General features: G+C 40.1%; 1 protein-coding gene across 1 annotated transcript; it reads left to right on the top strand.

The window, feature by feature from the left end:
- The first annotated feature begins 24,315 nt into the window (after positions 1-24,315).
- ADAMTS5 (ADAM metallopeptidase with thrombospondin type 1 motif 5) lies at positions 24,316-71,850 on the top strand. The gene is made up of 8 exons (XM_055313438.1): positions 24,316-26,235; positions 36,955-37,087; positions 48,173-48,340; positions 56,463-56,746; positions 58,180-58,363; positions 58,707-58,882; positions 60,934-61,109; positions 65,099-71,850. The coding sequence occupies exons 1-8, from the start codon at positions 25,126-25,128 to the stop codon at positions 65,664-65,666; spliced, it is 2,799 nt and encodes a 932-aa protein (XP_055169413.1). The 5' UTR covers positions 24,316-25,125; the 3' UTR covers positions 65,667-71,850.
- The last annotated feature ends 239 nt before the right edge of the window (positions 71,851-72,089 follow it).

Genomic DNA, 72,089 nt, shown 5'->3' with positions numbered 1-72,089 from the left:
CTTGGATTTGCAGCCTGCCTTCCTAAAAGCTCGCTTTAGGGATTTTTGGAGTGACATAGCCAACCCCTACAATTGCATTAGCTGGTTCCCTGGCAAAAAACATCTTAATATATATGTCCTATTCATTATGTTTTTCTGGTGGAAGCTTAACTGATACAGATTTTAGTTCCAGAAAGTAAGATGCTGCTGTAACAAGTAAATCCATTTAAGTGGCTTTGAAATTAGATAATCGAATAGAAGGTGGAAGAATTTTGAGACACATAATAGAAAAAACCTAGACTGCCTTAACCAAACTGCTGGTAGAAACATAAATCTTTAAGCACTTCTGGTAAAATTCAGAAGGAAATAGCGAGCACGTTATTGGAAACTAGAGGAAATGTGATTCTTGTTATGTAATGTCAGTAAATTTAGCTAAACTGTGCCCTACAGTTGTGTGGAAAGCAGAACTTATAAGTGATGAACTTGGATATTTACCTGAGGAGATTTCAAGCAAAGTGTTGAAGATGCAACCTGGTTTCTTCTTTCTACTTCTAGTAAAATATGAGTGAAAAGAGGTAAATTGAGGAAAGAACCATTAAACAAAAGGAAGCCAGTACTTGATAACTGGGGATATTCTCAGCCTATCCAGATTGCAAAAGATGCTAAAAGTAGCAGGTTCATTGGTAGGAAAGTATGCTCTGAAGAGAAGGCACAAGTGTGGCCAGACAACTTTCTGCTCATGCAAAAAGATGAGGCATATGACTCATGGGTCTCCTTAGCCTTCTCAGGAGAACATAGGGAAAAGATGGGATTGCCAGGTAAGATCTTTGGAGGGCACTTTTGTCTAAAGGAGTGAATCCCCATGACATATACCAGAGAGTCACAACATTTTTTAAGAATGTGATATCAGCAAAAAAACCTGTCAGCACAAAATGAAAGAGGGTTGACAGACTTCAAAAATTCTAAAAGCAGGAAATAGGCTGGTAACATGACTCAGTTGCAGACATGTGTTACCATTCAAGAAAAATAAACTATAACTCCAAAAGCAGATCTGTCTCAGAGGCTGTAGCCATGGTTGTAAAGCCTGGAACAGTAGGCACAGATGCTAGAACCGTAGGCCCAGAGTAGAGCCATAGACATGGAGGCCAGAGACTCCAAATCCACAGGAGGTTATTCCCAGGCCTTGAAGCCCAAGGGAATATGTCCTCCTTCAAAATTGCATGAGACCAGTGACCCTTGTCTTCCTTTCATTTTATCTATTTAGGGATGAGAATTTTTATATCTGTTAGACTATGTCTGGCCCACCATTATATTTTGGGAAGAGATCACTTCTTTTCTGCCTTCACAGGTTAGCAGGTAGAGAGGGATTTTGCCTCAGGGTGGATCATATCCAGGGTTTCATCTATTCCTGATTTAGATGATTGAGGTGATGACATTTGGGACTTCTAATCTGATGGTATTTAAATGAGATTTTGGACTTGAGTTGATGCTATAATGAGTTGAGACTTTTGGAAATGAGGGGATAATGTGACTGTATTTTGTGTTGAGATGGATATGACACTGGGGGACCAGAGCAGAATAGTGAATTGAATAGTGGTCCCTTAATTCTTAGAACCCCTGTTACCTTATTTAAAAAAAAAAAAAAAAGATACTTGCAGATGTGACCACATTAAGAATCTTGAGGTGAGGAGATTATCCTGGTTTATCCGAACGGGTCCCTAAATCCCATCATACATATCCTTATAAGAGGGAGTCAAAAAGATTTGACACAAACAAGAGAAGGAAAAGTGCCCAAAAAGGCAAGAGATTGGTGTGGTGAAGTCACAAGGCAAAAAAAGCTGAAAACCAGAATCAGAGACATGAAAGAGTTTCTCCCCTAATGCCCCCAGAGAAAGCACATTCCTACCGACACTTTGATTTTGGTCTTGTGATACTGATTTTGGACTTCTGGCCTTCAGAACTGTGAGAAAACAAACTTCTGTTGCCTTAAGACAACTGGTGACCATTTGTTGAAGAAGCCACAGGAAATGACTACAGGTACCAACAAAAGTAGAGGATTCCTTCACAGAGATTATCACAGTCTCAGGGAGGCCAGACACACATGTTGACCCCTTGCAAGAAGAGCAGGTGTACAAAAGTGTACATCCCATCAGGGATGTAAAGATGGCTTTCTCCTTGAGTCAAGGAGCATATCACAGCAATGTTTTTAGCTGTAATTCCAGGTTAAATGCATCCTCTCCAACTAAATAAGAGAAAGGAGATCATTAACCTAGCAGGGACGAGAAGGAAAAGGGTGTGGGGGCAATGAAAGAGTAAGAGATGTGTGAAAAGTGGAAAAGAATCCTTTTCAACTAAAATATGGACTGGATGAAAGGAATTTTAGCAATGAAGTATAAGAGGCAGTCTGGGTCCTTATTGTTGATGGTCTTTGATTTGGTACTGAAGATTTTAGACTTATTCATGTAAGAAATTCTGATGCAGTCAATAGGAGTTTATGAAATATATATATGTGTGTGTATATATATATATATATATATATATATATATATATATATATATTTTAAATGTGTTTGCCCTAGAAGCTAGGCAGAGAAGATACTAGAGTGAAGGCTGAGAGAACTGATGAGTTAAAAAACAATTGCAATACCCCAGCTGAGATAATATGACAAAAGTGACAGAGAGGAAGAGATGAATTTCATTATTTTTTGAGGTCAGATTGCCTGGACTTGCTAAGCAAATTAAATGTCAGGAATGAGGAGGAATCCAAGGTTTTGCTTTGTTTTGTTTTGTTTTCTGCCACAGATTGAATGGATGCCAATGTTATGAACTGAAAAAGGAACGATGGGGGAGCTTGCGGGCTGTTTACTCAATTCATTCATTCATTTAATAAATATTTACTGTCCACCTACTTTGTCCAGGCTCTGGGCTGCTGATGTTCAACTTGGGGTGATTCCAGGACCTTAATAAGGTCAAACAGTACAAAAAGGGTGAGGAGGGAAACAAGTCACTCAGGCAGTGTTTATTTTTTTGTGTTTGTTTTATTTCATTTTGGTTTTTGAGTGGGTGGGCAGTGTGGAAAGTAGTAGATAGTAAGTAAAGAGGTTATAGATGGGAAGGTGGTGAATGTGCCAGTAAGGATGTGAAAGAGGTGAATTAGCTGTCAATAAGAATGTTCTATCTCCTTGAGCACAAATGCAACTTGGTAACTTTTTAATGACTGATTGACTTTGAAATGTTTTGGCTAAAGCCAAATATAAATGACATCCCAGGGGATCCGTTGGTGGCTCGGCGGTTCAGCGCCTGCCTTTGGCCTGGGGTGTGATCCTGGAGTCCTGGGATCAAGTCCCGCATTGGGTTCCCTGCATGGAACCTGCTTATCCCTCTGCCTGTGTCTCTGCCTCTCTGTGTCTCTCATGAATAAATAAATAAAATCTTTAAAATAAATAAATAAATGACATCCCAAATAAATCTCCTCCTCCTCTTATATGAATTTTTTAGACTGTATCACTAATAAAAATATGTAATTATCTATGGATATGAACATTCTAGTATGTTTACAGCAGCTAGATAATGAGGCACTCTCAGTGTTGCACTTCATTAAAATTCTAGGAGCAAAGATAAAGAAGTTCAAATGAAACTGCATTTGTAATTTAGTAATCCTTACACAGTAAAACGCTCTATATAAAATGATATGCATTTATATACAGTGAGATACTTATTACTTTTATATACTGTCCAAACACATTTAAAAAAATAGCAGTCTAGGAAATAAACCAGAATATTCTACTTTTGATGCCCACTCATGATGATGCAACTGTATAGGATTATAAAGGCAGTATCAGTATGCAATAAACAATGATTATTTTCTTTTTTTGCTTGAAAGCCAGGACCATTCTTAGTCTATGGGCATGGTGATTCTTTTATATTGATAATGAATGAGTATCTAATGCTCCACAGGCCAATGACCACATACAAATGTCTCACAAGTTTGATGTCTTGGTTCAAAAGAAGATAAACCGAAATAATAGAGAAATTGTCCATAGCAATAATTATGTACATGGTACTTGGCATCCTTTTTGCTTTGTAAATGGCTCACTTTCAGGGATGTAAAAAGGGCCATCCATTTCCTGAGTGGAGTTTAAACTTCATCATATCCTCTTGGGAGGTACTCCATAGCATTGCTATTCTGTAATTCTGCAGCCGAGAAATAAAATTTCTTTAATTTTTTTTCTTTCTTTTTCTTTTCTTTCTCCTTTTCTTTATTTTATTTTATTTTTTCAGAGGGAGAGAGAGTACACAAGCTGGGAGGGGGCAGAAAGAGGGAAAGGGAGAGAATCGCAAGCAGCCTCCATGTCCAGCACCAGCCTAACATGGGACATGATCCCAGGACCCTGAAATCATGACCTGAGCTGAAATCAGGAGTCTGACAATTAACCAACTGAGCCACCCAGGTGCCTGGAGTAATTTCTAATTATTAAAGGCCTCCAAAGTACCTGACACTCTATAAAAGTAACTTCTATTCCACCCAATAACATTGCTAAAGAGAAATGTTATTGTAATAGATAAGGAAACTGGTAATTTTCTCATTTTAATGGATGAAAAAAATATTATTTGGACATTTTAATAGATGAGGAAATTTACCTAGCAGAATGGAGATTCAAACAAACACATGATTTGTCAACCCCACACCAAGTTATTCCTAGCACAGCAAGCTACTTCATAGACACACCATTTAAAATAGCCAAATAATTAAAATACATATATTTGGTGTGCCTGACTCAGATTTAGTCCTTTGAGAAAAAAAATATAATTTTTCTATTACAAACTTCAACATATTTATGGATGTTGCCTTTAGTTGGTTTAAAGGACATAAATAGAGTACACTCAATTCAACTATAGGTGTCATATCTTTGGACTTCAAAATGTATTGATTTATTCTTAACCAAAAGTATAAAAATTACCATAATATTTCACCTAAATAAAAACTTAGACAATTCTTTTCATTTAAAAATTATTTTTGTTGTTCTTTAACCATGCAGGACTGACCACATGTATTTATAGCCTCTCTCTTACTTTCTCAAGAACACACTGAAATGAAAAGATTAACCAATTTATTGTCCTACCTTCCTAGACCATCCTGCCTCCTATATTTCTCTCTCCTCAAACCTCTGACACCTCCTCCCCTTTCTTCACTCAGCTAAAAACCTTGCTTCCTACAAATTAAGAAAATAGGACTTTGACAAGCTAGTGATTGCATCCAAACTTTTATTAACTCTTGGGTATGAGTAGGAAGGCTATTTAAGAGATCAATCTTTAGCTACTGTAAGAAGTCCTTGTGTGATTATCAAAATTGGTAAATCATTATTAGCATACCACAAATCAATATGGAAGTCAATATCAAAATAAATAGCTAAACTTTTTAAATAGTTCCTTCTGAAAAGCAGACCTAGGGAATGCTGAAGGTCAGGGAATACTGTTTTTGACTCTAAGCCCTTTAGTATTTACTTAAAAATCTATATGATAAAAAAATAAAGTTGATAAAATTACAAAATTAAAGGCTGGAATAAGATACACAAGAATTGTAATTGCCTTACTATTAAGATGTTAGTCTGGGTGATAATTTTACCATGTTTCTCTCAACATTTTTAACTGTTATATAATTCATATAAGTTGCCTACAAATCCATATACAGAACCAATTCTTTTGTATTTTATTCTACTTTAGAAAACATTTTGAGGGTTTGCAAAAGAACTAACTCAGTAGTGGAAGGGGAGACAATACATAAATTTCTGTTTGTATATATTAAATCGTACTCCTGTAGCCAGGACAAGAGCTTATCCTCTGTTGGGCCCACTACTGGACAGGACACATGATGAGAGGGGATAGAAACACTTTCCAGGATTAATGGAGCTGCTGGCTTTATCAGTAAATGCAATATGCCAAAGAAATTACATATCAAGTAGGGTTTTCAGCACTGCAAAGTGAGTGCACTAGGAGAACGAAAGGCCCAGTTTCTTACCTGCAAAGCTAATGATCTAAACCTGGACCAGAAAAAAAATAAAAATAAAAAATAAACTTATACCAGGAAAATTCTCCAAGGTGGTAAGGATCTCCCAAGTTTTCTTGGTAGACAGTAAGCTGATTTCAGAAGACTGTCATTCACACTTCGCAATGACAGATAAGCCATCAGAATCATCGAGAATTGTCCTTGACAAGGAGAACCTCAAGGCACAAGGAATTGGCTAGATTTCTGAATCTCTGATTTTAGGTCAATATCACATTATCTATAGCCAAGAATAAAAAATGAAGATTTTTTTTTAAAAAATGAAGATGAAATTTGTCTTTCAGGGACTTTGCCTTCTACTCTTTTTTTTTTTCCTAGACCACTATAAGACAGTCCTTAAATGTACAGCTAATCACCTGGGCCATAAATGAAATGATCCCAGTTGACTGTGGTTTTCCCATGGATGCAACGCTGTAATAAGGGAATATTTCTTAATCAACATCCTGGCGCTCAATTTCTTTTTTCATAAAATGATAACAGATTCTCTCTTAAAACTGTTTCACATTAAATTATAAATTTTTGTACTGCACAGTGTAAAAGTTGAACAGTATAGAGAAGTTGATATATTTGAATAATGCATTAACTAGACACACAAGACTACTTAGTTTACTGAAGATATAACTGATAGAAATACTTTGTGGATAAAAATAAGCAAGTAAGGACCTCCTGAGGAAGAACAATATTGTATATTAAGGAACAAGATTTGGAGTCAGGAAACGGATTAGTCTCTGCTCTGCCGCATACCACTCTTTGGCTTTTTCCAAGTAACACATGATTTTCACGTTTTAACATACCTGTAAGCAAAATAAAATTTATAATGTCCTTGTCATAAGGACATACCCAAAATGACTGCTGTAGTGACTGTCACAAGTAAATGTGACAGTACATATTTGGATGTTGGGACTACTTGGTAAAAATGAAAGTATATGTGCACAAAAGTAAGTAGCAAATCTTTACATCATGTATCCTACATGATTATTATTGATTATTGGTAAGGAATATTTGATACCAGGAGTCAAAGAACCCAGCAGAGGGAGTTGTATAGGCTCTCAGGAGGCCATCTGAAGTCTTAAGTATTGGTTCATGTCAGAAAACAGACATCAATGACGTAACTGTGAGTGGCCTCCTGCCAGAGTTCCCAGTAGTTGGCAGAACACGGAGCATGTGACTTATCATAAGTCAAATCAACATAAGAGAGGAACCACCTGTTGTTTAAAACAAGTGCCTCATTGAACTTGTTAAAGCGTGAGAAAACTCAGGAAAAAAGTGATATCTCTAATGCAAAATGCATAATCCTCTCTCTACTTTCTAAGAATTCCCTTTGCTACTCCTTTATCTGTTCAAAGTATCTCTTCTCAGCTTCCTCTTTAGAGAAGACCAGGAGCTGGGAGCTGGGACTTCCTATGGCAACACTTTACCTAGGCTCTGCCTTTACAGCTTTGTGGATATCAAAATAAAATGGGGAGGTATTTCTCTTTAGCTTGGTATATAAACTATACTAGAAGCCCAATCCTACCTACTTAGCCTGAGTGCTGTCCCACGTAGAGCCATTCGAACTTTAATTCAGTTTCCTAAACCAAACACCGTCACCATTCACAAAACCTTTTATATTCTCTTTCCCTTCAGCTTAGCTAAGGTGAAATTCTCTCTCTCTCTCTCTCTCTCTCTCTCTCTCTCTCTCTCAAATTTATACTTACATTTCTGTTTCACTAAAAAACCTTCTGGACTTCCTACGAACTCCCCTTTCCTTCAGTGACTAGGGTGAAGGACTCTTAGACCATGCAAACACCCTGATCTTAGACATCCAGTTTGTTGTTTACAAGACATCTGGTCTGTAATATTTTTGTCATAGCAGTCCAAATGGACTCAGACAGAGAGGCACATTGGATGAATTAAATCTTCGGTACCTTCTTCCAAGTCACTATCTGCAGCTGTATGCAGAGTGTATGATGTATTGTATATAGTTTAATTTTCTGTATATTGTGAGCTCTGGAATATTGAAGAAGAAGAAGAAGAAGAAGAAGAAGAAGAAGAAGAAGAAGAAGAAGAAGAAGAAGAAGAAGAAGAAGAAGAAAAGAAGAAGAAGAAGAAGAGGAAGAGGAGGAGGAGGAAGAAGAAGAAGAAGAGAAGGAGGAGGAGGAAGAAGAAGAAAGAAGGAGAAGAAGAAGAAGAAAAGATAAAGATGATAAAGATAAAGATAAGATAAAGATAAAGATAGATAAAGATAAAGCCTTCTGACTATGGAGGCACTGCCCATCCGAGGACCAGCCTTTGATATGCACGCTAACTAATCCAGAGCCATACCTCCTCTATCTAGCTCCTGGTCTACAGGAAACAGTATTCCTCTGCCTTAATCCCCCCATGGCCATATGTCAGGCAACCAGGGACCTCAACTATGGCCCAAAGCCTGATGAAATACAAATTAGATAATCTTACACTCTTTATCCTGCCCTGCCTTGCCTTCCTGTGGAAACACCAATAAAGGCCTCAGTGCTTGCCATCTCCTGCTTCTGCATCCTAACAAACACCTGCTATTCCCTCTGCCACCCCTGTGAGGCAAGCTGTGCCTGTCATTTCTGGGGGAACTCTATCATTAAACTGTTTTTTAATAACGCAGACCCCTCAGTATCCTCAGTCAGAATCAGACACAGAATATGAGCTTTATATTTTAACAAAGTATTTTTTTATTTTCAACATTTCTAAACTGTTCCTTTTTACACTCACCTCCTCTTTTTTTTTAAATTGTACCTTAATGCTGTCTCATAATATCCTGTTCTTTCAAGTAGAAATTATTCATTTATCTCTCCACATATCCTCAGAAACTCTAAAGTTTTAATCAACTGGTTCCGTGAAATGCATTTCACCTCTGAAATTATATTCCTATTTTGACTGTTGATTGTGTTGCCGGTACATTTTAACATTTGATTTTTTAAAAAGATTTTATTTATTTATTCATGAAATACACATAGAGAGAGAGGCAGAGATATAGGCAGAGAGAGAAGCAGGCTCCCCATGGGGAGCCCCATGGGGGACTTGATCCCAGGACCCCAGGATCACAATCTGAGCCACCCAAGTGCCCAACATTTGATTTTTGTGTCTGTGTCTCCCACGTATTTAGATAAAGAGGTGTTGTTTGTTTGCTCTTCGCTTTACTTCTTCTGTGCTTATGCATCCCTGTTCATGATCATTAGTTGTGACGCCCTGATATTGCAGATTTCAGCGTTCTTGCTAGTGGAGGCACTGGGGGCATTACAAATATATTCACTAGGTTCTATTTCTGATGTCTTAGCTTAGATCTATAACTAACCTTACAATACAGCTTACTACAAACCATTACTGCAAATAGCAGGTACTTGCCATTTTCTTAAACCCAATGTAATGATCTAGGCATGCTAGAAAGAGGATTTAAGTTGAGGCTACAAATAGAGAGGCTGACTCCAGACTTTCTTGCATTGTAGACACTTTGGTTTTGCCCCTATTACCCTGCAGAAGCCAATGCCCTAGATGCTACTGCCCACCTGTCCCAGAGTCCAGAAAGCCTATGGCTTTATGACTCTGAAATTATTTCTGATCCAAGGAGACATTCTTTACAAAATACCTATTTCTCTTTTCCTATTTTACCTTATCCATTTTTGTTACATTTTTTAGCAGGATATAAACATCTATAAGTATAAACCTAGTATAAGTTTATGTACTCATACCAGTAACTCACATAAGCTTTGTGTGCTTTCTTGATCATAAGTCGGAATGCCTTGTTAAAGGTAACACTCTCTAAATCAATAAGAATACAGCTTATTTTTTCAAAGAAAAAGCATAATTCGGTAAATATTAAGTTCTGGACTATCACTTCATCTCCAATAGCAGCAGTGTAAATACTGGACACACATACTGGACTAAGCTTTGTACAGAAGACTCAGCATCTGCTGGGTTTAGAGACATGAGAAGGTTATGAATTATCGCAACCATCTCTTTCTGAGCAAGCTGAGAAATAGGCCATAGAGCCTGTCAAGGATTAAAATATAATTGGCACACGGGGCCCTTGGGTGGCTCAGTTGGTTAAGCATCCGACTCTTGGCTTTGGCTCAGGTTGTGATCTCAATGTCATGAGATCAAGTCCTGCATTGGGCTTCACGCTCAGCATGAGATGTGCTTTCGATTCTCTCTCCCTCTACCCCTCCTGCTCATGCTCTTTCATTCTCTCTCTCTCTCTCTCTCTCTCTCTCAAATCAATCAATCAATCATATAATTGGCACAGCATAATTGGAACATGGCTTGAACTAGATTCTCCTTCCTTCTGACTTCCTTGTTTAGTCTTTTGGACCTATTTTAGGAAAAATTATAAACAAGATATTTACCAATCTTACTCTACTCAACTTTGAGCACAGAGAACTCTGCCCCTCAAAAAATAAAAATTAAAAAAAATTAAAAAGTTCATCTGTGTTTAATGGTTTTCACCATGTTAATTATTCCCAACTGGGAAATCTGACCAATCCAGATTGGTCAAACCAGTTTACTTTTTCATTTACCTATTAGCTGATTCTCTCTTTTTCTCTGGGGAGAAGTTAGCAAGAGATGTACATGAAACAACAGTGTCCTTCCATTTATATCTTAAAGCAGCACATTTCTTAATTTAATGAATGGGTGACATATGTGTAGAGCTTCTGAAAATGCAGATCCAATGGGTCTGAGGCAAGGCCTGAGCTTCTGCATTTCTAAAAGCTCTCAAGTCAGGAAGACCCTGGTTTCAAGTATCAAGTGCCTAGAGCAGTCTTTTTCAAGCCCTTTTGGAAGATCTCCAAGATGAAAATTATCTTTATAATAACATGAAGAAATTACACTGGAGTTATCCCGAAGGTACATAACACGTGATGCTACAGTGATTGAATATAGAAGCAGATATGAGAATCCAAATATCTTCTACAGAGAGATTTGCAAAAACACAAAACAATACCACTCACACTCACTTTACTAAACATTTTTCATTTTGGAGAATACAGTTATTTTTCAAAAACAATATATTACCTAAACTAGCACTGAACAGGCTTGCTGCTGTTATAAGTAAGTGAATCAACAGATATTTATTTTTAAGGTCTCATTTCTATCATCATAACTATTAGCAGATATAACCAAATATTGAGGACTGCTCATAAACCAAATTTTTGGAGGTTCTCAGCAATTTTTAAAGGGATAGCAGGCTTGAAAATATCTGAGATTCACTGCTATATAGAGGGTGGAAGATTATTTTCCCTGTTTCAGCAGAAAAATCAAGAAAGAGAAAGCATCCTACTCTATCCTATCAAAAAGACATTGAGAACCCACACATTTTAAAATACTACCTTAGCACAAAGTCCTGTGGACATTTTTGAAGGAAAAAAAATAAAAGAATTTGGCCATGCCTTACACTCTTTTTAATGGAATGTCAATAAACATTCAAAGAGTTCTTATTCAAGTCCCTTAAGGTTGGGAAATGACAGAACAGGAAAACAAGTGAGTCTTAATCCCAAAATACGCTACATTGCCACAAAAGTAGATGAGTCAGTTTATCCTTGGCCTCTTTAAATTCCTATGTTTTCTTACCCATCTCGTGGATGAGTATTTGGGAAGGTATTTTCCTTATTGAACATATTATTTCTTCTTACAAGCTTCTCTTCAAAACATTTGTGGGGCAATGAGTCAAATAATGCATTGGTTGACTTCACATATGGCAAAAAAATACAAGGATTTTGGAAACTTCAAACCAACACATTTACTCCAGGCATGCTTAATCTAATTGCCTGTGTCTTGCCTTCCCCACACCTGTAGCTTTGTAGAAAAGTTTGCACTCTCTCCTTTCCCTTCAACATCACTTTATCGGCGATTCACTGTGCTGTACTTTTTGTGCGTAACAACACACTTCACCGTCTTGCGACTTTTTTCAAATATCTTTGTCGTTGGTGAGTAAACTCTGCATTGCGCTAACCACCTGGAGGTTCTGTTCCATCTGCCTCCTTTTCTTATACCTCCAGGCAGCATAAGTGGAACTGTTCACATGGTAGATCTGAGCCACCACTGGGTTCTCCTTTCAAGGGTTTCCATTTTCTTCTGTCTGAAAGCACATGCTTATTTATGTCCTTGTCACTCCTACCACCACCAATAACAGCCTCCTTTGAACAAAACCTTGTAGGTTTGTTTGGTTGGTTTTCATTTAAAGCAACAGAAACTTATTTTCTCACACCCTGGAAGCTAAGTCCAAAAGTGTCAGCAAGGCCACACTCTCTCTGGAGGCACTAGAGGAGAATCCTTCCTTGCCTCTTTCTGGCTTCTAGGGGTTGCCAGCAATCATTGGCCTTCCTTGGCTTGAAGCTGCTGTGTCCCTCTAGCCTCTGTATCATGTCCATATGGCCATCTTCCCTGTGTGTGTGTGTGTGTGTATGTCTGTCTGTCTGTCTGTCCATCTGTATCTGAGTTTTTAGGACACCAATCATTGGATTGAAGGCCTCGCCTAACTCCAGTATGACCACATCTTAATTAATTATATCTGCAACAACCCTATTTCCAGATAAGGTCACTTTGTGAGGTTTTGGATGGTTTCTTTGGAAGAAACAAAGAGTTGTGGTTTTAGTTTTTGCTCAATCTCTTTACGTTAGCTGCTTGTTACTCATACATGAGAATGAGTATTCAACACAAAATAAACAAAACCCAGAACCAGAAATGCCAGACAACTGCATAGGCTGACCACATTTCAAATTATGAATTGCTGTGTACCATATACATCAATTTTTCAGAGAGCCACCCAGTGATTGGAAGTGTGAATACCATATCCACTAATACTAAGGATCTGATAAGTTACATTATGTGGTGGGAAAGACAAGCGTCAATGAGTCTTCCCTCAAGTCCCGCCATATTGTTCCTACCTGAATTCTCTTCTGGATATAGGGATCTAGAATGCAGAGGTTTTTATTAAATTGAGTTAGAGTCATGCTTATTTTCATAAACTATAATTCTTTTTCTTTTCCTTCAACTGGGGCCAAGATCCAATATATATATTGGATCCAATATATATATATATTATCCCACAGGATTTACATGAGGAGAGACAAAGCAAAAAAAAAAAAAAAAAAATATATATATATATATATATATATATATTTTTTTTTTTTTTTTTGCTTTGTCTCTCCTCATGTAAATCCTGTGGGATTGATTTAGTTGAAATTAGTTAAGCACAGGGATCCCTGGGTGGCGCAGCGGTTTGGCGCCTGCCTTTGGCCCAGGGCGCGATCCTGGAGACCCGAGATCGAATCCCACATCGGGCTCCTGGTGCATGAAGCCTGCTTCTCCCTCTGCCTGTGTCTCTGCTTCTCTCTCTCTCTCTTACTGTGTGCCTATCATAAATAAAAATTTTAAAAAAATTAGTTAAGCACAGATCTGATGTTGCTGAGGTGTTGGAGGCACATATGGATAAGGGTACCTGTCCTTATACCCTGTGATGGCAGTATGGCATGTGTCAGGAGGGATAAAAAGACAATCACATAAACAACTTTAATGTTGTAAGGAGTATAAACACGAAAGGACATGAATAAGAAAGATGCATTGGTTGTTTTAGATTCCTCTTTACCGTTCACACAAACAGGGGAGTTAATAAGCATGAGAAGATGCATCTCTCTAAACCCTTTTGGAGTTTCCACTTTTCTGCATCAGGCTTTTCTTCAAATTTGGCATCTGGAATGTCTTAAATATCTTTATTCCTTATGGCTTTCATGATTCTCTTCCAAAACCTCCCATCAGGGCAAAATCAGAGATACACTCTTTGAGCCAAAATTTAAATGGATACAAAAGAGTTAAAACCCACAACTACCAATAGTAACAATACTAATTGTAATAATATTGTTTATTTGCTATGCACCAGGCACTTCACACCTATTTAAACTCTCACTCTTCGTAAAAACTTGTTGAGGTATGTGTTACAATAGTCATATTTTTGCAATGAGGAAATAGGTGTACAGAAGTCTAAATAACTTCCCCAGGATCACAGAACAGTGCCTAGGCTGGGATATGAGAGTGGGCATTTGGCTTGTTGCCGTGTTTCTTTTCTTTTCTTATCTTATTTTGGGAAGTGTACAGAAAGTTAGCAAAAGTAAATTTTCCTCACCTTTTGACAGAAGAACTTTGTCATAATGTAGAGAGCTGGTGGTTTGCTCTGACTTCTAAGAGACACAATTAGCGTCTATCTACACTGCAGGGTCAGGCATGGAGAAAAGGCAGGTGAGCCAAACATCTCTTCAGAGCACACATTCAGAGAGGTGTTAGGTTAACATTATGCTGCAAGATTTTACAAACATTTGCGGTAATGAACGGGATTAAAGAGACCTAAAATAACAGAAACATAATTAAAGTCTGCATTTTAATCATAGATGTGAAAATTCTGTGTTAGTGTATCCACGAGAGAAAAGGTGTTGGCAATTTTGATGCAGACCAGCATGAGACACGAAAGGACATGAATAAGAAAGATGCATTGGTTGTTTTAGATTCCTCTTTACCGTTCACACAAACAGGGGAGTTAATAAGCATGAGAAGATGCATCTCTCTAAACCCTTTTGGAGTTTCCACTTTTGTCCTCTTCTATCCAGTCACTAACTCGATGCTTTGTATACAGTACACAGTCTAAATACTTTTGCATTGAAAATGATAAGAATGTATAAAGTAGCTTACACAAAAACAAAGATTTTAATGACATTGCTGGATTCAAGGCCTCTAATGGTATTATCTTCTCTCTCTTTTCTCTCTCTTTTCCCTCTTTCCACTGCTTGGCTTCCTTCTTAGTCTTTTCCCATGTGGTGGCATCTCTGCCTAGATGGGTTTTCCTCCTTTCTTCTTCTTGGGGTCATGCCTGTTTCCATTTCCCAGCTCCAACCATCACCTGACATCTGGGTTGGATTATATGGCTAGTTCTGCCAATGGACTGTAAGCAGAATTGAAGTATCAACTTATAGGCAGAAGCAGATAAAAGGGGCTGCCTTCTTACTCTCTCTTCCTTCCATTTCTAAGTCGGCTTCAGAGGCAATGGGTGGAGGCCTGGATAGGGTCTTAGGATGAGAGAAGCTTGAATTCCTGAATGATTGCATGGAGCAGCACTCCATCAACCCACAATGAAATATAATGATTAAAAATTAAAATTCAATTGGGTAAAACCACTGAGGACTTGAGAGTGTTTATTGCAGCAATTAGAATAAACTGAATAAACTTCAATTGTGTGAAACCATTGAGAATTTATGGGTGTTTATTATACCAATTAGATTTGTCTTTTTAATACAGGGCCCCTATATCTTCTAATCATGGAGAAAAAGTACATTTGGTTAATCACTAGGGCAGATGTCACCAGTGGAACTCCAAAGGGCAGAGTTCTTTCTGGAACCAACCATGATGGCCATGTGTGTGAGGTACTCTGAATTGCCAGGTTTGTTATCAAGTGCCCAGAGCTGTGGGAAGGGGACAAGAAGATCATCATGTGTTCAAACATGTGGATTGGGCTTCTCTGAAAAGGTGTGCCTTTATTATCACAGGAAGGATGATTAAGAAGGGTGGCAGACAAATTTCAATAAACACATGCACACATACTTCAAAAATAATTAACATACATGTTTTGTATAGTTAACACGTATCTATTCAAGCCTCCAACTGCCAGTTACTGAGCTAGAGACTGGAGTTATAACAGTGATAGAGACAAGCAAGGTTCCCGTGTTCATGGAGCATGCATTCCAGTGGAGAAGACAGACACAAAGAAATAGACGGAGGGGGGCACCTGGGTGGTTCAGCTGGTTAAGCACTGGATTCTTGGTTTCAGCTCAGGTCATGATCTTAGGGTCATGGGATTATACCCCACATTGGGCTTCTGGCTCAGCACAGAGACTGCTTGAGATTCTCTCCCCCCCTCTGCCCTTCCCTCCCTCAATACCCACTACACACACACTGTCTCTCTCATAAATAAATAAATAAATAAATAAATAAATAAATAAATAAATAAACTGAAGAAGAAGAAGAAGAAGAAGAAGAAGAAGAAGAAGAAGAAGAAGAAAAGGAGAAGGAGAAGAAGAACAAGAACAAGAACAAAAACAAGAATTATTAGAGGAAGAAGAAGAATCAGAAGAAGAGAGGAAGGGTGAGGGAAAGGGAAAGAGTATGGAAAGAAGGAAGGGGGGGATCCCTGGGTGGCTCAGCAGTTTGGCACCTGCCTTTGGCCCAGGGCGTGATCCTGGAGTCCCCGGATCGAGTCCCGCATCAGGCTTCCTGCATGGAGCTTGCTTCTCTCTCTGCCTGTGTCTCTACCTTTCTCTCTCTCTCTCTGTGTCTCTCATAAATAAATAAATATATAAATAAATAAATTAAATTAATTAATTAATTAATAATCTTTAAAAAAAAAAGAAGGAAGGAAGGGAGGAAGCCAAGAATAATTCTGAGATACTGAGCTACCTTCAGCATGCCAAAAGTTTACTTGTGCAGGAGGGACCCAACCATGAGACTTGTCAGTGGTCAAAGGCAAAACAAACTTTACAATTGAATGGGGAGAGGGAAAGACAGAACCAAAAACCCCCTGTAGTCTCAAGACATTGTTGTGCATTTCTTGGAGGGTAAACTGGCTAGAAGCTAACAGAGCGGCTAGAGAGATCCTCTGCTATTTAATCCGCTAGCAATTTTTTTAAGTTATTTGTAAATTTTCTGAAAGTTCTATAGGATTTACCTGTGGAATATATGTGAGAGGCTTCCTCTGTGCCATATCTGACAGTTTCCTTCTGTGAATACCTCCGCCTTATTTAGTTTTAATCTGCACTATTTTCCTCCTTCAACTTTTCTCAAAGAAAGCCACTTTACCTGCTAAAATGAAATAATGACAATATGATTAATACTTTGGCAGAAATAAGTGACAATCTAAAATGCAGAAAACCATGCTAGAAATTATTTAATTACTTGTAAATATGTGTTTAGTGCTCCACATCCAACTACTGGTAATTAATTCTAAAGTTGTGAGGCAAAAGAACGCTTTCAGGTATCCTTCAACAGAGTCACCTAAAACACCTGGCCTTAACTGTCATGGGCCATGGAAGAGCTGATAACTTTTGTGGGCAAATCTGTTGAATGATGTGGGAAACAAAGGAGAAAGAAAAATTAAATTTCCTTACCATTCACAGCCCATTGACAAATCCTTGAAACAGGCAGAGTGACCTTCCTCTAGGGACTCAACTGCCTCCACGTTAATACTTTGCTAAGGGCAAAAGACAATCTTAGCCCAACCCCTAGGATTCTGTAAGTCTATTTTAATATATAAAAATTCCTTTGGAAACCTCCTTTATCTTTATCCACCCCGAGATATATGTTGGCAATCATCCCCCAAGCATATGACCCACCAATATACATCTGGAGGGCTTCATAACTAAGGTTTTATTAGACAGTAATAATGACCATTCCCCCAACAATAGCTAGCCCCCTTCAAGTCCTAGAAACATTGCTTCCAAAATTTCTCAGAGACTTACCCTATCCTTAACCCCCTCTCAACTTGAGAGTATATAATGGGCCATGAGCCCAGTGAAACTCTTGCTGCCCACGGGTCCTGTCCCCGTGCTTTAATAAAACCACCTTTTGGCACCAAAAACATCTCAAGAATTCTTTCTTGGCTGTCGGCTTTGAACCCAAGTTTCTTTCCTACATCAGTGATGACTTCTTCTATGGGATGACTTTGAACACAGATAGAAGTCTTTTTTTTAAAAAAAAGATTTTATTATGAGAGAGAGAGAGAGAGGGAGAGAGGCAGAGACACAGGCAGAGAGAGAAGCAGGCTTCATACAGGGAGCCCAATGCGGAACCTGATCCCAGGTCTCCAGGATCAGGCTCCGGACCAAAGACGGCGCTAAACCACTGAGCCACCTGGGCTGCCCATAGATATGAGTCTTATGAGTGACAACTTTATCCTTTCCTACCCAGATCTGTTCTCCAAAAATTTGATGTCCCACTTGCCTGAAGGAAAAGGGGAATCTTGGTTTTACCATATACCTGGACTGGAAAGGGTGTTGATGGATCGAGAGAGGATCCTGAAATGAAAAAAAAAAAAAAAAAAAAGAAGCAAAAGCAAGAGTCTGGCTTTTGGGAAGAATGCAGGAAAATGTGGTCAAAGATTAGTTCCCTGAACTATAAATCAATCAAACTCTACTTCTCTGTCTCTTCCTGCTGGCTTCCTGATTCTTTCAAAGATCAGATGTAACAATCATGTTGGGACTCTGGGGTGTTCCAGCTACTAGTAAAAGGAAGTTTCCCACAGTTTCAAGTCTGGCTGGCTGCAAAGAGAAAAGGAGGAGGATTTTTTTTTTTTTTTTTTTTTTTTTTTTGAAAAGGAGGAGGATTGATGGTGATGGACATGGAAGAAGAGTCCTCCCTGGAACTTAGGATCGCATCTCCATTCAGGCAGTAAGTAATGGTGGCACTCTTGCTTAGTGCATCCAAAATAATTCTGGGGACAAGAAGAGGGGTATAGGAGGAGAAGCACCTCCAAAGTAAAAGAAGGTAAGTAAAAACTTCAATGCCTTTATCTGAACCCCTATTTTCATAGAGGATCATCTGCTCTTCCATCTGTTAGTGCCTTACTAGGAAAGGTATGTGTTAGAGATATAAATATTAGTCCAGAGACAGTCATTACAAAATGATACTGGGTATCTTTCTTAAACCACCAAGGCAACTTGCAGTGACCCCAGCATCATGGGTGGGAGATGAGCTTATGATTACTCAGTTCCTGTTTCTATTTCCTGCCTGCCCCAAGGAAGGGGGTGGGGGAAGTTAGGCAGTAACCAGTTGGTATTTATTTATCAACTTTGTTTAGCCTAAGGTCAGTGTCTTACTTTACTGACCAGAATAAGGCAGATGCATTTAACATGGAGAGACTGAATAGTGTCCAGGAAGACTGATATTCCAGAGCTTGAGGAAGGTGTTGTTACCATGAAACCTTAACTTAAAAAAGCAAACAATTAACTGTTGCTATGAAACAACAGGTCCTACCTACTGCAATTACTACTCATTAAGGAATTTGAAATCTTTGCTTAACTTTGCCATCATGAAGAAAAAATAAAAAACCTCAAGTGTTTCAAATTACTTTAGGCTGGAAATTCCTGATTTTCCATGTGTTTCCAGTAAGGTTTGATTTTGAGATGATTTCCGGAAAATAAAGAGCAAAAAAAAAAAAAAAAAAAAAAAAAGAACTTGGGTAACTCATAAAAGCCAAGTAATATGCGCATAATTGTGTGAGAAAAGCTAAAACAACATTTCACAGCTGGTCAGCATAAAAACTGACTTGTCGGTTTTACTTTACAGATAGCACCTGTATGTCTTAAATAATACACATATACATTATTCATTTGAAGACTTTTATACAGTATAAAATGTCTGTGTATAAGAAAAATAAAAATCTATCTTTCCAAAAATTTCTTTTTCATAAAACTGCCTCTGCAGTGTATGCTATCCAACACAAGAGAGAGTGTTCTACAATACAATATCCTTGGCAGATAGCAGACACAATAGTTTTATCAGGAATTGCAGTAAATTTCGCAAAAGAAACAGAAAACAAAACAAAACAAAAAACTCTATTATGCCTGTCTCCAGAAAGTTTTCTCTGCAAAGGGCAAAGAGAAGTTGGTATAATCTCCTCTCTTATTCCTGCTCTGCTCAGGACTCCCTATGCACTGGTTAGTGCAGCCTAGAGGGGAAACTGAGTTAGGGGTGAGTGGGCGTGCAAGCACACACATGCTGATGTGTGTTGTATGACCAATGTGTGTGAGATTGCACATGTGTATTAGCGTGTCCAGATGCCTGATAAGACACTGTGGGATAGAAGGGGATTTGGAGAAGGAAGTAAAGGGCTGGAAAAGGAGAGGAGGTCTAATCAGGTAGTTTCTCCTCTAAAAAATTGAGGATTCATATCAAAGCTAGCATAGTAAATACACTCCTTTCCATATTCCCAAAGCGCACTCTTTGGTTTTGTTTTGTGGTAAGAACATTTAACATGGAGTGTACCCTCAATACATTTTTAAGTGTACAATCGAGTATTGTTAACTGCATATAGAAGCTCTCTAGAACTTATTTGTCTGGGAGAACTAAAACTCTGTACTCTTTAAATAGCAACTCCCCATTTCCCCCTCTCCCCGGGCCCTGGCAACCATCACTCTACTCTCCGCTTCTAGGAGTTTGACTATTTTATAGATGACAACATGGATGAACCTGGAGAACATTCGACTAGGAGAAATAAACCCATCTCAAAGGACAAGAGCTGCGTAATTGTACTGTATGAGGTGACTAAAATAACCTCTAGTTGTTTGAGATTTTATTTCTTTATTGGAGAGAGGGCTCTAGTGAGTACAGGTGGGGAAAGGTAAAAGGTAGAGCGAGGGGAAGAAGTAGACCCCCTACTGATCAGGGAGTTCCAGAGAGGGGCTCAATCCCAGGACCCTGGGGTCATGACCCGAGCCAAAGGCAGACACTTAACCGCCTAACGACCCAGGTGCCCCTATCCTCATTTTAAAGCAAATCTTCTGAGAACTAGAACTTGCAAAGCTGAGTGGCACCTGAGGAAAGGGCTGGCCCAGAGTCTTTAAGGCATTCAGAAAGGGCCTTATGCAGCCTGGGGGGCGGGGGGGGGGGGGAGGGAGGAGGTTTCTGCTCCCCGCATCTGCCATCAGGCCACAGGGGAAATGATACTAAGGAAGCTCAAAATTCAGCAATGCCAGGGGTAGGGATCTTGATGCAGGAAAGGAAAATTAGTGCACAGAGTTGAGAGGCTGTGATTCCCCTCCATGGGAGGTAAGGAGCAGGTGTTTGGCTAGAGGGGAATATTTTATTATCAGTTATTTCCTCACCCTTACCAGTAAAATCATGGATGGGGGAGGGGGAGGAAATGACACTTTAGCGAATGGAAATTTGAGAAAATACTACTTAAGGGGATACACAAATCCTATAGAGTGAAGCCGTCCTGGAAATACATAGCTCAGAGCACCTGCAGGAGTTCCTCTCTTGCTTTTTTCTCCTTCCTATTTGAATTTTCCAGCTTGGACTCCAAGTATCTTCTAGTATGATTGATTCCATCTCTGAACTGTGAGCTTCTCTGAACATTAATCATGAGCTATCCAGATTTATACACCTCCAGAGAACTTCACGCAGCACTTGGCAGCCAGCCCTCAAAGGATATTTGTTAAACTGGATAGATTTTAAGAGATATTATAGATTGAACACCAATCATTGAGGGAGTAAAGTCTTTAGGACTTAGGAGAGCTGGCCACTAGTGGACTTTTTATCCACGGGTAATCACTTTGGTCTCTATTCCCATCTTCTCATTAGTAGATGGAGGAAGTTGCCTTACATGATCTCCAAGGTAACTTCCCACTGTAACGGTCTGGCATAGGAAGTCTGGCTTCCTTTTATTATATTATTATATATCAGGTGTGATCACATCCTCCATAAATGCAGTAAAAAGTTCTCATGAAAAATGCACAAATAAAGCTGATTTTTTTTTAAGAATAATGAAAGGCTGAAGTAGCAATGAGTCCACCTAACAGGATTGCTAATATATTTTAGCTTTCTACTGTAAAAAGAAAATAAAACCTTGGACTACTCTCATCCAGTGCAAATTACTTCCTTGGACTGACAAGACATTCATTGTTCTGGAACATAGCACTTCATCTTAATCCACTAGGGTAATATTTGAAAAGTATTACCAAATGAACTTCCTAAAGTAGCCAAGTTACTTTCACAGAAAAACAAGAATTATACCCAAGAAGAAATTTTCTCAATATGTAAGAATTTACTCATTATATTTATATGCTGTATTAGCACTTTTCTTTGTGAATATGCGTTCTAATAAATATTTAGTACTTGATACTCATGTTTGGAGCTTTATCTGCTTCTGTCCTGGTCTCCAACATATTTCTAAACCTTTGAATAATCTGAGTACAAATGTCACTATGTAATTACATTTAAAGGCATAAAACTCAGGGGTGTGATTTACTGAGAAATACAGTTTTTTTGAAAGAGAAAAACTTTCACAAAGAAGAAAATTCAGCTGGAAATTCCCATAAATGCTAAATAAGACCGCTCCTGTCTGTGAATGCAAGTAAGGATAGTTAATGAGTGTAAGCGACTGTCATCCAAAATGCTTATCTCTCAAAATGATCCATTGAGATTAACGATGATGACATGGTTAAAATTAGTAAATCAAAGTTGTTTTAGAGATGATGTTTAGTGCCAAAAATTGGACTACTTTTCAGTGAAGTTGGTGTGAAGAAGAAGAAGAAGAAGAGGAAGAAGAAGAAGTTGTTTGCTCTCCATAGACATCAGGACCTCGAGGCTTGAAGGCTGTTGGAGGGACAGAGAAGACTGCTGGAATCTGGGTTCCCCTTTACATCCTGATCCTGAATATCTCTGGTTCCTCACAGCATCCAGCTGGTAAGATTGGCTTTGGGCAATTGACCACAGAGAGACTGAAGGGTTGTGGGGGAAAAAAGCAGGGGGAGGGGATGATGGCCTTAAGCAATAGCAATTTCCTACCAAGTCTGGAGGTAGGTCGGAATCCACTAGGGGCTGTTGGTTGGCCAGCGGTCCCCAACAATCATTTCATTTATTCCCCCCCCGGGGGGGGGGACGGGGGAACTAATCCTCAGGATATGCTTCACTCTGCCTCCCAGATGCCTGACTCCAGAGGGTGCTCTAGGCACTGGCCAAGGCGCATCACTGCGGCAGGTCTGAGATTCCCACCTGCCCTTCACCACCACACCCACCCCCAGAACCTCCAGTCACCCCAGGACCCTCTGGTCTTCTCCCTGAAAAAGTGATCAGATCTGGGGGAACCATCTGCAGCCTGGGTTCCACAGAAGCACCCCTGCTCTCCTCCTCATCTGTAAATTAAAGGTAAGAAAGACAAGACTGTGCTAATCACACTGAATATTCGCTAATTAGCCGGAAGAATGAAGGAGGGTGGCAGGTGCTGCTGCTCTTCAGTAGTAGACCTTCTAACCATTACCAGATCGCCGGCTAGGACGTCCTGGGATTTTCCTTCCTTCCTTTCTGTTAGAGTTGATAATTAGAGGAAACAAAGAAGGAAAAATCTAGTCTCAGTGACAATGCCACTCACCTACTAATAAGCACCGACCTGCACCCCGCTCTGCCCCAGTCTTTTCTTTTTTTCTCCTAATAAGGATTTCTGAGAATATTGATGGTAGGTCAGGGCCTGGAGCGATGAGCGGTTTTAGGACAGATCAATACACATCTGGGTCTCTAATTCTCATTTAAGCAGGAGGAAGAAGAGAAAGTGTGGGCACATTTTTTTTTTAATTTTATGACAAAAAAAAAAAAAAAAGCTCAATTTTCTGCCACAGTCATTAACTCTTTCTCGCCCTGCCTTCTTAAAGCAAAGCGGAGGAAGTTCCAATGACCCGGGAGGAAAGGGCGCCTCGCGGGCACCGGTGAACGGCGCGCGGGGCAGGGGGGGCCGGGGGCTCGCGCACAAAGGCGCGGAGGGCCCGGGGCGGGGGCGGCCCTGCGCGGGGCACCGCGAGCTCTCCCCGCCCGGCCCGGCCCCCCCGCTGGTGGCTGGGGGAAGTCAGTCCCGGAGCCCGAACCCAAAGAGCGTCCCGACGCGAAGGCCAGGGCGTGAGCACCGCCGACACCCGGCACCCCGGCACCCCGGCACCCCGGCGGCGGGAGGAGGCGGGAGGAGGCGAGAAGAGCGCGGGGCGAGGGGGGCGCACGGGAAGCCCGAAGCCCTGGGCCGGTGCGCAGAGTCGCAAGGTCCGCGCGCCCCGGGAGCGCACGGGCGCGCCGGGACGGGAGAACTTGGGGCAGGAACTTCCTACCGAGGGAAAGGAAAGCGGGAGAGAAGGAGGCAAGGAGAGGCTAGAAATGTCTCAGCAACTTTAAAAAAAAAACAAAACAAAACACCAAAACACCCCCTTTCGGGAGATGAGGTAAGCCGGGGTTAGCCAACCCCGATTGGTTGTGAAATAATCAGACAACCCCGGAGCCACTGTGGCTTTAAATGAGGCCAAGGAAATCTGTTTTTCTTACCCCAATACTCCCCCCCCGCCCCGCAGTCGCCCTTGCTCCCTCCCCTCGTCCCTCCTTCCACCTCGCCGGGTCCTTCCCGGTCTCCCTTTCCTCGATCACCCCCCTCGCCCGCCCTCCCCCGTCTGATTAGGCGCGGACCGGGAAGGGTGGGAGGGGTGGGGGAAGCTCTCCCTTTAAGAGGCAGCTTGCAGTGACGAATTGTTGAAATTGCCATTGCAGGATGGCATGCCGCTATAAATTCATTGTTCCACCTCCTCGCATCTTCACAGCGCTCGCGCTGCTCCCGGCGCTCGCAGCGGCCGACTGGGGATGACGGCGGGCAGGAAGACGCTGCCTCCGAAGGGACCCGGACGCGCCGCTCCACTGGCTCCCCGCAGGCCGCCTCTTGCATTTTTCCCTTTAATTTTTATGGCTTTCCCCCCTCTCTTTCCTCTCCTCCTCCTGGTGCTCGCAGAGTCAAGGAACCCCACAAAATAAGAGAGGGAGCGGGCTCCGGAGCTTGGACCCCCGCTGCCGGCGGGTGCAGAGCAGCAGGGGGGCGGGGGGCAGCGCGCACCAGTTGCCCGCCGGGTGCGCCGCACCGGCCTTACTTTTTTCTTCGTGCGGCGCTAGTGGCTGCGTTTGGGGTTGGATTGGTTGTTGTTCTTGTCCCCCACCCCCTGACCCCCCCCCCCACCACCACCTTCCTCATACTTGCGGAACCCCCAGAGCCCGGCTTTTCTTGTCCTAATTTTTCCCCCCTTTTCTCGGAGCACCAATCCCAACATTTTGCAAAGCAACAAAGAAAAGTTCGCACGCTGGCACTGAGGCCCGGGACAGGCTGGCGCTGCCGCCGGGTCCCCGTCCTTCCGACACTTGACCTTGCAAGCCAGTGTGTGTGTGTGTGTGTGTGTGTGTGTGTGTGCGTGTGTGCGTGTGTGTGCGCGCCCCCACCTCCCGCCCCGGTGACTTCCACAGCGAGTAACAGATACCCACCAAGTCCCCGTGGCGCGGCCCCTCCCCGCGGGCAGCGCACTATGCTGCTCGGGTGGGCGTCCCTGCTGCTGGGCGCGCTCCGCCTGCCCCCGGTCGCGGCCGGCCCCGCCGCGGCACCTGCCCAGGATAAAGCCGGGCAGCCTTGGGCTGCAGCAGCGGCCGCCCAGCCCCGCCGGCGGCAGGGGGAGGAGGCGCAGGAGCCGGCCGAGCCTCCGGGCCACCCGCACCCCCTGGCGCCGCAGCGCAGGAGCAGCGGGCTGGTGCAGAACGTCGACCAGATCTACGCGGGCGGCGGCAAGGTGGGCTACCTCGTCTACGCGGGCGGCCGGAGGTTCCTCCTGGACCTGGAGCGAGATGGCTCGGTGGGCGCCGCTGGCTTTGCGCCTGCAGGACGCGGCCCGGGTGTGCCCCGGCGCCACCGGGGCCACTGCTTCTACCGCGGGACGGTGGACGGCAGCCCCCGCTCCCTGGCCGTCTTCGACCTCTGCGGTGGGCTCGACGGCTTCTTCGCCGTGAGGCACGCGCGCTACACCCTAAAGCCGCTGCTGCGCGGGCCGTGGGCCGAGGCCGAGGCCGAGGCCGAGCGAGTGTACGGGGACGGGTCCCCGCGCATCCTGCACGTCTACACCCGCGAGGGCTTCAGCTTCGAGGCCCTGCCGCCGCGCACCAGCTGCGAGACTCCCGCGTCCCCGCCGGGGCCTCGCGAGCGCCCCCCCGCGCACAGCGGCCCAGACCCGCGCTGGTCGCTGGCCCCGCGGTTCCCGGACCCGCCGGCCGCCTCCCCGGATGGGGACCGGGGACCCCAGACGTGGTGGCGGCGGCGGCGCCGCTCCATCTCCCGGGCCCGCCAGGTGGAGCTTCTCCTGGTGGCAGACGCGTCCATGGCGCGGATGTATGGCCGGGGCCTGCAGCATTACCTGCTGACCCTGGCCTCCATCGCCAACAGGCTGTACAGCCACGCCAGCATCGAGAACCACATCCGCCTGGCCGTGGTGAAGGTGGTGGTGCTGGGTGACAAGGACAAGAGCCTGGAGGTGAGCAAGAACGCGGCCACCACTCTCAAGAACTTTTGCAAGTGGCAGCATCAGCACAACCAGCTGGGGGATGACCATGAGGAGCACTACGACGCGGCCATCCTGTTTACCCGAGAGGTAGGTGCAGCCTGCGGGGTGGCCCGAGCGAGCGCTGGTGGAAGGAGGCAGGCAGGTCGAGGTTCGGGCCCCCTGAAGGCCTTGCTGCTCCCACACACCTGCTGTCACCAGGGATTTAACTGCTCCTTGCGGGGGAACCCAGCCAGCCCTCAGCGCAGCTCCTGTAGTCAGTCCCGGGCCCCCAAATGACTAGACCTTCCTTGAGCTTCTATCCATCAGGCAGGATGCCTCTAATCTGAGACCTGGTGTCCTGGATGCATAAATAGGATAAGAAGGGGGCTAGAATGCTTGGGGGAAATGTGCATAGCTAAGTGGGAAGAGGGGGAAAGCAAGTGTGTCTTGGGAATGGGGAATCTTTCTTCTTGACATTTGAGACGAATGTCACTTTTTATCCACGCCCTTCCTTTGTAAAGGATCCATACCTTCTTACTTGAGCCAATTCTGTGACAGGAGTTGAGGAAGGACTTTCCAAGGGAAAAAAAATCCAAAGATTTTTCCCATCTGGCTCCTTAATGGAGTTCTTACATGTTCACCTCGTGGAATCAATCTCGGGTTTTCCAGAGACGGCCGGAGTTCAGGAGGGCAGGGAGGATACAGAAACCTAACCTTGTCAGGTGCCTTAGCAACTCCTTTGCCTAGTCTTCCAGTCACCCAAGCAGCGCCTGTCCCTCCGGAACTGCCAGCGAAGGGTCACAACCAGATTGCCTGTTTGGGTTTCAGAGGAATAGGTTTCTGAAGCCCCAGTGTGGAAAGATCTGGGCAAAGAGTCAAGACATGAGGAAGGAATGTTTGCCCAGGATTTTCCTCTTTTAAGAAAGGTGGTTACAGGAAGGGAAAGAAACTGATCTTCACAGGCCCAGAGGTTCTGTTATCTGTCTGCCCAGTCATTCCCTCACCACGCTGAGCGTACATTCAGACCCAGAGTCTGGGCTGGTTTGTTAGTCTGGCTTGTTCAGAGCTCTGAAACCCACCTCGTGACTCGCCTCTGATTGGCAGCTTTAAGTCATGCCTCTCAGATGCCTGGTAAGAACTCCCTTCTGAACCTCATTCTTTAAATGTTTGGGACCCATCCAGGGTAGCTGAAGGATTTGAAATTTTGAAATATCATGCAAAAGCATGGTACGAATCGGAGCAACCAGAGCTAGGATAGCAAATGCACTGATGGCTTGCAGAAAGCTTCAGAATCCTGCAGCTCTACTACCTAATTCCCTGTTTTCACTAAGGCACCCCTGGTGTAAAGGAAGAGTGTTGATAAATTTGGAATGGAGAAACACTTGTGGTCCGTGGGGTAGACATAAATGAAAACCACATGTAAACAAAGGTGCCAGAGGGCAACCGTTTAGGAAGAACCTGGCAGCACATGATGCTATGCACAATGGAAAATCTTTCTTCTCATTAAGTGATCTAAAAACCATCCTTTAATTTCTCCGCGCTACATTAATCTTTGCTACATTAATCTTTAATCTTTGAAACGGAAGGACATTCATTTTGTAGCCTTCCATATGAAGTGAAGTTCTCCTGTAAAACTAGCCCTGTCTTATTTGGTTTCCAAGTCTTTTTTTTTTTTTTTTTTTTTTTGGTAAGCAGTTTTCCACGTCTGGATTTCTTGCTTTGCTGCACCTTAAGAAGCTGCCAAGAAGAAGGCTTCAGAGAGTTTGTGGAAGGAAGTTCTCTAAAGACACAGGAAAAAAATACTTTTGTAGGCACACTACTCCAAAGAGTAGGTCATTTTAATAGTTCACTTTCATTTTTGAATGCAAATGCACATTTTTGAATACAAATGCACATTCCATGACTTTTAAGACCAATAAAAATTAATAGAAGACCCCATTCCTCCCTACCTCCTGCCCCATCATTTTCCTAACTGCTTCCCAGAAAAAAAAGGAAAAGCTAGTCAGTGGTTCTGAATGATCTACTGCTTTTTCTGCGTTTTTGTTTTATCTGGGTAGCTAACAATTCCTATTTTTCCAAGCTCTGAAACGTATGAGTACATTTTAAGTAGATAAAAGCAAGGAAGAAAGAAATTAATGGTCTATCTTAATGTTAATAAGTATTATAATAACATACATTTTCCAAACTAGTCTGCACATGGAAAATATTTTACACGGGCCCTCCCTGGCCTCCCTGCCAAGCAGAAGCATACTTTTGGTAAAGCAAATCTCATTTAGCTTGCAGTTGGTCCTCTGGTATATACATCTAACTTGAGGGGAACCAAATATTTGAAAAAGCATGTGTATTGTGAATATATATACTCAATGTAAAAGAATGTTGTTGATTAGGGGGCTGAGAAAAATATTACAAAACCCTTAGTGGCATCCATTAAGAGTACTTCAAAATGTCAAGTTAAGCTCCATCTAATACTTCAGAATGTGGAAAATAAGAGGACTAGAGCAGAAATCATCTGAGCTCTTCTACCATAGAGATCAGATATCTTAAGACCTAAGAAAAACGTTCATGGCTTTTTTTTTTTTTTTTTCAATGAGAAATACCCTGAGTTGGCACCAGGGTCCTACTTTTACAACTCTGTTTTGAATGTAAGAAGTAACGTTGCTTAGCAGCCAGACGCCAAGCCATCAAATCCATGTTTTGATGGGCTCTGAGCACTGTTCAAATTTTGTGTCCAGATGTCTTCTCTTAAATTGCTTGTTTTTCGGGCATGAAGCAAATGTGTGAGGATATGTTTTCCACCCCTGTTTACTAGCCTAGGCCACCTTGAACGTTGCGTCTGGGAGTGCTAGTAGTTCTTTTATCAAACTGACACGCTTTACAGTACCCCGGGTACTCTAATTAGAGAAACTTAGCACCAGTCAATTTTCTGGCCTAGGAGCCGTTTTCATTCTGGAATAGCACTCATGCTGGAATTCACACCACTTCTGCCATCAAACAGTAGAAATCTGATCTCCCCAGGATTTAATTTCGCTTTCCAGAATCCTTTCCTTGTCCCTGGCTTCCTCTTTTATTTTAAAATAGGTTCTTTAAAGACAAACTCTTAAACCCACTTTGGAGACCACGGAGCCTTTTTTTTAGAAACCATATCCTTAACCTGCCGGATGACAAAATGGGAGGTTGTTTAACCTCCCCTCATCCCAAACTTCACATGGATCAGAAGTACTGGATTAAAAATGAACCAGCTACAGACTCTGTAACATACAAGGCCCATTCACCTACATTAACTATGATTGTGCCAGTTAATTGGCAATCGTCTCTCAGCTAACACCTCTCTTTTATGTTTTGCCTTGCAGTGCTGGGGAAGGACCCACAGAGAGCATTCCTCCTCTACCAGCCAGTCCCTTGTTAGGTTGTGACAATAGGGAGTCCTGAGGGGAAACCAGAAGCTTAGGAGGAAGCAGCAGCAAGTACTGTCTCTTATTTGCTCGCTGACTGGATTGACTAATCCCATCGCATATTTGAGTTCAAATCCCTTTTAAAGTCCAAAGTGAACTCTTAGCCAGGATTCCTAGCCTATAGATTAATCCCAATCAATAAAAATCTAAATAACTCAGAAATGGGAAGACTGGGAACAGATTAAACAGCTCTAGTTGACATTTTAAAAACAATGTAAATTGCAAATTGCTAAGAGAATAGATCTTAAAGGTTCTCATCACAAGAAAAGAAATTCTAACTATGCATAGTGATGGATATTAACTAGACTTATTGTGATCATTTCACAACATAGACATATATCAAATCGTGTTGTACACCTAAAACTAATATAACAAGTCAATTATATCTCAATGGATAAATAAATAAATAAAGTGAAGGATATTCTGAAAAAATCTAATGTCGATTAGCGACAACACAGCACAACACTCAGGACTATGTCATTCTCTCTCATTCTGAACACCTTCTATGTGGGAGGCACTCATTTGTGCAGCTGAAGGCAGCAAGATGTAATATACCTTCTCCCTACCCACCTGGGTTTATCACCAGGAGAAAGAAAGCAGATGCAGACATAAATACCTCTACCGTTAGGAAAATTTGAGTAAATGTTGTGACCGAGTTAGAAACAAAGTCTCTGAAAAGAGAGGGGAAGAGTAATCAATTCTGCCTATGGAACTCTATATAGGTTTCACTACAGATGTACAATTGAATCAGCACTCAAAGCATGGATAGATTTATTTGGATTCCGGCAGGTCTTACTGAGCATTTCTTATGTACAACCCATAATCATAAACCATTTTACAATTAATCCTTTCGATAATATGCAACCGTACTATCATTGTAATTGGACAAAGACATTCATGAAAAGAGGTAGTTTCCTAAGAGTAATAACTGACAAATGGCAGAGACAGATAGTCCTGTCTAGTACTCTCTTAACAAAATACTGTAACTAATTTATTCAATCAATATGTTTCTAACAAGCAGAGAGGGATTCAGAAATATGAGATGTGACCCCTTTCCTAAGAATCTGTTCCAGGAAACAGGTAAGGAAATGGATAATTGTTGTATAGCATGATGATTTTTATGATACATGTGATCATTAGATACCATGCAAGTACATTAGAAGGTTGCCTAAACCATCTGAGCTCAATTTGGAAGAAGGTCTAGAAGTTAGCCACATCCATGAGGAGGAGATAGGCATTGCAGACATGCCCAGCTATCCTGTGCAGTGGCCCAGGAGCACCATGTGAAATGTAGGTGGTTAGAAGTGATATTATCGACAATATGAGGGCAGAAGGGTAACAGAGTATAGTCTAGAGAAGATGTTAACAACTAGCTTATAGAAGAAACTGTATGTCATGTGAGAGAGAGAGAGAGATCTCAAGTTCTTTTCTTCTAAGGAAGCTAATCCTATTGGATTAGGACCCCACCCTTATGATCTCATTTAACCTTAATTACCTTCTAAAGGGCCCTGCCTTTAAATATAGTCACATTGGGAATTAAGGCTTCAGCATATGAATTTGAGTTTTGGGAGGAAGACACAGGTTAGGCCAAAGCACCTCACTTAAGAGTTTAAACTATAAATCCAGTGGGAATCTATGGAAAGAAAACAGTAGTGACCAGAAGCGTATTCTGGAATGAGCCTTCCAACATGAGTAATTGAACTCAACCCCAGGGGGATAGCCTTTGCAGGCTATTTCAGTAACCTGGTGGAGACTTGAGATGTTCAAAATTTGAACACTGAACTGGAAATTGAGAAGTAGAGTTCAAATCAAGAAATTTTAAAATGAAGTGGATGTGAATTAATTAAGCCTTTCCAGCAGAAGGAATGTTTGGGCTAAGGTTTGGTAACAAAGTATTGATAAGATACACAAATAGTGGACAAGAGGGGACATAACAGTGCAGAGGAGGCTGACAGGAAGCCTGGTTTGCATTGGGCAAGATTGAATGCATTGTGCAGGCTAATCAGATCTGGGCTCTAGAAGGTAATTGACTTCAGCATACAGGCAGGAGAGTTATGGGAGACAAGGGACTGGTTAGAGCCTTGGATGATGATGCAGGCAGGAAGGAATAATGGAAGGAAATGAGGAGTAGCCCGTTACCTGAGACATCTGGCTGATGGAATCCATGACTTACAGTGGCCAGTCAGATGCATCAGGAGAGAGAGAGAGAGAGAGAGAGAGAGAGAGAGAGAGAGAGATGCAAGAAAAAGATGTCCAGGTTTCTTATCCAGCACTTCCATTTCCTTCTTTTCTGGAATATACTTCTCAGGGCATTTTGTAAATTCAGTATGCTTCTAAATTACTGAGTTTTACCAAACACACTGTAAAGATAAAGATCATGCCATAGTGTTTGTCTCAGGAAAGGAATTTACTTGACCAGGCACAGATTATAAATATAAAAGACAACAGTGGTGTCCAGAAAAACACATGTGTTGATTTACCAGTACCATGGTGAAGGTGATTCAGGAATTGGGGTGTTTAGATATAGGTTTGAATTTTGATTTCACCAGTCTCAAGTTTGCAACTTTGGATACTTACCACCCCTGAGCTTTAGTTTTTCCACCTATAAATTGGAGTGTTTTCATTTAATACCAACACAGGTATAATTGGAAAGATGTAGAGATCACCTGGTCCAAATTCCTTATGTTAATGATGAGGCAACTTTGTCTCAAAGCATATAAACAACTTATGTAATGACTCTCACTAATAGCATTAGAATTAAAAAGTGAATTGCTTTGTATTTACTGTGTCTGATTAGCTTCCATTCCTGATCACCAAAATGACTCTTTCAAGCATCTCCTCCCCACTCAATCCTTAACTTGCTGCCCCCCTCTTCCCCTTTTTTATGTTTACAGACAAAATGTCCCATCTTGGAACTCGGGACCCAGATGTTCTTTCCAGCTTTCCCTGATTGCCTTCCACACAACAAATCCTATATTCTCCAGTCATGGCAAATTTCCTGTCTTTCCCCAAAATAGAACCTGCCTCTTACCATTCCGTGATATATTGGCCAGTCTTTCCTAGTTAGGACACCATTCCTGTAAGACCATCAGACTTCTATTCATCCCTCAATATCTAGTTACCTCCTTGGAGACCCTTTTATTGTTTCACTCAAGGAGACTTCGTCCGTTCCTCTTCTGCATTCCCTCAAAAATCTGTGCAAAATAGCATGTCATAATCTGCTTCCCTCTTGGCATATCTGTTCTGCTCACTAGATCATGATGTTTCTTAAGGTCAAGGTCAGATCTTATTTATTTTTCACAGTGTCAGCACTTAGTATAGCATCAGCAGATTGTGGGAGCACAGTCATTGTTTTAGGAATAAACGAACCTGGATCCCTTGGTCCCTAAATCAGCTGGACTCTGTATGTTTGATATTACCTAGTTTTATCCAGAAGCACAGATAGAGATTGTATAACATGGGCAATTATAATGGTCAGACTAACAGGCATGATTAATATAGTTTCTCTTGGGATCTAAATCAAGAGCTCTTTTATTGGGGATTGCTATAAAGGTAGCCAGAAAGGCAGATGACACCTCAAGAATTGAATGCATAGGATAAATATGAAGTGTGATATGTAAGTGCATGTTTGTATAATACATATGATTAAAATATGTACCACAGCAAAATAATTCTTCTATCGCTAACCCCTCTTCATAAAAATTGGGAAGAGAGACAGACATCGAAGGCTAGTTTAACCTTCTTCTGTGCCCTTCTCTTGAGCTCCATGCTTGCCCTTATGAGGTGGTGATGCCAATAGAAACAGAAGTTGCTGTTATTTAATTTCACATTCCACCATACAAGGTATTCTTGGTTAATTTGAACTGCCATTGCTGCAACTGTGATGATTTTTGCTCTTCTCACCTTGTGTTTCTTTTGGCTCCTTCCCTCAGCATATTTATGCTGCTTGAAAGACCAACCTCCCAGTCAAAGCGAGAAATCCTACAGCTCCCATTACTCATTCCACTTTGCGTATTCTTATGTCTGCTTGGTTCATTTTCCCCACCCAGTGCTCACCACTGGGATGTGCTAAATTGTACTATCTTCTGGGCATCTACTTCTCAAGTAGATGTTGTTGTTCCCTGCTTCCTACTCCATCCACACGAATAGATGTGGGTGCTACTACTCCTTCTAAATTCCATGACAAATCAGATATTGACATATTCGTAATCCTCTAAATGGCCACACCTGATGAATGGTCTCATGTCAATGACCTCCTTGTCAAGTCTTGTTGACCATCTCAGCTCTATTTTTGAGTTAGATACAATGTCCCAGTCATATCTCCTGGCCAACACCACAAGCCCACCTGTTAAGTCTCTGCATACTTTTGCAATCCTCCCATTACTAAATCTTCCTTTACATTGCTATCTACACCATAGTGATAAGATTTTGATCTTGCATGAAAAGAACCATCTTTGACATAACAAAGATATAACTTACTTTCAGATTTTAAATTGACCAAGCAGAAGAAGTTTTGTCAGCACTTGTAATTTATTTTATTTTTTTTAGCACTTGTAATTTAATTACCTTTTATGTAGGTAGCATATGTAATGCACACTTTTTTAGTCTCCCTGCCTCCAAACCCATAAGATGGTTGGATGGATGGATGGATGTATGGATGGATGGATGGATAATAGATAGATTAGATAGACAGATGCCATTGCCCCTATAGTATCCTTACTCCTGTTCTGAATTAAAAAACAAAACAAAAACCCTACAAACTTCAAATAAGGCTTGCACCTGTAAATGTTGTTATAAATCTCCACCAGCAAATAGATATGAGTGTGATAGCCTGTATTCTTAATAATTTGATGCACAAGTTAAGACTTAATACATTGGAATGAACATTGGATCACAAAGAAATAAAGACATGCATGTAAATCTTGAGGATTCAACAATAACGGTGTTGCTAAGGTTTGAAATTGTGTGAATGGAATTGAGAGGTTGCCAGTTTACATAATTACAGTTACAAAAATATATAGAGTATGGCCATGTCATCAAGGGGTTTAATCAGTGTGGTTAAAAAAATAACAACTGCTTCTGTTCATAATTTTGTCACATGCACACATTTCTATGGCAAAGGGCCAAATGCATTTAATGCAATTCAAGGATAACAAGGAGAATTGATAGCCTCTAATGAGCAATTGCTACAGCAAACAGAGAGATATTAAGTAAGAATCCATTTTAAACGCTATTCAGAACAGGAGGGTCATTTCCATTCACTGTGGCTCTTCATCTGAGCTTATTAATGACATAAGGAGTAAGAAGGGAAACAATTCTTGCATTTTATTATTTGAGGATAACAAACCCCAAATTGTGAAAATAAACATAGATCTTCTTTTTAAAAAATGTGTGCAGAAATAACCTGTAGTGTCTAGCAATGACAACTGAGTCTTTCGTCTTAACGTTACTGAAATGATTGGAGAAAAGCTGGATTAAAAATGTATTGTACTATATTATTATCTCAAAGACTGATTATTATGCAAAAGTGTGTTCCAATTTCAATTTTAAAAACTACTAATTTGTTCTCAACAGCTGTAATTTGAGATCCCACGGGATGACATATGAGGATACACAGGAAACTTGGGGAGGCTATTGCTGGTTTGGTGACTTGATTCACCAAGGCTACTTGGCCGAGATTTCCACTGTCTGAAGCTGTAATAACATGGTGGCAGCAATGTAATTCATCACAGCTGGGATCTCATAATATATGGAATACAATAAGGACCTGAAAATGTACTAGAGAGAAGATCATAGGGTTAGCTCTTTTAAATATTTTTTGCGTTGGATGGATTTTTTTGCAGCAACACAGGGAAGAATTAGAAGAGTAAGTTGACATTGACTAGGTGACATTGGTTATGTAGTAATAACACCTTGTGCTGACTTCCAGGAATCTGGTGAGATCTTGCTAGCATTTGGCATATTGAAGATGCGCAAGGTCTGCATTGCATCTAACTGTGTTACAATTTACCTCGATTAAGTAAATCAATTAAGTACAATTTACCTCAATTCTTTGAGTTTGTAGCCTAAGCCAGACATTGTGGTCATTGGGGACACAAAGATGGTAGCTATCATCGCAACCGGTAAATCGTCATCTTTCATAATAATTGATTTTTTAAAAGATTTTATTTATTTATTTGAGAGAGCGAGAACAAGCGAGGAGAGAGACAGAGAGAGAGAGGGAGGGGCCAACACCCCTCTGAGCAGGGAGCCTGACATGGGGTTCAATCTCAGGACCTTGGGATCATGACCTGAGCTGAAGGCAGATGCTTAACTGACTGAGCCACCCAGGTATCCAATAATTGATGTTTTTTAAAAAATCCTTTCCTTCTATAATTATTTACTTATGGCTTACTAAGATACTGTCTTGCTTTTTGGGATGTAAATGAACACAATGATAATTGTCATTGAAAACAGTAGTCAAGTGCAAGAAGTTTTAGTGCCTTTTAATACTCAAGTAGCATATACGGGAAAGCTTATCATCACAAATCTATCATGTCAGAAAATTTGGGTTATATCTTCTCTTTATAATTCATAACTTAAAATCATCTTGTGATCTCTCCTTCATCCAAATCAATCATTTTTAATGATCGTTTTAAGAATGTGTGATCGTGTTTTTCGTTGAGAATCTCTTAAGAACCATACAACTTCTCACCAGAAAAAAAATGCATACACTCGCTTACATAAACACCACATATTACATATATTTTCTGCAGGTTGATCAGATGAAGAAATCTGCATGAGGTCTACATCTTCAATCTGCATAAAATGCTAGGAGTTAAAGTGCATACATTTTTGAAGACACAACCTATGAAATTACAGCTCTATTTGGAAATTAAGAGATGATCTTTCAAGGAATTACGCTTTGGGATTACAATGGAGTTTCCCATTCCAAGTACTGATACACTAATATTTTGTCACTAATAAGTGGTTGCAGTTTGCTCCTGTGATGGAAAATAAATTATTAGGCCAGGCTTCTGATAAATTTAGCATGAATTTAGACCAGCATATTAGGGCTTCAGTAAGCCTGACTAGATGTGAAAGTGATCCCTGACATATGTGCCTGCACATATGTGGCGGTACCGCTTTCGGAAAGCTGTGGCTGCTGTTTTAAGGGACAAGCCACAATCATAGGACATCTTCTGTGCCTCCAGGGCCCAGAGAAGTGTAGAAGAACTGATGCCATTAGTTTGTCTTTGGTGCATTTCAAGAGCTGAACAGGTGCTACCATAGACATATCCCCACCCTTGCTGTTTGGAGTGAGCAAGTGGCTCTACAAGGTGGCTCCTTCTGGATGTGGATTGATTTTAACGATTTCTTTCTTTCTCCTGGGCAGGATTTATGTGGGCATCATTCATGTGACACCCTGGGAATGGCAGACGTCGGGACCATATGTTCTCCGGAGCGCAGCTGTGCTGTGATTGAAGATGATGGCCTCCATGCAGCTTTCACCGTGGCTCACGAAATTGGTATGCAGCGCCTTTTCCCTTCCCTCGCCAAATCAAACACTCGTAACAGCTGCAACAGGAACCCAAATACTTGGCAATTAATTCCAGATTTCTCCAGGTTCAGATGGACTGTTGGGGATTAAATTTGTTTATATTTGCACTTTTAGGGTTAACTAGTTGGGGGGGAGGAAGGCAAAGTCAGGCACACAGTAGATGTTTCCTTTCTGACAGTGTCATTTAGAAGTTTAAAAGAAAATTGCTACTGCTCCTGTCTTTTTAAGCATCCAGCAATGACTCTTAGATGGAATTTGTCACAGTTGATTATGGAATGCAGGGATGTCCCTCTTAAAAGTTACTCAGGGCTCTACTGACTCATCCAGAGCGAATCAGTTTGCACAGAAATTTGTCATGTTTATTCCATTGTGAGTGATATGAGCTCCTGTCACAGGTAAACAATAGCTTGTGGCAAATAATCCTTTCTCCTTTTTTAATAGCAAAGATAGCGAAACCAAGACCTGTAGTCAACAGGGTTCAAATGTCACGCGATTGCAAGCCATAAGAAACACCCCTAAATCTTAAAATTAGAGATTTAGCACTGAATTCCTTGTTGAAAAATATCCCACCAGTTAATAAATGTACTTCCCAAGCGATGAGTCAGGCAGGCTCCTAGGCATATGCACACTTTAGTACTTAGAATTAGACGTTAGAATCAGACACATCTGGGCTCACTGCTTGCTAGAGTACTTTCTACTGTGTCACGTGGGTCTTCTTATTTAAACTCTCAAAGCTTGTTTTCATATCTAAAATATAGGAGTAATGGTGCTGTTTTCATGGAGTTATTTCAGGGACAAATTTGGTAGGTCATAGATACCAGCTGTTATTTACACTCACACTTCTGTTTTTGCTTTTTAGTTAACTAGCTTATTTCATTTTAAATGTATGTATCACCTTTTAGCATCATCCTTTTTGGAGCAAAATATGGTTTGATGCTTTTTTGCTGCAGTTTTTATTAAGTGGATTCAGTTTTTAACCTAAAATCATAACTTTTAAATAGAGACTAAAGCTGCTTTTTTCACATTCCTAGTAGTAGGCAGAGACCATTTCACAAGGGGTAGATTTCTAGCTGCTATATTTTCTTTGGAAAGTTAAAATAACTTCAAAGATGTAATTGTGTAAGGCAGTGTATTGCAGCAGTGAAATAGCAATCGGTAGTTAAATTTCAATTCTTAAGTATTAATCACAACCTTAATTTTCTTAACACACTCTTCTTACCATCTAAGGAAAAAAAAAACCCACACAAACATAAAGCCTTAGCATGAATAACCATCCAACAGCATCACTGATATAATTTAACTTAACACGTTATTAGTCGGACTTCTTTAGCTTGAAGATGGAGTCCCATTCCTGCTTCCATGGTCTCTGCTTTGTCTCATGCAAGAGATTCAGACATCGAATCTCTGTCTCTTGACTAGAAGGGGACCGACAATGACACATGACTCTCTCTTCTGCTGCTCTAAAAGACTTAGCATACCTGAAAAGCTTTTTAAAACACATATGCCAGGGCAGCCCCCCGTGGCACAGCAGTTTAGCGCCGCCTGCAGCCCAGGCTGTGATCCTGGAGACCCGGGATCGAGTCCCGCGTTGGGCTCCCCACATGGAGCCTGCTTCTCCCTCTGCCTGTGTCTCTGCCTCTCTCTCTCTCTTTCTGTGTGTGTGTGTGTGTGTCTATGAATAAGTAAATCAAAAAAAATCTTAGAACACATATGCCATCTGAACTCCTGGCCTGCGAATATGTTTTCAGCTATCTCTCATTCGTACCTATTAGCTGATAATAATACAACTCAGTATAGGTCCTTAGTCACTATTTATTACATATCCATGTAGGTACATGAGTGAGTAAGTGGGAGAAACACAAGAGCTGCCCAAGGCAACATTCAGAATGTGTAGTGGAGGCTAAGAAGAATTAGACCAAATATCAGGAGGATTGTAATTAAGCAGAGATGGTTTCAAAAGGACACCAGCAATTACTCAGAGTCATGAAAGTTCCAAAAGAAAGGTTCTAAATCCCTGGGTAGGCAGAGGCTAGTATGTTTCAGACTGGGTAAACAACATAGCTGAATTGTGGCATCAAGCATCCATAAGATTACAAACCCTAAATCCTGATCTTCTGCAGAAGGGATTATAGATTTCTTGAGGGAAGGGCTACTTCTTCCTTTAATCTGCAGGGACCCGTGCTCACACATTGATAGCATTTGGGAAGTTTCTCTGTAAGAATACCATCGTGGCAGTAAATGCACCTTCTTTGCCCTCACTCTCAAGGCAACTGAGCTGCCATGAAGTACCTTCCACTATCACCTTTCCCAGCCCTCCGGAATTCCTAAACCAAGGATTGACATAGGCAGACCTTATAGTCTGAGAGGTAGGAAGACAGGTGCTGGTGAGAACGAATGTCTTATTAAAGCCATATATGTACAGTAAGAACTTTTCTTAACAGTATTGGACAATTTTACAAGGGAACAGTGCAGGAGAAAATGTAGGCTTCTCTGTGAAAAATCCAGCCTGAATCTTTGATCCATGACTATGCCCTGGGTTCCCTTTAATTTCTTGGTTGGGCCAGCTCTTATTTCCTTCTTTAGAATTCTCTAGGATCCATTCTTCAGTCAAACACTGCCTACTTAATTTGTCTTTCTGCATTACCTATAGCCAAATCAGAGATATTTAAGATTTGGGGTTAATTTCCCTTTCATAAGCGGATCTGGCTTTCATTCGCTTTATTTTCTAATTGCTTTATAATTCTCTAATTTCACTTTTTGCCTAAATATTGTGAGCATGTGTTACAAACTATGAGCCTTAAAGAAATTAGAGACAATAACCTCCCAAAATATTTCCTAATCATCTGTCTGTGATTACAGACACTGTGCCTCTCTAGCCAGTGTGATCTTTGGTAATAATACTGCTCACTGATCTGCTTCCAGTGTTTTATTTTTAGATTGTTGCATGAAACCATGGGTCTGAGCTAACCATGCTCTGGATTCTAATTCCACTCCTTTCTTCTCACGTAATTTCCTCCTGTCCCTTTTATTAGGCACTTACCACTTTCCAGGTTGGGAAGTGACCTCAGTTTTGCTAGAGTGCTTTGAATCTGCTTGAGCCCATTCCCAAACAGGCAGTCTGCTTCATGTACATGGTGTAAATATGTGACTGTGCTCAAAATGGAAAGCATGGAGAAAATTCCCAGGCTGTTCCATAGTTTTTCTTTATTTCTTCTATCCAGAATAAGAGGATATATTTGATGAAGAGAAATGCTTTCACTAATGACTTAAAGTCTCTCATGCAGGACCCTGCCACTGCTTCTCTCAGCACATAGTGGTTTAAAATTCAAAGTTGTATTTGTTGTTGTTGTTGTTGTTGTTGTTTTATATTTTATTTATTTATTCATGGGAGACACAGAAAGAGAGGCAGAGACCCAGGCAAAGGGAGGAGAAGCAGGCTTCATGCAAGGAGCCCGATGTGGGACTCGATCCCAGGAATCCAGGATCAGGCCCTGAGCCAAAGGCAGATGCTCAACTGCTGAGCCACCCAGGCATCCCTCAAAGTTGTATTTGAATCAAAATTTCCTTTGATCTTTATTCCCCCATCAAAAAAAATTTTCCTAACTTGAAAATTAACATGTAAGATAGAGGCAAGTCTGAAGTACCTATGTTACACCTTCTCTGTCCATCATGAAAAAAACCGGAATGTCAGTGAACATTTCTGAATGTTCCTGGACCACATGTCTATGAACACTTCTCTTTTCCTGCTAATTGTTTCTTTAAAAAAATATAAAAATGAAAAGAGCTAGACTTGGGAGGTCTCTAGTCAACTGATGCCAATATTGGCTTTTGGACAATGGATTTGGTAAGTATTGACTGTACACAGGCAGTAATAATTTGTCTTCCCCCTTGCTGTTCTGTATGTGTAAACATTAACCAAATCATTAGGACATTCTAAAAAGTTGCTTTACACTATCGAGAACACAGTCCCCATCCCTATGCCTTGAGTGGAGGCAAAAATCTGGTTATGGCCATTTTACAATCCAAGTGTGAACTGTAGAAAGCTTTCAAATGAATGTAAGTTTGCATTTTGAGTTTATATTTTTTTAACTTGTCAAACTTTTATGATTGGCTTGTAATAATAAAAGATTTCACCTGCTGCACACATGGCTCTTCAAAATAATAATTTTATTGATGTTGGGCCAGCTTCTAATATGCTAGGGGGAACAATCTGATTTTATTTAGACTAATGAAAGCCATAATTTGCAAACTTGCTGAAGTTCGGCTTTATAGTAGTTAATCGTAAAATGTGCTAAGTGAATCTCTCCACCATGAAAGACTCCAAACGGCTTCCTAAGCTAAAGTCAGGCGATTTAAAAAGCCAAAGCCAGGAGCACCTGGGTGGCTCAGTCGGTTAAGCATCTGCCTTCGGCTGGGGTCAGAATCTCAGGGTCCTGGGATCGAGCCCTGCGTGGGGCTCCCCTCTCAGTGGGGAGTCTGCGTGTCCCTCTCCCTCTGCCCCCAACCCCACCCTCTTGCTTGTGCATATGAGTGCTCTCTCTCAAATAAATAAATAACATCTTCAAAAAAAAAATCAAAGCCAAGTATTCAGCTAGAGGCTAAGGAAGTGGCTGAGAGGCAACAGCATGGCAGCCTGTGTTTTGCTGTGGTTAGAGGAGGTCTCTGGTTGTGCTGATCTGTGTGGGACTGGGCTCCCATGGATGATTAGATTAAACACGGCTGTGTTTTGAAAAGCTGCAGAGGCCCGAGAAACACCATGGACCGAAGCTGATGCCCAGAGTCAGATGTCAGGACTGACTTTGAGATGTGAAGTGAAAGGAAGCGAGGATTAAACTTGGTATTTACCCCCAAACCTATAGCTTTAATCAACATGAACTGGGCTTTTTTTTTTTTTTTCCTCTATCTAGCCTGGAGCAATGCCACACTATGTCTTTCTTGGCCCCCAGATGAAAGGTGGGAATGGGCCTTTACTATACGTCCAGCAGCGCTGATAGATTTAGTGTTTAGTATCACTTCTGTATTTTTTTTCATCCTATCCGAATTTCCATTTCTCTCCAGGAGGCCTAGAGATTGCCTGCCACACATGTGGAAATTCAAGTTGAAGGTCGTATAAAAAAGAAATATATCATGAATGTCATGCATGGTTTCTTTCCTTCTAACAATTAGCAAATTTCCCCGTTCTCTCCCAAATCGAGGGGGTCTAGTAGTATCACAATTTAATAAAGCTACTTGAGATTAGAGTACCTGTAAGTAAAAGCGTAACAAAGCCAGGATAATGGTGAGAAGAGTGAAGTTAGCTCACAGTCCCTGGGCCTTTGATATTTGTCAAACAGATTTTCTGAGCACTTTGCATCTCTTATATCATTTAATCCTCACAAAATGCCAGGGGTCAGTACTCTCAGTGAGTCACCCAAGAGAGGAAGAAACTGACATGCAGAGGTATAAATGTTTTTAAGAAATTTCTAAACCTGTCTGAGGTCAACAACTAGTAAACTGCTAGAGTAAGATTTGAACCCAGTTCCCCTGGCTCTAAACCCAAGATTTATTGCTATCCTTTTTTTTTTTTTTTTTTAAGATTTTATGGATTTATTCATGAGAGACAGAGGGAGGCAGAGACATAGCAGAGGGAGAAACAGGCTTCCTGCAGGAAGCCTGAGGCAGGACTAGATTCCAGGACCCTGGGATCACATCCTGAGCCTAACTAAGGCAGACACTCAACCACTGAGCATGCATCAACCCTGGCGTCCCTGTTGCTATCCTGTAATGGTTTGTTCGTGTTCATTTTCCCGGAGATAATCCTGAAAATTTGATTCAAAAGGATATGGATGTGTAGCTAGTTATAAGGTGAAAACATTCAGTTTTCTTCCTCCCAAATTATAGAATGGATACAACATTTACCATTTATGTTTAATGTTTCGAAGTGGGAGTTTAAGAACTTTATGCCTTCTACATAAGGATGTGCATTTGAACAGACATTATGATCCAATTGTTGGAGCTCCTGGTTCTCTTCAAGGATTCTGGATTCTGATCCCATGTGAGCTATTGGCTCACTCTTCAACCCCTGGCAAGACCTTCTTACACCTCAATAATCCCAGCTGGAAAATTAGGTAAAATAAAAACATGACCTCATTAAGAAACAGATGCTTCATCTGAGCAGGGTTTTCTTAAATAAACACATTACAGAGCTTCTTGTGACATTTTTTTTTTTTAAGGATGTGGTACTGTGCCCCCTTGTCCATTGGTCAATCTGGGGTCAAGAGACAAGAGTTTGAAATTCTGTTTAATTTTCAGACCAAAGTTTAGAAAAACAAGCAAATTTTCTTCCTGAGGTTAATGTGATAAGTCAGCCTTAGTTGTACAGTGATACCTGAGCTGAATAAGAAGTTGGACCAACATTTTCCTTTATAGTAACCTGTCTTCACCCGATGTACAGGATCTCAGATTTTCTAACATCAGATTCATCTGTGAATTTCAGGAGGCAAGATACTTTTTAAGTCTATATTGTGAATATCAGAGATAAAATTTACCTAATTAAATGTCACCCATTTGCCTTTAAAAAGACAAACTTCTCGATCATACTTGAGAAATTACTGAGTGACTAATGATTTGCTAATTCTGAGATAACAGTGTAATTCAGACTCTTACCCTATAGACTTTGCTTTGACATAATCTACTGTGAAATTCACTTCCTTAAGGTAATCCAAATAAACCCCTTCCTGATGTCACACTGTGTCGTGGGCACCCATTAGCAAGTATTTGTGATAGGGTTTAGTATCTATTAAGAATAGATTAGTATTTTCTCCAAAAGCATTTGCAGTTTACGTCTTGAATTTTAATAATGATTCAAAAACGCAAAGATACAGTTCTGAGGTCTGCATCACATGGGAAAACATTGGATTACACAGTTGCATTATTCTTTGGGCTTCCCTCTCACTCCTATAATACCTTTTATTTTCCTATTTCGTATATAAATACCAATGCCATTAACAAGTGCACCCACTACTCAAGTGTGTTTGTTCCTTAATTGCCTCAGGATTTGAGGGGAGGGGTTTCCAATTCCATCAATCAAGAATTAAAGATTGACTAAGAAAGATAGCACCGTCAACAAGATTACTTGGCGAAAGCAAACAAACTGTTCTTCAATTGTTTGCTTGTCTACGAAGTACAAATACTAATACCTCCAAATACAAATACTAATTCTTCCTTAAAGTGAGGCTTTGTGGCCTCTACTTGAAACTCTTGACAGTGAATTGTCGCCTTAAATCTAGTATCTGCATTGTCTCTTCTCGGTAGGGGTTTCCCTGCCAGAGCTTGGTTGAGCTTCTTCAAAACTCTTACCTTTGGGGATCCCTGGGTGGCTTAGCGGTTTGGCACCTGCCTTCGGCCCAGGGCGTGATCCTGGAGTCCTGAGATCGAGTCCCGCATCAGGCTCCCTGCATGGAGCCTCCTTCTCCCTCTGCCTGTGTCTCTGCCTCTAGCTCTTTCTGTGTCTCTCATAAATAAATAAATAAAATCTTAAAAAATTCTCACCTTCAAAACTGCCATGACTCCTCTTCACTCTGCTTTTCTACATGGACTTGAGAAAGAAATATCTGAATTGCCTTTCTCTGTGGGTTTCTTGATTCTTTCACCCTGCCCCCCTCCAGGGACTTCACCCCTCAATCAATTCTGCTCTGTATTGCACTAAAAACTCATCGTGAGATATATCTCAATAAAACAACAAATTAGTTTAGGGCTTGCAAGCATTTCCTCCAATGATTCTTTATTGTTCATGTGCTGTCTTATTCTCTGGGACACATTTGTGTAAATCCCAGCTGTGCTAATCCTGCCAGAGGCTGCTTATTGGAGGAATGCTTAGCCTCCAATCCACATCTGTAATTTTAAACTTCTCTGTGGGCGATTGATGAACAAACTCTCCCTGGAAAAAGGCAGATGTTCTAGGAGATCGGTGACATCACGATAAATTCTGATTAAACCTTCCAAAACACCAACTCGAAATGAATTATATTGTCAGCTACAGCATATTTTAAATTTCCTAGATTCTGGATTCTTCTGGTAATGAGCTTTTAGTATCATGGTGTGCTTTCTCTAACGTGAGCATCCTTTTAAAAGAGCATGTGTTAAAAAAAAAAAGAGCATGTGTTTTTATATGTATCTTGCCATTTCAGGGCTCAAAGATAAGGGCTAATGTCAGACTGACATTAGGTGTCTTAGCATAGTGGTTGGGGGATCACATTTGAAAATAACCACATCTTTTGCTGTTCACAGCCCTTAGTATGGCTGTCACGTCTCTCCTGAAGAGCATCCAAACATCTCTCACATTGATCTTCCATTTTAATTCCTGTCCAACTCCTGAAGGGAAGTCACATGGGTCTCTCTCACTGTGCCCTGGTTCCAGCTACTGGAACCAGCTGCTGTTTCCTTGGGTGCTTAAATGTTCTTCACACTGACCATGACTCCTGTTGTCCTTGAGAGAGCATGCCTCTCCCAGCCAGCTGACAGACTTTCTTCATGGAGGACAAAACATTCCTCCAAAGAATCTGTCTCTCAGTTGACCCTCAATCAGTCCATTCCTGACTCACTTTTGCAGATCTTACAAAACTCACATCTTCGTTTAGCTCCTACTGAAGTAGAACTAAGATTTGTTCATGCCCAGAATGGCAATCTTTTCTGGTTGCCATATGAAAATTCCTTATATGTATCTTTGGCAGCAATTAAGTTACATTGATAAATTAGTAAATTTAGGAAGCATGAAATTCACAATATTAAGCCAAGCCACATGCCAAAAGATTCATAAAACGATACCAAAATATTTTTAAATAAACGGCTTTGCTTATATAATTGAAATCTTTTTTAAAAAAAAATTAGATGCCTCACCATTCTATATGAAAGAAAAAAATGAGGTACTCTGACGGGTTTCTCAAAGCCAATTTGGTGTTTGCTACACTGCCTGTATTTTAAATCAGAAATCTGAAATTTACCCTCCAAATGAAGTGAGAATCACTTGGATGCTATAAAAAAATTCATCTGGAAAGTGCCATTTGTTTAGATACATTTGGAGGAAAAGACTGTTGCTTCGTTAAATAAGTGTGGATATCTTATGAAATAGAATGCAAAATCACATGTTTTTCTAAAACATAAAAACCTGGATTCAAATAAATGTTATGTGGCAGAGGTCACCTCAGGCCACTTCCCCTCTCTCTCTTCTATGCCAGGGGAAAAAAACTTAAGTGTGAAATTTCCACACAAATCCCACCATGTTAGCTGATAAAGATTCTATGATGGAAAAGTTCAAGAAGCGCAGAGTGCCCTCTCAACAAGTGTTAGAGGTGCTTGGTAACCTTAAGCCATTTTGACCGGGGCATGATGAAAGGTTCTGTTTTCTCTGAGTTGCAGGTGGCATGAAAAAAATCAACATACCACCCCAAAACTGGACGAACTCCTGCCAGTTTTTTGTATGTTATTTGGGACATACTTCACAGACTCTGATGCACATTCACGCTACTGAGCAAATAAAACGTGAGGGCAGGAGGGTTTCCCACAGAAAACTTGCTAGGCTGGCAAATGCTATGGAAGTAAATAACTGCATAAATACCATAAAAATGTGGAGCTTTGGAAGGTCACTGAGCCCTAGCCACTTAATTTCAGCCACAACAGCAAGCAGCTGCTCGGTGGACAATTTTGTTATGAGGTGTTGGTGATTTAACAAGTTGGCCAAAAGTAGTTGGAATGTGGCATGAAAGATTTCATCTCTGTTGGGTTTTACTGTTGCATACTGGACTTTTTTATTTTTTATTTTTTGGCAGAATGGACAAAGTCCCTGCCTCTGGCATACAGGAACCCAAAGAAAATGCATTAATCACTTTTCTGTAGTATTTTATACACCCTTTTTAATACTTTGTGTATGACTCTATAAAGTTATACCAAAAAAAAAAAAAAAGGAAAGAAAGAAAGGAAAAAAGACAGCAAGCAAGCCAGCCAGCGACTAAGGTCTACTTGTCTGCTGCTTCGAATCTCTACCAACTAACGTCCTATATATATATATATATATATATATATATATATATATATATATTTTTTAAGCAGCATTTCATATTTACTGGCAAATGTCATTTTATCCTTAGACTATGTGAAAATTAATCTTATATAATAAAAAACACTTTTTATTATAAAAATATGGTTGGGATACCTAGCTTGGTAGACTAGCAATGCAGTGCAATGTGGGATTGCAGAGACCATGGTGGGCTGAAGCATAAATACCCATCTCACTGAGCAGCTTGAACAATACTTCTCTTTATAGAATTTGTTTTCTCTTCCAGCTCTAACACTCCATGATGGGCATCTTGGTATTTTAGACATTTCTTCAATATGCCATTTACTTATGGGAAGAGTAAACATGCAGAACTTTCTAAATAAATAATTGAAAGGGTGAAAGCAAGTGTACCTTTGCCTGAAATCTGCAAGCTCATAATTTCACTTCTCTTTCTTTTCTCCCCTGGTCATCTTTTGGATAGCTACCTATTAATTCGGCCAAGGAAATAGAAGTCACTGATATTCAAAAACCATCTATTAAGTGTTTGCAACTTGCAGAACATTGAGTTAAATGCAGACATTTCCACAGTGGATGGAGGAGATGCACTCTGATCTCATGGGGCTCATGGTTGATCAGAAAAGGCGGAAAATTAGACAAGTAATCAAAATAATATGCAGTGAGGGCTATGACATAATTCCACAGTTGCCTTGCAAATTCTGGATTCTAAATAAGGCCTGTTTCTCCATGTCATTGAGCATGTGTGATCCATATGGATTATGGGAACGTCCACTCCTCAGTGTAATTTTTTCAGTTTTCCCCTAAATGTTCACCGAAAGTGACTGTTCTGACTACTTACAGCTTTAATTTCCCTGGGGGTCCAGTCTGTGCATGAGAAGGCAGTTAAAATGAACTCATGTACATTTGGGAGGGAGGTGGGAAACCCAGTGCTAGTGTAATTGTCACAGAAATGTAGAAATGCAAAATCATTCATTATTGCACACCTTCTCTTCTCTGCCTTAGGACATCTACTTGGCCTCTCCCATGATGATTCCAAATTCTGTGAAGAGAACTTTGGTTCCACAGAAGATAAGCGCTTAATGTCTTCTATCCTGACCAGCATCGATGCGTCCAAGCCCTGGTCCAAGTGTACTTCAGCCACCATCACAGAATTCCTGGATGATGGCCATGGTATGTGTCATTTAAGACAACATGGGCTCAAGAACAAAACTTAGAGGGGATTCTTACCAGTGTTACTTTACAACATCCTCATGAAACCCACCATGTCCTCTGAGACGATGGTTGTTTAGATAGGGTCAGAAAAGGAGCAGAGGGAGTGTCTGTTGGTGTATGATGCCAACGTCCTTGGTGGCATTATAGCTATGGTATTTTTTGCTTTGGAATTGAAAAGTTCAAAAGAGAAGCAGTGTGGGAGACCACACAGAATGCCTAGCCAGTGCCCTGAAAGCCTGGCTTTTATTCCGTCTTTCACCACTAGCTTCCTGTGAGAATGTTGGCAGACATCTTGTTTCCCTGCTATTAATATATGACTCTCAGAATTATTTGTTACATGCCTATTATAGGGGTGTGGTTAAAACGTAGGTGACAATTCTGTTGGATCCTCTTTACGGCAACGGAAAACAAGGAAAGGAAGCTCTTTAGATCTGCGTTCACTGGAAGGATCTGGCTTCATCCTGACAGTAGATTTTCAGGAAGTAGAGTGAAAACAGCAGAACAGAAAGAGAAAATCAATCTGAATAGTGGGGAAACGCTTTAAGCACTTCAAGAAACAATCTTTGGCTGTATCCACTAGGTACAGTTCAAGAGCATAACCTACTTTATTAAATTCTATAAATCTAGGATTAGTTTTGTAAATTATGTAAAGATACCAAAGAAGTCACAGTTTCTAGAAATAATAAATTCTGGCCCTTAAGTAATCTTCAAAACAAGATGTTGCTAATTTCCTATCATCCCTGTGACTCGAAACGACTAGAAGCATCGGAGGATAGATGCGTTAGAGTTGAAGTAGTTCAAATACAGAAACCATGTAGTTCAAGTTTCTCACACTATAGAAATGGACATATTCTCGTTCCTTTTTTTTCCTCTTAAAATGTGTCTCTCTTCCAAAACTGGTGGTTGAACTGAATATGACAGAAATTTTTTATCATAATAATTGTCCATAAAGTTATCTCATGACGTATAGTTTAGAGTTAGCCAAAAAGAGTCTGTGGTAGTAGTTTTCCCTAGTTCCACAAAGTTTATGGCCTAATATTTCACAATATCTTAGTGCGCTAGCCATCATGAACTTTGGCTATGTAATGTCAAAATAATTAATGCATTCAACTCTTTTCAGACAAAAAAAACAAATTCTGCCTCACAGATTTTGGTCTCTCACAAGCAAAATCTGTTCACTAACACTTTTGCCACGTTAGTGGTGGTGTTTTAGCTACTTTAAACTTTTTAAAATAAAATATCTTATTCCTGAGAACAATCCAAGCTTAGCCTGGTTTAAAATTTCCCTCAATACAAACTGTTCTCTGCTCATTGAAAGGACATCCCAGTAGCTCAAAGATTTAGAAAAAAAAAATACTAAGAATCAGTGTATTAGGCTTTCCCTTTAGACTAATAATAAGTGGTGATTTTCTGCATAGCTAAGTTTACAGTGCTGATTTAATGCTGATAAAGTCCTGCAATGAATGTTTACCTAATTATCTGCCTATCCACATTGATCAAGGCAATATCTAATAAAATCCCTCTTGGGTGGAACCCTAGTATCCACTCTTAATATTGCTTTTGCTGCGTTTTTGTCAGGTTTTCTGAAAATGAAATAACATTAATATTTTGTTTCAGAATCACACATTACACATTCCAAAAGTTTGAGCTAAACGTTGAATCCCTAAATGAATGGATTTAGTTGCTAAGGCAGCAAATACTTATGGCTAAAATGGGACCATTTTTTTTCCTGTGCAAGTATTAGGTCAGCTAATTACAATGCTGTGCAGAAGTTTGTTCCTATTGCCATAATTTTGGAGTGATTCATTTATTTCATGTTTGTGGAATTCATGATCTTACTTTTTGTGCAGTAAATATGCTTTCAGTATTGTCTTCATTTCTTAAAATGACTTCAGTATTTAAAAGAGTCCACATTTAGATTTTTAACGCTTTTGCAACAAATCTACATATTTTATACGTCTCGCTGTGTCCATCCCAGTGATCCTGATGGCAGATAACAACCAAGAACATACAGTTAGTAGATGTAGATTTTATTCACTTTTATTCACTGGCGCTGGTAAAATCTTATCCGAATTTCCCATGGATGTGTTAAATAAATTGAGGAAATTAGCAAAATTCTTGGAACAGCACATTCTCATAGTCTACTCATTAATTAACTCATTTCATCAAGCTTAGACTCTCTCACTTTTGAATATGTTGGTTAGACAGTCTTGTATTATAACCAAAACACACACACACACACCAATTTTATCAGTGCCTATAATGAATAAAGTCATTTTAGAATATAGAGAGCCAAAGAAGGCAGTAGTAAGTGGCAAAGCTCAGTTATGCTCATTTCAAAACAGCACGCACAGATACTGAAGCAGGGGTATGCTCTAAGCACTGTCATTTAAATGTGAATTCAAACAATTTAGTAACTTTTACACTGCCACCAAAAAACTGACATAACTCAGTAAAAGTGTGATGGGAATTAGTAAGATGATTTTGAGATGGTCGAGGCTCTGACGTTTCAATTCCAGAGTTTAGAAGAAAACCAGAGAGAACATCAAAGTCCGAGAGGAAAGGAAAACAAACAAACACATCTTTCTTAGAAGACTAGACTAATACCAAGAAACCATATGGTAAAGCCCTTTTACTTCGCTCATAGGATATCACTTGGATTTCCATCCAGAGCCCATTCATTCAGAGTTAATAGAAATAGTTCTACAGTTTTTCAGTACTAATTTTCGAGGCCATAGCAATTTTAAGCAATGAAATAGTCGTGGCAGAGGGCTGGGGCAGGGGGTACTTTAGACAGGTAGACTGAGAACAAGAAGGGATATTATTTTACAGTAAGGGAGAAACCAGAAATGCTGTAAAATGTAGCCCTAAATCATTAAAAGCTCAGAGGCCTGGCACCTTTTTCCCAAAGGTCAAAAACCAGTATCACACCACCATAATCCCTGAAGGTACCTCTGTATTTCCGCATCAATACTCAGAAAGAAGTGATTTGCAATTATCAAGAAATTGTGATATTAATATAAGGGAGAAAAGCCATTGATATTTTTAGGGATATGCTCTCACAAAATGTATGCAATTCTTAGATGGGACCTAAAGAGTTCCTTATCTGGAAAATCCATTTATGGATAATAGCTCATCTGTCTCCCTCTCACCTCCGGCAGTGCTAGAAAAATGAGGTCTTAAAGCACAACTAAATTCAAATCATTTGATTTGTTTTTAAAATTATTAACCCTAAGTAGCTGGACATTCGTAGTGCTCTCCCACTGCCAAATTTAAATTCGTTAATACTGAGTGTTTCCTGATGATTTAGTTCCAAGCACTATGTAGCAATTTAGTTATGGTTGAAAAGTCAACGTGCACACTCTAAAATAACTATGCCTGCAGATTTGTGATTCAGAAAAGGAGAAGCCATGTCTCAGGGGAACACCCCACCACCAGCCTTGCCAAGATACTTGTAGACATTCTGCAGTGTTTGTACAAGTTAGCTTTAGGCAAGCTGGCAAGGTCTGTGAGCCCCAGAATTGAAGATAAGCCCTGGCAGGGGAAATTGTGCAGTGAAAGCAGGTTATTGAATTTCCTTTCTCAAATGCTAATAACCTTGAAGCCAAGAAAGATAGCCGTGTCCACTGTATCCCTAAGTCCTCAGTGCCAGGTGATGAGAAAGGCCACCTCCCAAACAGGCACAGCTCAAGAACCCCTTTGGCACCGACTGCTCAGGCAAATCTAGAGACAATTTTGAAATATTAACATGCGGTATGTTTAAAGAGCTAAGTTTATAGCCGTCTACTAAGCATAGGACTTTGGAGATGAAATGGTGTTAGAAAACCAGTTCTCTGAATCCTTTGTCAGTGTAGACTATAGGCTGGTAATAAAGAAGATCTTAACATTCAGTATGTAAGGTAGTACTCATAAAATTCAAGGTCCATCATGATCATATCTTGATTTACACAATAAATATGTTCTTTGAAAGAATCTGCCAATAAGACATAGTTTAAGAACATGGTGACCTGTGTTTTTAAAAAGGAGACTTTTTCATCTAATTTCCTTGGCATTACCTTTGCTCAGCAGGGCACTTAGAGCTTGTGACAGTTTCACAAAGAGACCCTTGGGATTGCTTTTGGTCAGCAACCATGGTCTGTACATTTCCATGTCCTTAAGTTTTCTCTGTCAGCTGGTCCATAATGCATCGGTTTCTCTTTTATGTTAGGCATTCAAATGAAGACGTTAAAGAACTTTGAGTTGCCAGGCCAGGGAGATATGCCTGGAAAATAAGAGGGGAGAGTTTGCAATGGACGAGTTTCATTAAGAATATCAATTGATTTCTGATACACCATGGATATTTAGGCCAATGCCTAGTTTCATGCCTATGTATTGGAAAGGACTGAAATAATCATAGTGTTAGAAACAGATAAGACAATATGAAAAAGAATAGAGAAGGACTAACTTGGGTCTGATAATTTTCACTAATCATTAAAATAAAGGACAAACAGTGCTGGCATCAGATACAAAAAAAAACCAACAATTTTTCTGCTCCGTTTCCCGGGGGGCATGGCATAACTTCCATCACCGTTAGCATATTCTGTGGCCAGCAGAGATTGCCACTTTCTTTCTTTTGTTTGTCACAAGTCACTGCCTTTTGCTTTTTAATTTTTTTACCTTCAAGCATTTAACTGAACATGGATGGTAAAATCAAATATGCAATACGGACACATTTCTGTTGTCTTTCTTTTGGAAACTACCCATTTTTATACATAGGAAATGTTAAAACAAAAGAAAAGAAGGAAGAAGTGGGGGAAAGAAAAAACAGGTTGGCAGGGTGCGGAAAAGGACAAACAGGCAAAATATTGGCAGCAAAGCCCAGATAGGATCTCAGACTAGGATAAAGTGAAAAATATGTGGAGTAGATAGAAAGAAGTGGTTGAGAATAAAAGCCAGGCAGATTAGGAAAAGTCAGCAGTAGATTGGCTGCCTTTAGAGCTCAATACAAATGATACCGAAAGATTGACAGATTTCCTCTTTCGATCTTCCCCCAAACTGTAACAAAAAAAAAAGGACAGTGTAAATCCAGTTCTCTATTACTTAGATTTTGAATGTTTTATGCTGTGAGATTCAGAATCAAGATTCTAGATTGATTTGTTTTTTTATTGTTCCGCAGCACAATGTTGGAAAGCATTCCATTTGGTAGAGGTGTCTGTACCTATTTTATTGCAAAAGGACATAATTTAACATATAGATAAAATTGATAGAGTGTATATCTCAGGGTAAACAGGAACTAATGCAGCAACAAATCTGGTAAGAACATTGGAAAAAATAAATTAATGGCAATTCTGAAATAAATCATTTGATTATAAGTATGAAGTCATCCCCAGGTGATCTCTGAGGGAAAAATATAGAGCTGAGATATGATATTTTTAATAGCAAAGCAAATGTGTTACTCATTTTTAAGACTTACATTTTGGACCTGAAACTAATGTAACATCATGTGTCAACTATACTCAAGTCAACGAAAAACAGAACAAAACTTACACTTTGGTATTAAGCTTTTTTAACAGAGATGCCACATCTTGGAGTCTCCTTGTTTTAGGTTGATTTCAAATTGAATTATACGCTTCTTTCTGCTCATCATGTCCCAGTGAGGTAGAAAGATGTCAGTGACTCCAAGTCCACAAAGAGGTGGTGAGTTATTTTGGCTCAAGAGGAACGAGGTGGACTCATGCCACGCGTGCCCACACGTGTTAAAGACTTCCCAGCTAATCCTGCGTTACGCAGTCTGATGGTTCTGTGCTTTTTAGTAAAATAAAAGTTTCTTAAAACAGCACTTTTGAAGAATTGGAAAGCATTCTTGCTGTCTCAGAGATTTGATGACAGTCTTGTAACATCAGCAATGTGTCAGGCATTCCCTGGCTTATACAACCTTCTTTTTTATGTAGCAGTGAAGATAACGCTTCTCATGGAGTTATCGTTGCCTAACCTTACCATTTTCTAAACAAAGCTTAGTGAGGGTTTACTGTCATTCTTTCCTATTGACTTGACGCTGATGTTTTTCTTTTAACTCGATGTTTTTCTCCCAAAGTTCTCTTTGGCTGGATACTTATTTTTAATGCTTTCTCTGGCTTGCCTTCAGAAGCTTTACCTCTTCAAACGTTCTGGCTCAGAAATTAAATAGGAACTCTGCTCTGTATTCATTTTCATATAATGCGCCCATCACAGATTGACAAATTCTAAGGTATTCACTTTGAAGAAACTTGAATGTAGTTGTAAAAACATTTGTAGTATACTTAGAACATGCTGACTCTTCCATATCTGGGCGGAAAGGCAGATTGAAATGTGATTTTCTTTTGTTAAGTAAAAAAGAACAACTCGAAAATATCTAAAATCCTTAAATATGTTGAGCATAGTATCAACTGTCATTGTTTTGTATTTTTCTAGTCACCTTTTATCTCTCAGTGATTTTTACCCTTAGAGTATGACAATGAGAAGAGAAACATTTCACAGAGCTTGAAAATCCGTTAGGGAGAGGTTAACTAATTTGGTCAAAAACACTCAGCCACTTAGTGTTTTGCCAGAATTAGACTTTGGACCAGGTGTTTCTACCATAAGGCATGATATCCACTATTTAAAATATCTCCCCACATGCTTGCCCAGTCAGCAATAAAACAAGGAATCTATCCACATGCTGAGCAGAGGCGAGATGGTGTATGATGTCTATGACGAGGAAGGCAGGCTCTGAGCATAAACCTCTATTAGCTATGTGACTTTGGCTCAGTGACCTATTTTTTCATTTCTCAATTTCCTTATGTGTAAAATAAAGAAAATATTAGAAGCTGCTTCGTAGGGTTCTTATGATGATTAAATAAGTGAATATATTTAATGAAGTAGAACTGTGTAAATGTGTAACAAATATTTGTTATTTTTAGTACTATTAATAATTGTCTAGCATATCCCAAAATCCCAAGCAAACCAAAATATGCAGAAGCTGGTGGGTGATGTGCATGCTCCCATGGGCCCAGAGAAAATTCATGGTGTTAAACTGGGTGGGGATTAGGGAAGCTTTTGAGGGGAGGGAAGGCATGTATCAGCTTTTGAATTTGCATTGTCCACGAGTGTACCCACTTCTATTGACCCCCAACCTTTACATCCCCCATATTACTAGGTAAGGAGAGCACCAACGTATTTGTGCAAAATACTTTGAGCACCCAACAACTACTAGTTGCTTTAAAGAATAGTCCTAAACAAATAACAAAGAAGAATTAAAAGATGGGCTTCATCCCAAATTATCAAAGATTATGTCTTTTCTTTGCCCTCTACTCTTTTATTCTGTTTGAAGAATAAAAGAAAGTCTTTTAAGGACTTTATTAAAGTCTTTATTAAAGAAGTCTTGAAGTCTTTATTAAAATCCATGTAAGTCTAGAAGAAATACTTCTTCTATTTTCTCCACTGTATTGGGAGACCCCGGGGGAGGGTGAATCTGAGTCATTTTTGTGTTTTCCCAATATCTAGTATGTTTGCTAGAACATTATAAGTGCTGACCACATGCTTGTTGAGTGCAAGAATGAATGAGGTCTTGCCTTGTTATTATTTATGAAATTAATGGAGCAGGGACTTGGGTGGGCACAAAAGGAAGAGAAAAGCTGAAAGGAGAAAAGAGTATAAATAGAGTACATATACAAATTCTGTTTCCTAGAGTTGTAAATGCTTAGGTACTACTACAACTCTTGTTGTTGTTGTTGTTATGTCTATTCTATTATTTCCTCTAGGTCCACCCCAATTTCTCCTAGACCCTCAGCATAATGGCTATTTTCACAAGTAGTTATTACAAAATAATTGTATTTGATCATGCACTGCCATCCTGACAGGTGCCCCAGAGCACACAGCCCAGTGACAAGCCTGGAGAGGGGGTTGGTGAATGCAGAGGCACCCGTGTCCGTCCCATTGGGCTCCCCTCTCCAGGGCGTCAGCCTGCAGATCTGTGGGTGCACGATGCTCCCACGCCAGCTGGCGGGCTGCATCTTCAGATCCCTGATTTTAGTTGTTTGACACCTCTACACAGAGCCGTGGCCCATCTCGGTTAATTTTTCAGGTAACTGTCTTCTGGACCTGCCACGCAAGCAGATTCTGGGACCCGAAGAGCTCCCGGGACAGACGTACGATGCCACCCAGCAGTGCAACCTGACATTTGGGCCCGAGTACTCCGTGTGCCCCGGGATGGACGTCTGCGCTCGCCTGTGGTGTGCCGTGGTGCGCCAGGGCCAGATGGTGTGTCTGACCAAGAAGCTGCCAGCCGTGGAAGGGACACCATGTGGGAAGGGGAGGATCTGCCTGCAGGGCAAGTGTGTGGACAAAACCAAGAAAAAATATTATTCAGTAAGTGATTTTCTTGTCACGCAATGCCTGGAGAGGCAGGATCTGAAGTACATTCCTGTGACATATGTGGCTACTATCACCAGAAGCCTTGATTTCCTAGTTAAAATAGTTTTCTTTTGAGAGGCCCAAGCAAAGTATTTGCTGCTTTCCTCGGATTTTCCAAGGTCCGAGGAGAGCACTGACATATGCATGATGCCTCTGTCTTCCAAGACGCTCACACGACCATGCGTTCTCAGATTACCCTGACAGCAGCCAGGAGAAGTTCTTCACCTGGTCCTTCAGCCAAGGAGTTTATGATATTCTTCCTTTTGGGACTGCTCAGCTTCCTGCTATAAGGTTTCCAGAGTGATAGACCTAGAGTGTTTTAATAGGGCTCCTTAGTCCCTGCCATGTGAATGCCCATGGTGTGGGCACATGTGGTATGGATGTCCATGGTGTGGGTGTACGTGGTGTGGGTGTACATAGTATGAATACCCGTGGTATGGGCACACGTCGTGTGCATGCCCATGGTGTGGGCACACATAGTGTGAATGCCTGCAATGTGGGTGCACGTGGTATGGACACACGAGGTGTGAATGCCCGTGGTGTGGGTGCACGTGGTGTGAATGCCCGTGGTGTGGGCACACGTGGTGTGAATGCCCGTGGTATGGGCACACGTGATGTGAATGCCCATGGTGTGGGTACACGTTGTGTGAATGCCTGCAATGTGGGTGCACGTGGTATGGGCACATGTGGTGTGAATGCCCGTGGTGTGGGCACACGTGGTGTGAATGCCCGTGGTGTGGGCACACGTGGTGTGAATGCCCATGATGTGGTGCATAGGGTGTAAGTGCACTTCAGTATCTGTCACATTCCCTCTCTACAGAGGACTCTAATGTCTAATGAGTCTAATGAGACATTAAGCCAAATTCAGGTCAGATACATTTATGCATGTGACAGAGGGTCTGGCTCAGGTGGGATGTGTGATGTCAACAAAGGGATGCAGAACTTCAGTGCTAAAGAGGGAGAAAAGTGTAAATACAACCAACTATGCCAGGCATCGTGCAAAATCTTTAGCATCATATATTTTGTTAAAGATTCAGGATCAGAGCTGCCAAGAACTTAGCTATGGTTCAGGTGGTTATTAACAGAAAAGTACGGGACCAGAAGGCCCAGAGAAACCAGGAGTGATGCTTGCTGTGCTCAGTACTGCCAGTGAGACATTCAGATCCTAGTGCCAGGGAGTGGCAGGGAGCAGAACAGGTGACTCGCTTAGGATTGGAATTGCACTGTAATTCCAGAATGTCCAAGATCTGTGGCCATGTTCAATTCAGCGAAAGTTTATACCTATGATGGGGTTTCCACCATGGCATTGAATGCAAGTGATTTCCAAATGTACATTTTGAATATTTTTCTCCTTTCTGAGTTAAAATATCTTCCATTTTCCATTTCAGACATCAAGTCATGGCAACTGGGGATCCTGGGGGTCCTGGGGCCAGTGTTCCCGCTCATGTGGGGGAGGAGTACAGTTTGCCTATCGCCACTGCAATAACCCTGCACCCAGAAACAATGGTCGCTACTGCACAGGGAAGAGGGCCATCTACCGCTCCTGCAACGTCACGCCCTGCCCACCTAACGGTACGCTGCTCCCAAGTGTCAGCAACCACCGTGTGCCACATGTAATTTGTATTCTAGCAGTAAAAATGAAGGAGGCTGGAGGAAATAACCTATTAATCTTGTACTTCACGGTTCCACCAGTGTGCAAATCAATAACAAATACATGAGTGATTTTTTTTAAACTATTATTACAAACAACTAAGTGTTTAGAGAGTTAGGAAGAAAATAATCGTTGCTTTCAACTCCCGTGTATGGATAAAATCCAACGAGCTTGCATCTTTTCATTAAAATTACTTAAATGCACAAAGACTATATCTAAGTTTCAGAATAGACAAAGTGATAACGTGACATGTTTGTTTTTTAGGTAAATCTTTTCGTCACGAGCAGTGTGAGGCCAAAAATGGGTATCAGTCTGATGCAAAAGGAGTCAAGACATTTGTGGAATGGGTTCCCAAATATGCAGGCGTCCTGCTGGGAGATGTGTGCAAACTGACCTGCAGAGCTAAGGGCACTGGTTACTACGTGGTGTTTTCTCCAAAGGTAACTGCACACTAACTATCCAAAAACAGTAGACGTCCCTGCTGGAAATTATTTGGTAGAATAAAGCCTAGAGATACCAAATACAAACAGTTGTTATTTGGGAGGTCACTAGATTTTGGAGGGATTTATTTTATTTTATTGTATTTTTAAGATTTTATTTATTCATTTGAGAGAGAGAAAGAAAGAACACCAGCTAGGGGAGAAGCAGAGGGAGAGAGAGAGAGAGAGAGAGAGAGAGAGAGAGAGAGAGAAGCAGACTCCCCACTGAGCAGGGAGCCTGATGGGGGCTTGATCTCAGGACCCTGAGATCATAACCTGAACCGAATGCAGATGCTTAACTCACTGAGGCACCCAGACGCCCCTTTATTTTCATCTCTATATTTCCAAACCCTATACAAAGAACAAAAATTATTCTGTAAACAGAATAAGTAAAACGTGTGAAAAGGTATTTTTGAAAACTCTAACTCCGTCAAGGAAAGTGAGATGTGTTGGGCAGCCCGGTGGCTCAGCAGTTTAGCGCCGCCTTCAGCCCAGGGCCTGATCCTGGAGTCCCGGGATCAAGTCCCACATCGGGCTCCCTGCGTGGAGCCTGCTTCTCCCTCTGCCTCTCTCTCTCTCTGTGTGTCTCTCATGAATGAATAAATAAAATCTTTAAAAAACAAAAAAGGAAAGTGAGATGTGATCTTAACTTCCAAACAGTCTTGAAAACAACTAGAATTTCCTAGGTAAGTTTGTACAGGGAACTGAAAGCAAGAAAGCTTTCTACTTTTCTACCATTTAATTAAGAATTCCTTTGGTGATTTATGAAGAGAGGTTTCAAGATCATTATCTCTGACCCAGACCTTTCAACGTCTTGTACTCTTAATATGAATCAATGTCCCTGTAGTTATACACGTTATAATATACGCAAGTAAAATTATCCCTTATTTGTCACAGGTGAGCATTTTCTAAGTTACTAACAGTTATTTCTCACAGTGTCCTGCAGCAACTTAAAATACTGTTTATCTAGTTTGTAAACAGGTGCTGCATTTAAAAAATCACCTCTGAATTTGGCCTTCAGGTTTATATGAAAAATTACTGAAAATAAAGTAATGCCCAACTCAAGTAATTTAAAAAGTATTTTATCTTTTTATTGCAAGATAATACATTTTCCTTTAAAAAACATGACAAAGAATAAGAGGAAAAATATCACCTGGAAATGCCACCATCTGGGGAGCTGTGAGCCTTTTGCAGTATTCCCTACTTCAATTTACACAGATACACACACTTGCATACTCACACACATGTGGAAAGAGTTGTATATACACAAATATGAAGTACTTCAGTTTATTTACATGAGACTACGTATGTTCTTTATATACGCTCACATGCATATATAAAACCGCAAAGTCCATATTATGTACTATTTTATAACTAGCTTTTTAGATATATACTGATTCCTTTGCTCAAAATATATTCAGTGTCTCCCAGTACTTTCCCCTGACTTTCCCAGTCTCTTCCTACACTACTGTGTCTCTATTTCAGCATTTGAGAATTCAGCACGAGATAGGGAACGTTTTTCAACCGTAACAAGGTTTTGCACGCCAGTTTAGATTTTCCAGCATATTACTATAATAACAAGTATGCCACAGGGAAGGATCTCAGCGATCTTGAGCTTGCTCATTTTCTGCTGTCCACACAAGTGACAAATTGCACAGGCTAAGCGAAATGATTATCTCTGTCGATGTAGAAAGGCAAGACCATGTACCGTGGGATCGTGCTCTGCATGCAGAAAGGGAGATGAGTACCTTGGGTCTCCAAGCATATTTTAGAATTAAGCTCCAGAGAGAAAGGGCATAATCCAGATTTATTCCAGATCTTCTTTCTGCCGATACGTCAAGGATTTGTCAGTGAGGTACTCTGGGGCTCTGTGGCGTTTGGTTGGTTGGTTATTTTTTGATGCGCTATCCCAGTGAAACGCAAAACTCAAATCAGAACTTGCTATTTTGCCATGGGAACCAGGGACCTGCGCACAAGTATTTCCTAACGCTGACATGATCCTTGTTATTCAGGTGACGGATGGGACAGAGTGCAGGCCGTACAGTAACTCTGTCTGTGTCCGGGGGAAGTGTGTACGAACTGGCTGTGATGGCATCATTGGCTCGAAGCTGCAGTATGACAAGTGTGCAGTGTGTGGGGGAGACAACTCCAGCTGCACGAAGGTGGTTGGCACTTTCAATAAAAAAAGGTAAGGGGATTGAATAGTTGCCCTTACGTGCTTTAGACTCGAAAACCTGAAAAAGGGGGACCTGTGTTACCTCACAAGCTATTTGTGGGGGAGGTCTAGCATGGCTCTGGTAACACATTATACATGTGAGAACCAAGGAGATGGAGGAGGAGATGAAAAAGTTCTGGTTGCAGAGTGCCAACTCCTGGGGCCTCTGGAAGCAGATAAATGACAGTGGCTCTGAGGTCAAGATCTTGCAGAGTGCGAACCTGAAAAGAAAAACTCTGGGACATCCCCGCTAGCAGTCTCTTGCAGATCTCTTATTTCTGAACATAGTTTTAGGGAAGGATGGCCAGTTTCCATCATAATTATTTTGTTTTACAAACAAATTTTCATTAGACTGTATGTTTCCTTGAGAAGACCTCTCTCATTGCAAAATGGAAGCTAATTGCAGTGATGGAGACAACAATATCATTTTGTAGTGAACTCTCCTGGTTTAGATCTACTCTATAAAGAAACATATACGGTAATGTCTGCTTCCTCTATGATCCTTGATTATGCTTTCATTTTAAATATGTAAGTTTAGAAAGTACCAATTTCTGGAATTAAAAATTTTTAAGATTTATTTATTTATTTTAGGTAAAGCAAAAGCAGGCACACGTGTAAGAGCAGGAAGGGCAGAAGGAAAGAATCTTCAAGCAGACTCCCCCCACTGGTCCAGGACTCTACATGGGGGTCAACCCCATGACCCATGAGATCATGACCTGAGCCAAAACCAAGACTGGGTCGCTTAACTGACTGAGCCACCCAGGCGCTCCTGGCATTAAATATTATGTTATCAGCTAGGATGAGGGAGCTGGCTAAAAAGTCTGCTGGAATGCAGGATTCTTTTTCTTTTTCACCAAACCACTCTTGATGCTGAGTGGTATTGGTCCGGTGCACCTGTATTCCTGGCGTGTGTGGTGTATTGTCTGTATCTGGAGGGTAATATGGAAACCAAATTAACAATAAGGATTCATTAAAATAATCTCATGCCATGTTATTGTGGAAAACTGGAAATTATCTTTGATAAAATTTTAAAAATGGCGTGGCTGAAGAATTTATTCTGAGTTTATTTTTTAATTTTTTTTATTCTGAGTTTAAATATGCATTACTAATCCTATTCGCTAGTGATTTAGCAATTATTCATCCAACTGTATTGATCCATCTTTGTAAAATACCCTGCGTGTCAATCATATACTGCATTTTTATATTGCAAAGGTACAATACACCTTAGACATGATGAAGTTTACCTTTTTGTTTTACAAATGAGAAACTGGGACTCTGAAAGTTTAAAGCTTATCTAATTTTGCATGGTTGATGAATTCCAAAGCAAAGGCTATACCTTAGGTCATAAGATTAAAAAAAAAAAAAGGAAAGAAGGAAGGAAGACGAAGAAATTCAGGAATCAAAAGGAAATACCTTATGTACCACATGCTATGTATTCTTCTTACATGAAATTAGCCACTTTTTTAAATACTAAACTTGGCATTTTGTTTTTTGGATTGGCAACCAACATCCACACACTTGTTGTCACATGGAAAGATGAAGAAATTCATGATAACGACAAGTAGTGGGCAACCTGACAGCTTGCAAATCGATTTGGCCAAGATTACATTATGTGGTACAAATGATCTGTTTATTCTAAATAAATTGCCTTGGCCTAGTGTGATGTATAAAAAAGGACATTGAACTTGGGACTGAAATCTTTGTAATCAAGCTCTGGCTCAGTAATTTACAAAGACTGTGTGCTATCCCAAGAGTCACTTCATTTTTCTCTTTTTCTTTATTTTTTTTTCTATTAATTCTTGAGAGCAGAATGGAATTAATAGCAATTATCTTGTTAGTTAATATTGCTGTGAGGATCCATTGAGATCATGCATACATGCATATTAAAATATTTCATCAAGCTCAAACCTCTTCACAAATATGACTCTAACCTTAATTCACCCCTCTCAATGTCTTTCATCTCAGTAAATAGCAACTCAGTCTTTCTATTGCTCAGTACCAGGAGAATAAGAGAATCATCTTTTACCGAGGCAGTAAGAAATCAAGACACCAGTCCTCCTACTTACCATTGCCTTGTGAAGCTGAAAATACCAACCAATCCTCATAAATCTGAGACAGACTCTAAGGAATAAGGATTAAAAAAAAAGAAGAAGAAAAAACTCTCCTGCCTGATTCCCTTACCCTTCATTCTTTATTTTCTTTACACCCTGACAGGTATCATTTAAACTCTGAATATAACCAGAATTTATTTTCATGTAACTGGTAGAAAGTATGGCTGGCAGACGTAAGGACTTTCATGCATGATGATATTGTGAAAAGAGGAAACTAGGAGTAAGAAGCCATGGCTTTTGAGCCTAGCACCAGCTCTGGAGTGCACTTGTTCAAATACTTTAAAACACCTCCACTTTATATGCTTTCTATATAAGATGAGATATTCTCTCCAACATCCCTACTGGTTTTGTTTGCATATGATCTCTTGGTATTAGATATTAAAAAAAAAGTTCTGTAACAAATTCTAATCTAAAATGTATTACAAAACTAAAAATAATGAGTCACGTTGGATGGATAAGCCATTAGCAGTATTGTGTCTTCTGTCTCCTAACACAGTAGGAAGCTATGAAACCTGTGTGGCAGTCCCTGTCCGTCAGATGCCCAATGGACAGTGGACTTCCCTGGGAAGGAGCCTCTGCTCGAATTCAGAGGGAATGGCTGGGCAGGGAAAATACACCTGGATTTTCAGAGTATGAATCAGTTGCCCCATCACCTCTAAACCTGGATAAGAGTTTAGCAGGAGATGACTAAATTTCACACACATCAAACTTCACAGACAATATATTTAAAACAAAACATATAGAGGCCTTATTATAAAATTACTTATGGAGGCAAAGATTTTCTCAAATGACTCCTTCTTGGTGAGTCCCCTGGTGCTTAATTAATATTTCTGTCCTAGCATTTTCAAAAGCTCTGCATACTGGAAATATTGATGCCTTTGCCCATTTTCCTGAGCAGATGATGAGCTATTAGAGACTGACTTTATTTGTCACCCATCATATAGCCTCACTCAATCTATCATGTTTATGGACATGAAGTACCCAAGGAAATTTACTATGGCATTAAAGATTCCTATTTTTTTCTTTTGATGATACTGGTAGACTGTGGTTACCTACTTACAGAATTTTATATTTCATTTGTGTTCTGCTCAAGAAATCCAGAGTTCTAGTGGAAATAGAAGCAGAGCTTCTACTCTGTCTCTAGTTCAACAGTTAAATCCGTGGTTTCCCAACTACTCTGCACATTTGGAACAATCCCCAAAGTCCTGCTGCCACTGCCTCATCCTGACAGATGGGATTTAATTGATCTTGGGTCTGGGGATTTAGATTTTTGAAAGACCTCCATGTGATTTTAATATGCAAATAGTTTGGAGACACATGAATTTAAAGCTTTCTAATGAGATTGAGGGCAGATTTTAGTTTGTCTTTACATATATCTTATTTTGTGCCAGAATGATAGGATTTGATAAGGATGTGTAATGTTTTTATAAATCTTTGAACAAAGTTGGCACACATTTTTAAAACAAAGGTGGATTGCTAACATCATCCTAATTTTGAACATCATAATAAAAATGTGTACAACATCATAGTCTTATTGCAATTTTATTTTGTTACAAGAAAACTAATTCTTGAAGCCAATTTTAGGATGATTTGAAAGTTATCTAGGTAAGTTGATGGGGACAGGTGACTTGGGGACCCTACTCCTCCACCATCTTGCCCCAAAATCTGAAGCCAATTTTAAACTAATCTCTTAACTACATTAAAACTGTATGAAGATAAGGGGGGACTTTTAGAGAACTTTTATTTGGTTCTCCATTTATTAAGAGTTTATTTATTCTTCTTTCTCTCTGTGTGTGTGTTTTTTCTTTCTTTCTCTCCCCCTCTCTCCTCTGTGGACTTTCTTGCTTCCAGTAAGGGTTACACTGACGTGGTGAGGATCCCCGAAGGGGCAACCCACATCAAAGTCCGGCAGTTCAAAGCCAAAGATCAGACTCGATTCACTGCCTACTTAGCCCTGAAGAAGAAAAACGGTGAGTACCTCATCAATGGGAAGTACATGATCTCCACCTCAGAAACCATCATCGACATCAACGGAACAGTCATGAACTACAGCGGCTGGAGCCACAAGGATGACTTCTTGCATGGCATGGGCTACTCAGCCACGAAGGAAATTCTAATAGTGCAGATTCTTGCAACAGATCCAACGAAAGCATTAGATGTCCGTTACAGTTTTTTTGTTCCCAAGAAGTCCACCCAAAAAGTCAACTCAGTCACCAGCCATGGCAGCAATAAAGTGGGCTCGCACACTCCACAGCTGCAGTGGGTAACAGGCCCATGGCTTGCGTGTTCTAGGACCTGTGACACGGGCTGGCACACCAGGACGGTGCAGTGCCAGGACACAAACCGCAAGTTAGCGAAGGGATGTCTTCTCTCTCAGAGGCCTTCCGCATTTAAGCAATGTTTGCTGAAGAAGTGTTAGCCTGTGGTTGTGATCTTATGCAGAGATAACTAGATGTTTCATCACGGAGCAGTCATGGCCAATGGTGGTGATCAATCGTGGTGAACAAGAGGTCTCCCTAAAGCACAGAAAGTCACGCTTCAATGGCATTGTCAACAGGAGTCTAATTATGGGCAGAATCTGCTCTCGGTGACCAAATGAAGATGTGCACCATTTCATGTGACAGTGGTGACCTTGGAATATAGAAAAATTTGGGAGTTCTGAACATCCCCTGGGCTACAAGAATGAAAAAACACTGATGAATGTAGAATCAGGGGACTTTTGAAGATGGAAGAGCAACGGTCTCCCCCTTGTCACCTACCTCTTATAGAATGTCTTCAAAGGCATCATAATCATTATCATCCACAATACACAGTAGCTTATTTTTACTGTCTGTAAATACGTTCTCCCTTGGTATGTCACTTTATATCACTTGGTTCTATTAAAAAATATGTATATATATATATGCACATATATATACATATATATATTTCTATAAAAAAATGTTTGACCAAAGTAGGTCTGCAGCTATTTCAACTCCTTCTAGTTTCCAGAAAGAGCTGTGGATGTTTTACTGGAAATTAAGAACTTGCTGCTGTTTTAATAAGATTTTGCATACTTTCAGACTACAGGAGATCAAATTTTAGTCAAAAACCATTTTGACAGCAAGCATCTTCTGAGAAATTCTAAAAAGAAAAAGGATCTCAGTGTATCTAGTCATTTAAATACATGCACGGGTCCATTTCCTTAAACTTTTGACTGCCTGGAAGTTTCAGGCACCCAGCCAAATTGACGCATAATTAGGATGTAGAAGTAGTGTTCGCGTGTGTGTATGTTATGAGTATTCAAGAGTCTAAAAACTAGTTTCTACCCTAAAAACTAGTTTCCTTTTGTTAGAATTTAAAAGGAAAAAAAAAAGGCATACTTCACCATAGTCTTGATTTATACTTTCACACCACTTTCCCGTTCAGAAGCTTTCATCCGATATCTTACATAGTGTAATATTCATTCAAAACACACAGCAGAGAGTTTTCTGTTCACATCCAACACCTTCAACACTGGTATACCTCTTACCAGCAAGCCTTTAAAATGTGTTTGTTTTCGCTTGTATGTTTGTTCAAGGGTTCTGTAAGACCTGCAATGTTTTGTACTTCTTGTTGACTTAGTATAATAGGAATATTAAAGATCACTCTGTAGTTAGCCACATCTAGAAGTGGTTATCATTAATGTGGCTCATGCAAAAAAAAGAAAGTAGTGGTTAATATTAATAAGACTGTTTCCACACCGTACAGGCAATAATTTCTTGCATTTTCTTTTTAAATCCAAGTATACTGATACTGTACTTAAGATTTTTCCCAATTGGAAAGCATTTGGTTGTACCAGTAAGTGTTTGGGTGATGAAATGTGATGATTTTTGAGAAGCTTGTTGCTTCTATTTCTGTAGTCTGTCTTGATAGGTTATAAGTTTGGATGTTAGAGATGGAAAAGTTTTACAATCATATGCATAAAAGTCTTTTTTTTTAAACAGTAAACTGCACCTCTCCACCCCATAGCTCAGAAAATCCAAGATATTCAGTTTCATTGGGATTTCTTTTTCTTTATGAAATATTACAAAGACAATTGTTTGTTATAAAATTTTATAATAACCATACCAATTGTGCCTACTGTTAAAGATTTGCATATAAAGAAGTTAAGGGACCATTGTTTGAGTTCCCTTAAGCTCACAAGAGTTTATTTTTATTAGAAGATATTTTTAATATAAAAGAATTATGTAATTGATCTAGCTATATCACATTCATTTCAGGGGGCGAAGATGTCTCACTGTTTTAAATATTTCCTTAAGAAATTATTTGGTAAAGCAAAATAATTATTTTACAAAACTAATGATCATCCTTTGGCTTTTCATAGACTATCATTGCTTTAGACATGGTCATTTACTCTTAATAAATTATTGACTAGAGAAGTGAGGCCCAACATTTGGCCATATAGAACATTTGGCCTCCATACATTTGATGGAGGTCACCAGATACCAGGGAGAGGGAACAACGCTTTTCAAATCAATCAGAAAAAAATCAAATCACACTATTTGACTATTCCAAGAGAACTAATAGCGAGGCTGACATTACATTTTCCTAATTTTTGAAATAATTTTAACCAATTAACATAATTCTGACAAAGTTTATTTTTATCTTTTATAGTTACAGTCACAGCAATATTAAGAAATAACTGAAGGGCACAAATGCTTGTCTCCTATTCTGCTTCTCTATACTGTATTCATAGATTTTTTTAGTATGATTTATCATTTATTTTTCCCCAAAATAATGAAGTTTTATACTTCTCATTGAAACAATCCTAGAGAGCTTAAAAGGAATAAACCACTATTCCATGCTTTTAAGGAGTTTTCTTTAGTGTTTTCATACAAATATTAGTAGATTGACTGAGGAATGTATATCTATCTCAACTCTTGAGAAAAATAATAGAGACTGGAAACTGAAATTCAGAGAAATGGAGTGTTCAGTAGATGTAGGGAATGATAAAGGGAAAATCCTCCATAACAAAATCTAATTTAGTCCAGTTGGATGTTGGACAATGCACGTCACCTTTCCAGACTTGCATCGTGAATAGAGTCTGGAATTCACGATGCTGAGGCTTCTTCCTTGGGGGGAAAAAAAGGGTTTGTCTGTAAATGCTCAGGTTAGTAAGAATCTAATCCCACAGAACTAAACACTCCAGATTAAGTTTCACTGAATAAAGGGAGCCCAGGAGAAAATAGCATTTCTTTCTTCTGGAACAGGAAAGTCCAAATTAAGCCCTGCCTTGTTGTTTGAAGGTTTAAGGGCGTTGTTTTAATCTATTCAGTAAATTCAACTTCCTTTGCCTTCCTGTGGAAACAGTTTTATCCCATTAAACTAAAAATGAAGGGATTAATCACAAACAAAAATAAAGTTGCAGCACTGAAAAAGAAGTAATTTATTGTTTTTGCGACTGGTATGTGAATTTGTGTGATAAAAGTATTTATTCTTATTTAACAAAAATATGTGCAAATTCTATATTTAAAATGTTTTGCTGTTGTCCTACTTTTAATTTATGCTTCATGTTTGTGTATAAAGTACACTTTGTGAGTTTACATAATTACAGCACTGGTTGCTTTTGTATTTTTTTACAGAAGGCTTTCTGCGTGAAACAGGCATATATGTATATATTCCTCACATATCCTTATTCTGATATTATAGTTTTCCTTTCGAAGAAAGTTTTCAATTTAATCTGTCTTGACCAGTAGTGTTCACTACTTGTCGTTACATTAATAGGTCTTTGGGTTTCATTAATACTAATTTTTTCAAGTCACAGATAAGAAAAACAATCAAGCAACTAAGGTCTAAGTTCTAAACTTGATATATAAATAGTCTGGAATCTTCCCATAGAAGCTAAGAAATAGTTGAGAATCAGGTCTATTCACTTCACTGATAAACTCAGACAAGGAGCTGTTGATGTTTTATATGAAGTTTGTGTACACACAATATACGATAGACATTGATGTTAATAAAACCAAATATTATCATTTGCTGCTTTAAAAGCACTCCTTAAAAATTAATATCAGTTAGTCTCTAGTATTGGTAGGATTCTATAGTGAGAATAAACAAATTGCATTTAAGTGATTCAAATATTAGTAGTCATGGGTGTTTCCACAAATATGGGGTCTCCATTGATTGAGTGTGACTGTACTACTACTAATGAATCTTATGGAGTGAAAATAGGACTTGGGACAAGCAGGGACACCTTTGATCACATCAGCTTGCCTCTGACTAGGATTTCAGTCTGGTCACAGCAATAAGGCAAAGCACCCTTGGATATACAATTGACCAGACCAATCTCTGGTTCTGATGTTTCCCCCATTGACTCCTTCCTTAGTAACAAGGTCATTTCAATGGTTTAGGTGAGCACAGCAAGCAGATTCAATGAAGTCTAGGACTTATGTATGGCTTAGAGTTCACTTTTTTGTGAAATAAGATTGAATTTTAATAATGGATAAATTTTGCTAATAGTTTATGACTGAGGATTGGTGAATATTATTAATCTATTTATAATTAAGCTTAAGGCAATAAAAATACCTTATATTTTTTAAGATTTCAATCTAGACAAATGAATAACTATGAGTACAGAAATGGTCATCCAAAGCTATCATAAAATCAAGGTCAAGGTGATCTATCAGACACGCAAAAAAAATGAACTCGTATATTTTCTCTATCATTTTTCTCACTTGCCAACAATCTGTAGTTTTAAACTGTCAAAAAATTAGAACAATTTAGCTAATTAATCCACTGGAAAAAAAAAAAAAAACAATCTTCCCAATAGTCTCCCCGCTAACAACTAGAGAAATACTTCTCAAGTTATATGATCACGAAACACATCAGTCTATAATGCATAATTATCTGCTAGTCCATCAACATATGGGAACATGTTGAAATAAGAACCCATTCCATTAGTGAGACAAAAATGGAAATATACATGATGTTCAGATCACAAAAGTATTCAATCTGCCAAATGCCAGTGTGATGATACCATAATTCTCAATCCAGATTTTGTGGGAAAAAAAATAAAAGAATATGTTGTTAGAAGTTGTTGGTTTTAAAAGAGACTAAGATTGAAATGTACATATTCGTTAACCCAGTTAATTGCACCTTCCTAATATAGTAGCACTTTAGCAGTAAGTTGGCTACCTGTGGTTCTTATCCTGGAGCTCCACCAGCTGGCCCATGTGGACTGCCAGAGATCAATGAAAAACCAAACAGCCCATCCCATCTTAAGGCATGGCCACATCAGAGTGATCCAAAGTCTAACACTGTGAGGAAAACTGTGATTTGTAAATAAAGCAGCATTCTTTTTGTTTGTTTGTTTTCTTTTAGCACATCCAATGAACAATTGTCATTTTTAATCAAGGTGCTAACATCCTCAGTGAGAACTGTCAAATGTGGTATTTCTGAGTTGCTATTTTATTCTACATGAGTTTTCAATTTGCAAAAGAGAACTCTTAAGTTTTTGGTGAAGGCAGGACACAACTTGATACTCAGTGTTTGGGAAATTGCTCCTAGTGGTCAGTCTGATCAGGGCTCAGTGACATAAGTCATAGGTACATCAAGGATGTTTAAGGTGGCATCAAAACTTGAAGGGTATCAGGCTAGAAGAACGGACTTTCAAAGGAGTCATGTTTCATCACTTACTAAATCATCAATGTTCCTTTCAAACATGCCTTTCAAATGAACTTGTTTGTTTCCTTACACAAACTTGTATGTGTATTTAGCCTGTTTTTAGCATTACAATATTTTATGTCCATCCATGGTGAACACTTGGCTACTACTTCTTGGTCTTTTCTTTGACAGTCCACAGCATATTAGAAGCACTTCAGCCCAGACTGCGAACATAATTAGGAGATCATGTTGTGTATGACTTTGTGAGACTAGACTTTTCATTAAGAAACATACATTGTCTCTGGATGGTGTTTGCATTACACGCTCAGGCATGACGTAAACGTAGGAGTTGACAAATACTGCTTACATTTTAGTTATGTTGTAGGAAAAGAAATCATGCACATGCTTTATAGATAGACTGCAGGTAACTGAACAGATTGCAGAAATGTATTTAATTTTATGAACAGTGGCACAAATATTTGAGTCCTATATTAGAGTCTGTGAGCAAAGACAGATGATAAGTGTTAAGTGGGTATAACAGATTTTTAAATCTTGAGATGCTTTCAAGGTAGAGTGAAATATTGAGGGTGTTGTGTATAAGCAGTCAAATGTAAGCTGCTTACTATCTTCAGTTTTTCAGAAGTGATAGCATTTTTCAGTTAATGTGATGCAGTTAAAAAACCAAAAATCTTGGAGAACTAAGACGGGTCTTGTTTAAAATGTCTCTTCAGCTTTGGCAAATTTTGAACCTGAATCAACTATTGAAAGCATTACTGTGTCTTGTAGAATGCATTCCACGACACCTCTGTTATTCAGGTAAACCACGTGAACTGACTCGTTTGGGACCTATACTGTAATATTTTTCATTGAGGAACAATATCCTATTTTGTAAAGCATTTCCCTGTGTGTGACTTTAAACTGTAAAATTAAACATTGGCTTTGTGGTTTCAGTGGGCATAATAAATGTTAATTGTAAACTAGGGTAAAGTATGTACTGCATATAATATGTTTTAGAGTTGGAAACTATTGTCCATTTATTTTTAGTTTTCTCATAACAACAGTAGGACCAAGCCAGGTCTTAAGAAAGCCCTAGGCTCTCTAATTTCTACCATTCTTCTTCCTCACCATAGATCATTCATACTTCTTCTATGTTAGTTATGGGACTTTGGACTATTGCTTTAAGTTCTTCTTAACAGACTGTCATCCTCTAAAGTCTATG

Source organism: Nyctereutes procyonoides, unplaced genomic scaffold, assembly GCF_905146905.1.
Source record: "Nyctereutes procyonoides isolate TBG_1078 unplaced genomic scaffold, NYPRO_anot_genome, whole genome shotgun sequence".
NCBI classification, from domain to species: Eukaryota; Metazoa; Chordata; class Mammalia; order Carnivora; family Canidae; genus Nyctereutes; species Nyctereutes procyonoides.
This window is presented reverse-complemented; position numbering and strand designations above follow the sequence as displayed.

Excerpts from the sequence above, each read along its gene's own strand:
- ADAMTS5 (XM_055313438.1), top strand. The coding sequence starts at position 25,126 with ATGCTGCTCGGGTGGGCGTCCCTGCTGCTGGGCGCGCTCCGCCTGCCC. Across the intron at positions 56,747-58,179 it reads CCAAGAAAAAATATTATTCA|ACATCAAGTCATGGCAACTG; the intron begins GTAAGTGATTTT and ends TTTCCATTTCAG. Across the intron at positions 58,364-58,706 it reads CACGCCCTGCCCACCTAACG|GTAAATCTTTTCGTCACGAG; the intron begins GTACGCTGCTCC and ends TTTGTTTTTTAG.